At 48.3% G+C, this 72,089-nt stretch overlaps 1 protein-coding gene across 1 annotated transcript; it reads right to left on the bottom strand.

The window, feature by feature from the left end:
- Positions 1–15,212: 15,212 nt before the first annotated feature.
- LOC138428913 (BOS complex subunit NOMO1) lies at positions 15,213–71,888 on the bottom strand. The gene is made up of 31 exons (XM_069569844.1): positions 71,549–71,888; positions 66,748–66,837; positions 65,168–65,213; positions 61,849–61,949; positions 60,831–60,937; positions 58,442–58,514; positions 56,504–56,656; positions 54,805–54,942; positions 54,385–54,474; positions 51,230–51,335; positions 50,901–51,051; positions 46,212–46,386; positions 44,738–44,879; positions 43,411–43,542; positions 42,020–42,156; positions 40,444–40,531; positions 36,870–36,933; positions 36,208–36,303; positions 32,814–33,032; positions 32,629–32,711; positions 31,643–31,802; positions 31,157–31,283; positions 29,512–29,625; positions 28,518–28,645; positions 27,458–27,599; positions 22,710–22,793; positions 21,428–21,538; positions 20,368–20,469; positions 18,765–18,884; positions 16,267–16,359; positions 15,213–15,787 (listed from the first exon to the last, which is right to left on the bottom strand). Exons 1-31 carry the CDS (start codon positions 71,711–71,713, stop codon positions 15,656–15,658), a joined length of 3,669 nt encoding a protein of 1,222 aa, XP_069425945.1. The 5' UTR covers positions 71,714–71,888; the 3' UTR covers positions 15,213–15,655.
- Positions 71,889–72,089: the final 201 nt, after the last annotated feature.

The following is a 72,089-nucleotide window of genomic DNA, read 5'->3' as shown; positions in this document are numbered from 1 at the left end:
GATTTTCCAGGCAAGAGTGCTGGAGTGGGGTGGCACTGCCTTCTCCAAGGCTCTGCTCTAGGGGAGTTCAAACCTTCATGAAGGAGAGAGATGCCTCCACCCTCACGGAAAACCAAGTTAATAAACACCAACACCTAGTGGAGCTAAACAGAGATATTCAGAAGTCACAGAAATCTCCTTTAAAAATTAGGATGGGAAGCAGAGCAGTAAGTGAACAAGGAGCGGCATTTTCAGCATCACGAGCCACCTGTTATGTGTGAGCCAGTCTCGGGGCTGGATGCTCACCCAGTCCTCCCAGTAACCCCAGGGGCACTCTCTGCCAACCTTGGTTTTCAGTTGAGGGAACCAAGGCTCTGAGAAAAGAGTGACGTCCAAAGTTACACAGCCAGTAAGTCGTGGGGCTCAGGGCTGCCCAAGCCCCACATCCACACTCATGACTATTAATCTATGTATTTTAATACCCAGAGCTGTCTCAAGAAAGAGAGACTTGGAGAGGTGGTAAGCTCCCGCTCCTGGGAGCATTCCTACAAAGCCTCCAGACCCCCCGGCAGGTGTTCTGGAGAACTCTGAGCATCAGATACTAGATGGATGGGGTGATGAGAGTCTTTGCCAGAGCTGAGAGATAGTGTAGCGTGATGACTGTAACTGGGGTACCAGGACCAGATTGACTAAGGTCAAAGCTGGTCTTGTCACCCCCTAGCCACACAACTTGAACAAGTTATTTGGTATCCAAAGGCAAGAGTGACTACATTCCAAGCATCTGACTAGCAGACTGCACTCAGATCTAAACCCAAAGACTATGATGTTAAGATATTCAATACCTCTGCAAGAGACATCTTTGAAAGATAAAGGGTTCCCTGGGCAGAGCAGTTCATGTCAACGCAAGCTTCAAAGCACACCGCACACTCATCGGCTTCTCTTCACATCCACTACTGCTACCCTGGTCCAAGCCTCCACCATGTCTCCACTGGATTAATCCAGTGACCTCCCAGCTGGCCTTCCTGTTTGGGTTCTTAACCCCCTACCGCATTTATTGTAGACTTTTTGATGATAGCCATGCTGACTGGTGTGAGACATTATTTCATTGTGGTTTGATTTACATTTCTCTAATAATTAGCAGTGTTGAGCATCTTCTCATGTGCCTATTGGCCATCTATATGTCTTCTTCAGAGAAATGTCTATTTAGGTCTTCTGTCCATTTTTTTTTTTTTTTTTGGTATTGAGTTTTGTGAGCTGGTTGTATATTTTAGACGTTAACCCCTTGTCAGTTGCATCATTTGCAAATATCTCCTCTCATTCCATAGGTTGTCTTTTCGTTTTGTTGATGATTTCCTTTGCTATGCAAAAGCTTTTAAGTTTTATTAGGTCCCATTATAAGACTGTCTTTTTTTATTCCCCTAAATGCTTTAGGGCTTAGACCATTGCTGGGCATATAGCAGGCAGTCGTTAAATATTTGTTGAGTAAATAAATGATTTTGTCACCTCCAAAGACAAAAGAAGAGGCTAAAATTACAGAAGGGATGAATTAGGCCAGATACACACACCCCACACACATGCAAACTCCCCTAATATAGTGAGACCTCAAAAAAGGCCATCATAATAAACCAGTTTCCAACAACTAAATTAGAAAAAAAAAATTATAGCACCCAGTGCTTACTCATTGGTAAGACAATGAGTATCACTGTGGATGATGACAAACCCTTTGAAAAGCAATGAAATAATAAGCGTCAAGAGCCATAAAACTGCTCACTCATTATACTTGGTATTCCCACTCCTAAAACTTTAAGGAAATAATTCAACAGTAGCAAAGTTGTTTTGTTTTGTTTTGTTTTGTATAAGAGTGTTTACTGTTTTTATTATCTGAAAAGACCTGGAGTGGCTTAACTGTCCAACAGTTGGAGTACACAGCCTATAATCATGATTGTTATGAAAACTCAGTGGAGCCACATAGAAAAAGGATTATGTTAAGTGAAAGAAAGCAGATAAAAACTAGAATATATATATATATATTCTGGCTCAAGTAGGAAAACTATTTATGAGCAAGGACTAGAAGAAAGCAAGACGTAATGGAAACGCTTGTGCAATGTGGTGGAGACTGCAAGCTGCCCACCAGATCTGGTCCCTCCCTTCCTCAAGGACCAGCTAACCAGATTTCCCAGCAGCCCTTGCACCTAGGTGGGGCCACATGGCTGAGTTCAAGTCAATGAAATGGGAACAGAAGTGATGTGCCGTTTCCTGTTCTGGCCCATAAACTCCTACCACAATGCTCCCCCATGCTGTGTCTCCAAGAGTTCCTTAGAAGACACAAGTTGGAGATGTCAGAGACTTTGAGCTTGTGCCCCAAACAGTTGTGCGTACCATAAACCACCCCTTCCCCATTTTACCTGGGGCCCCCCGTCACAGTTAACATGAGTCAGAAATAAACTTCCATTGTGTGTATGCCACTGGGTTTGGGTCTATTTGTTACAACAGTTTAGCCACCTCTCGTGAATACACTGATACAATGCCTGGTGGCTGAGAACTCAGGCTTTGAAGTCAGTGACACCTTTACGGTCTGTGTGACTTTGGGAGGGTAGCTGCTCTGAGTCTCTGTTTCCTCCAACAGTCTGTTTTGGGTACCAAATGAGGAAAATACTATAAAGTCCCTTACTTCTGTGCCAAAGGTGAAGAAGGGGCTCAGCCAGTGGTTCCAAGTGTTCTGGAAGCCCAGCACATCCTGCCCTTCTTGGATTCTGGAGACGTTTGTCTAAGTTAACGCAAGCTGGTCTCCAACCCTTGCAAATAAGAGTGCTGACTAGTCCAGCGCTGCTCCAGAGGTCACTATCTGTCTCCCAGCTCATCACCCAGGCAGAGCTGGTTCAGCCTGGCTCACCCAGGGAGAGACGAGCTCTCCTCTAGGCAGGCTAGGATGGGGCCAGTGGGCAGCAACTGGCCCAATGTCCTCTGCACCTTAGTGGCAGAACCAAGTCCAGAAACGAGGTTCACCCAAACCAGCCTTTCCCAAGATGTAGCCCCACCCCTGGTGCCCACTCAGGTCAGGCTGGGCTGTTTTCAGAGACATCACAGACCAGCAAGCTGTGCCCAGTCTGAGAATACTTCCCAGACCAGATGGCACCTCTGGCAGGCCCTCAAAGCCAGAAGAGGCCAAGTTATGCCCCAGAGGCCAACAGGCCCAATATGGTGGGGATGGTTCAAAGTCCCCATGAGCAAGGCGCCCCAGTGCTCTCTTCTCTGCCGGCCAGTCACTCCCGAGGGACCAGAGCAACAGGTGGATGAGGCAGGCCCGGGCAGAGGCAAGCCAGAAGCAGGGCCCAAACCTCACACACAGAAACCGCTATATAAATGCATGTGCACACATATCACACGCCCATCACACGCACACATCACATGCACACATCACACACAGAGACATCACACACATTACACATGACGTACACATCACATGCACATATCACACACATCACACATGACACACACATCACATGCACACATCACACACAGAGACATCACACACATTACACATGACACACACATCACACGCACACATCACACACATCACACATGACACACACATCACACGCACATATCACACGCACACATCACATGCACACATCACACACAGAGACATCACACACATTACACATGCACACACACACATCACACAAGACACAGAACCCATATATAAATGCATCCACACACACATTACACATACATCACACATACACATCACACACACATCACATACACACAATCACATACACACATCACATGCACAATCACATACACACATCACACACACAATCACACAAGACACAGAACCCATATATAAATGCATCCACACACACATTACACATACATCACACACACATCACACACACACACATCACACACATATCATGCACACATCACACACAGAACCCCATATATAAATCCATGCACACGCACATCACACACACATATCACATGCACATCACACATGCACACATCACATGCACATCACATGCACATTACACACACATCACACACAGAGACATCACATACATTACACATGACACACACATCACACATGCACACATCACACACAGAGAGACACCACACACATCACACACACATCACACGCACACATCACACGCACACGTCACACACAGAGAGACACCACACACATCACACACACATCACACATCACATGCACACATCACACGCACACGTCACACACAGAGACATCACACACATTACACATGCACACAGCACACACACACGTCACATGAGACAGAGCCCATATATAAATGCATCCACACACACATCACACATACATCACACACACATCACACATGCACACATCACACACACATCATACACATATCACGCACACATCACACACAGAACCCCATATATAAATCATGCACATCACACACACATATCACATGCACATCACACATGCACACATCACACACGCACACATCACACACACATCGCATGCACATCATGCATGCACATCACACACACATCACACACACAGACATCACATACATTACACGACACACACACATCACACATGCACACATCACACATACAGCACACACAGCACACACACACATCACACAAGACACAGAACCCATATATAAATGCATCCACACACACATCACACATGCACATCACACACACATCACATACACAGAGAACCCCATATATAAATTCATGCATACACACATCACACACACACCACACACAAACATCACATACATCACACACACTCTCTTTCCAAACTCAACACCTGCTGATAGCACAGCAGACAACAGGGGCCAGTGTGTTGTAGGGGAAAGCCTGGAGTGTGACCTCACAGTTTTTGATGTGTGTCAAGGGATTAGCGATATTTGACAAAACCCTCGCATCATGTTCCCCATGGGGTCCCCTGCAGACCCCGCCCAACCAGCTCCGTGCACATGGCCACTCAGACCCTTGCTCACTGGGTCCCAAGACTGGTCACTATTCCAGGGGCTGCATAAAGATATGTGACAGCAGGACCCTGGTGCCCTTGGGCCGGGTGTCCTAGAAGCAGAGCCAAAGACAGGGACTTGGGTGGGCATGAGTTTTTAAGGGGTGGGGATCTTTCAGGAGAAGGGAGGTGGGGGCCTGAGGAAGCTAAGGGGAAACAGCTGCGCTCTCAAGACAATGTCTTCCCTCGACCTGTGCTCTGGAGCACAGACTGCAGCACCCAGAGGCGCAGCCAGCCTTCCCTGCGGCTGCGTCTACCCCCTGGGGCAAGGGCTCCCCTCCCACCTGGAGAGGGCGCTTCTCTAGAGAAGGCACGGCTGTGCCTCACTCAACGGCGGCTGGGGAAAGGTGCCCTGGCCAGACCAGCGGGGTCTGGGTCAGACTCCGACGGCCTCTGCACAGTGTAGGCCGATGGAATTGTCTGAAGCTCTGAAAGGAAGGAGAGAATTCATCTCTCCTCACCGATGCCTTTCAGAATATCGAGCATCTGTTGCGGTGTGGGTAGTGACCAACCAGAAAGAGCACGGCGACCATCTCCACTGTCACAGCCACACCAGTGGGTATCACCTAATGTCAGCCCCTCCCCTGAGAAGGGATTGCACCACAAGGCAAGCCCTGCAGCAGCAGCAGGTGCTCTCCAAGCACCACTCTCCTGATCCTCACAGGATCCCCAGTAATGCCCTCCTGCTCCCCATTTTACTGTGGAACAGCCACAGGCTCCAGGGAGGTAGGCAGCTTGTCCAAAGTCATGCAGCCCAGCAGGCAACCGGGGGACGACTCACACTCAGACCTGCCTGCCTCCAAGCCAGTGAACAGTTTTCCACTCTGCCTCACCGATTGAAAGAGATGAAAAAAGAAGGCAAACAAAAGAAGGCCTGCTTCCAAGAGACACGAGGGTCCCTCGGTGATGCTGGGATCATGATTTTATCATGTTCAGAGGGGAATGAAAGGCACGGGAAACAAGTGATGTGTGATATCCTGTCATGCTGGGAGACGCTCTTTCCCGAGAAATGAACATTTCACAGAATCAATATGCTCTGAAGCCTCAGAAGGCCGAGGAAGACCAACAGCCCCGACCCCTGCACGTGAGAGCCCTGTTACAAGAGACAGTAGAATTAAATGGAATCATCTGGAGTAAGTAGGTTGTTAACATTCAATATTAATGACCCATTTCAGCCCCAAGGAAGTGAGCCGTGAGCTTTGCCGGGCTGTGTGCTCCACTGTTAAAAACACTGACCTGTCCTGAGATGGGGATTCCTTGCCCTTCCTGCTAAAGGATGGTGACAGAACTGTGTCTGCTATCCTGGGGTCAGCAAACGTTTTCCTTAAAGGAACAAATAGATTATAAATATTTGTGGGCCATGTGGATTTCTGGTGCAACAATCCACTCTGCCATTGTCCCACAAAAGCAGCCATAGATGACATGTAAATAAGCAGGCTGGCTATGTTCCAATAAACCTTTATTGACAAAATGCACCCCACCCCCAGATCTGACCCATGGGCCACCCCCTGTCTATCCTATTCCTTGGCTTTTCCAGGTAACCAATGTGTGCCGTCTGGATGCCAGGCCATTTCCTGGCCTCAGGACATATCCCTAACTTGGGCTTTTTGTCCCTTGGGGTCACTGGCCACGCTGAAGTTCAGACAACAGAGGTTAGATGGCACAATATGAATTCATGCCCACAAACTAAACCAGGAAAAACACTACGAGGCTGAGCATGTGACATTGCCACATTCTATCTTTTTTAAAATAAATGTTTAAACTTTTTATTTTAGAACAGTTCTGGGAAAAGAGAGTACAGTTTCTGTATGCCCACATATTGATGCATTGTGATTAATTAAAGCTCAAATTTATTCAGATTTCCTCATTTTTATTTAGTATCATTTTTCTGGGCCCTTTATTTCTTCAGTCATTAATCTATGTCAGTCAGTATGGTACCATGGGTATTTATTCTATACTTTGAGTTATAATCCAGTACTACTTTATTCATTCTGTTGGTCAAAATTGCACCAGCTTTGACTGTGAGAGCTCTTTCAGCTGCTCCTGTGCCCATTTGAGATGCTCCCCTTCCCCTCCCCGTCATCAATGTGCTGATTTGTTTTGACTTGTTTAGCGCTCCTGAAACAGGCTGGGACCTGGGACCCTTTGCTGCAGTGTTCATACCTGGATAACCCTCTCTAGCAACAAAATACAGAGAAACGATGATGGACTAAAAATAACTGTGTGCACGCACGGCTGGAGCAAATTATGGCTGACAAAATACCAAGCGACCAAAAACCCAACTGCCACTTTTGAAGAGCCAGGAGGAAAAACAGGGGGTGGGGAGCAAAAGCAGGGTCCTGCGCATGCCCCCTGCACTCAACACCAAAGCGAAAGTGAGCCACTCAGTCGTGTCCGACTCTTTGCAACCCCATGGACTACATATGGCCTCCCAGGCTTCTCTGTCTATGGACTTCTCCAGGCCAGAATACTGGAGTGGGTAGCCCTTCCCTTCTCCAGGGGATCTTCCCAACCCAGGATTTGAACCCAGGTCTCCTGCATTGCAGGCGAATTCTTTACCATCTGAGCCACCAGTGAAGCCAAACCAACACCAAAGAGATGGGCAAACCACCTAAGCCACCCTTCCTGCCCAATCCCTGAACACACCTCTACCCTCAAGCCGCAGAAGGAACCAGCTTGTCCCACCTTGCAGAGCAAGCAAGGGACCCTGTTACTTGTGTTTGCTCCCTGCTGCTGTAGCAGATACCCCAATAAAGCCTTGCCTGAATGTCTTGTCTGGCCTCTTATCAATTTCTATTGATTGAGGAGGCCAAGAACCCTGGTCAGTATCACTTCCTTACTTTCTGACACTATAGGATGCTCCAAGCTCATCTTATATATCCCACCCCAGTCCTAGGACACTTCTCCACGGAGCCCTGGTGCTTTTTATTGAAGAGGGGTGTTGTTAGAGAACAGGGATCTAGGCACTGGGGGTTTGTTGCTGCTACGCTGTCATTCCTTCTTCCAGCCCCACTCAGCTGGCAGAGCAAGGAAACATATGTATGTTACTAGCCTGTGTGTGTGCACATATGTATAAATATTTCCAAATGCAACCATCTGTGTCTATATGAAACTTGAGTTCATACTGACGTCTCCAACTCTAATCCATCACCACATGGATCATTCTAGTCTTCTTCGCTTACTTGTATCGTTCCACTCCAACCATGAGAAACTGGCTCCCACATTCACTATTCATTTACTTGTTTAATTTCAGTATGCACGTATAATGGTTGGGCTTCCCAGGTGGCGCTAGTGGTAAAGAACCTGCCTGCCAATGCAGGAGACTCAGGTTTGATCCCTGGGTTGGGAAGATCCCCTGGAGGAGGGGCATGGTGTGAATTAGTCAACCATTTTGACCTATAAAAATGGCAGTTTCATATGGTTCATCCTAAACAGAAGACAAGTGTGAATTGGTGACATGGTCTCAATATGAGTCATGTGGATGGATTATGACCAACTTTATTACTAATGACCATTCATTCATTTGGGATTCCCTGGTGGCTCAGATGTCGGGTAAAGAGTTTGCCTGCAATGCAGGAGACCTGGGATCGATCCCTGGGTTGGGAAGATCTCCTGGAGAAGGAAATGGCAGCACACTCCACTATTGTTGCTGGAAAATCCCAGGGATGGAGGAGCCTGGCGTTCAAGCCTGGCTGCACTTTCCCACCACTAAACCCCCAGTCACAGAGCAGGGTCTGGCATAGCCCAGATGCTCAGATAATGCTTGTCGAATGAACCAGTGTCTCCCCGCCCAAATCAAACTTTACAAAGTGCCCACTAGACTAGAGGTCAGTAGGTCTTTTCCATAAAGGGGCAGATAGTAAATATTTCAGGGTTTGTGGGTCATACAGTCTTTGCCACAACTACTTACCTCCACTGTTGTCAGATTAAAATAGCCACAGACAATCTGCACATGAAAGGGCATAGCTGTGTTCCAATAACACTTTATTTACAAACACAGTAGTGAACTAGTCGGCCTGGTGGGGTTGTAGTTTTGGGGAGGGGGTTGTTTTGTGTTTTAGCAACTTGAAACTTTTTTAAAATTGAAGTATAATTGATTTACCCTGTTATGTTAGCAAAGTGATTCAGATATATATATGTGTGTGGGTATATATATATATGTGTGTGTGTGTATATATATATATGTATGTATATATATATATATATATATATATTTAATTTTCAGGTTCTTTTCCATTACAGGTTATTACAAGATATGGAACATAGTTCCTTGTGCTATACAATAGGTCTTAAAGAGTGTATTAATCCAAAACTCCTAATTTATCCCTCCCCTACTTTAGTAACCATAAGTGTGTTTTCTATGTCTGCAAGCAACTACTATAGAGAACATTATGGAGGTTCCTTAAAATATATATATATAAAATAGAGCTACCATATGATCCAGCAATCACACTCATGGGCAAATGTCTGGAAAAGATGAAAACTGTAATTCAAAAAAAATACATATAGTCCTATTTCATAGGAGCACTATTGATAATAGCCAAGAAATGGAAACAAACTAAATGTCCTTCAACAAATGAATGGACCAAAAAGATGCGCTACATATATGCAATGAAATACTATTCAGCCATAAAAGAATGAAATTCATATGTATGGCTGAATCCTTTTGCTGTCCACCTGGAACCATCACAGCATTGTTAATCTGCTATACTCCAATACAAAGTTAAAAGTTTTTTTTTTTAAAGAATGAAATGATGCCATTTGCAGCAACATGGATGGACATGGAGAATATCATATTAAGTGAAATCAAACAGATAAATGTCATGTGGCATCACTTATATATGGAATTCTAAAAAGTTATACACATAAACTTATTTGCAGAACAGAAGTAGACTCTGGGGGCCAGGGTTTGCAGACCCTCAGCCTCAACCACTGTCACTCTTAGGCCTTGCCTTCACATGTGATCAGTTCTTTGCCACCATTAACTAAGTATCACTCATCACTTCGGTGAAGTGTTCCCAAAACTGGCAAAGGGAAGCAGCATTTTAGGTAGGCAGCAAAATATTCTTTCTCCGTATACCCATCCACCCCAGCCCTGAAGAGGAAGCGAGAGAGGACCATCTGGAGTTTGATCACTCAGCAGCGGTCAGCCACCTCTTCCTCTCAGCTCCAAGAGCAGAAACAGGATAAAAATGCAGCAGCTGTCAGCTTCCCTCTTCTTGCCAGCCGTCTCGCCTGCAGACTAGACAGGGAGGGGCAGCCATCAGTCCCCGGAGGCAAAGATTCTGCACAGACATGGGGACCACTTGTTCCAATGCATTCATCTATTTTACAGAATCTTCAAGTTCCAAAAAGCAAATGCAAGATGGGCTGCTGTTTCATCCACACGGTGGAACAGTGAAACAGTCGCTCATCTGAAAGGGTATGGAAGTGCGCGGCATCACAGATGAGCCCAGGTGTGGGGGGACAGAAGGACTCAGTGACAGGGGCCAAGCCCCCCCTGCAATCCCACCTCTGTATCACGAAGCATGAATGCCCCCTCCCCCGAGAAGGGGGAGGAAGGGGGTCTCTGCATACCTTTCCCCTGGGCCCTGGCACACAGTAGGCCCACAGCAAGATGAGCTTCTTCCCTCCCCTGGGCATGTTGTAACAAAGCCATGGTTATTTGCTAATGAAAAGATAAAGCCAGAAATGGTGAGTGACCGCGACCTGGTCATCAAGCCATGAAGGGAGGAGAGCTGACTTCTATTGGTTTTGCCACCCAGGATCCCTTGTTTCTCTGGGAAATGCTCGTCCCCACTGCAGGAGCTTCTCATGGCATGGATGCAGCTGTGGCCTGGGGCCTGGCCGGGCCCCTGCGATCCTGCAGTTTGCCCATCAGTCCTTCACCTTCCCCAGAAGGACACAGAGTCTGTGGGATGGGAATTCTCTTTCTGTTGGGCCTGCAAATTGGGATGATTTAGGCCCAAAGCTGCAGGGTGACCACCTTCTGCAGAAGCAGGACACGCAGAAGTCAAAAGCCAGTTTTCCCAAACTTCACTCACAGTGGAAGTCTTCCCACGGCTGCCCTGCCTCAGGCACAGCATGACTGAGCGAGACGCTGTGGACCTGGTTTCAAAGTCGGCCGGTTTCCAGCAAAGGGCTCTTTCAGAGCTAAGCGCTGAGAGCTGGCACAGAGCCTTGATGGAGGGAAGAGCACGGTCAACTCACAAAGGGAAACAGAGCTGGGAGGCTAAGACACACACTGGGTGCAGCCATGAAAGGTGCTAGACGCTCCTGGGGCTCTCCACTACACTGGCAGTGAAATGCCCCATTTTGCTTAAGCTAGTTGGAGTTGGGCTCCTATTACTTGCAATGAAAATAGCCTTGACTAACACAGGTAGAAATACACTGATTTACTGGAGGTCTCTCAGTCACTGTCCATTGATGAGACACCTTTATTGAGTAATATTCCAGCTACCTAGCGTTGCATAACAAATTACCCCATAACTTAGAGGCCTAATACAATCAGACATCATATTCACAGACTCTGCGTGGAATTTGAGAAGACCTCAGCCAGTCAGGGTTTCTGAAAGGGTCTCTGAAGCAGCAGCAGTCGATGTTGGCTGGGGCTGCAGTCATCCAAAGGCTTGACCAGGGCTGACGGATCCAGGTCCTGGGGCCCTGAAATGCCTCATTGGCAAGCTGGGTTGACTGCTGTCCAGGGACCTCAGCTCTCTAGGGGGCTGCCTATGTATCCCCACACAAGGCAGCTGGTTTCCCCCAGGAACAAAATGGCAAGAGCAAAGCCCGTTATTATTATTTTTTTAATTAAAGTATGCTGTGTGTGAGCTCAGTTGCTCAGTCATGCCTGACTCTTTGTGGCCCCGTGGACTGTAGCCCACCAGGCTCCTCTGTCCATGGAATTCTCCAGGCAAGAATACTGGAGTGGGTTGCCATCTCCTGCTCCAGGGTATCTTCCCAACCCAGGGATCGAACCTGTATCTCTTGCATCTCCTGAACTGGCAGATTCTTTAGCTCTGAGCCACCTGGGAAGCCCTTACTGAAGTATAGTTGATTTACAATGTTGTGCCAACCTCTGCTGTAAAGTAACTCAGTTATACACAAACACTGTTCTATACATTCTTCCACTATGGCTTATCACAGGATATTGAGTATAGTTCCCTGTGCTATACATTAGGACCTCGTTGTTTATCCATTCTAAACGTAACAGTCTGCATCCACCAACCCCCGACTCCCAGCCCGTCCCTCTCCCTCCCACTCTGCCCCTTGCAACCATCCGTCTATGCTGTCAGTGATTCCATTTCTGTCTCATAATCTGTGTCGTATTTTGGATCCCACACATAAGTGATATCATATAGTATTTGTCTGTCTCACTTACTTCACTTAGCACGATAATCTCTGCTTGCATCCACGTTGCTGCAAATGGCATCATTTCGCTTTTCTTTACGGCTGAGCTGTATATATACACACACCACATGGTCTTTATCCATTCATCTGTTTATGCGATGCCCTTTAAAACCCCATCTGAGAAGGCACATGTCACCACTCACACCTGAGTCCAGCCCTGACTCAGTGTGCGAGGGGACCCAATATGAAAAGGCTGTGAGGATTGTTGGGGGGAGTCAGTCTGAGGCGGGCTCTGTTCCTCAGGCCCCCACTGTGTGCAGGGCCTGGAACTGTGGATGGCTGAGACACAGTCCTCATTCCCAGTGAGCATTCAGCTTAGACAGAATGGAATGGAACCACACAAACTTTGTTCCCAGAATCCTTCCCAACTCCCCTCATCAGGTTGCTCCAGCTTTCGAGGAAAGAGGAAATGCTGCCCATTGGATTTGGATTTGTGTTTGGGGAACTGGGTTTAAGCATTTAGCCATGTAATTCTGGTCCTAGAAACAACGCTGAAGGAACAGTTAAGGCCTGACCCTCTGTTGCACACACGGCTACATGTCACTGTGCTTTGACTAAATTGATCACAGCTCATGCCCACATCTCTGGCATATGACATTCTCTTTCTCAACACCTGAATTATCCCCAACCTGGCACATAGATGCCCCGTCTCATTCTGTACAGCAGGAGACGGCAGAGCACAGTGGTTAAGAGCCTGCAGCCGGGTTCAAACCCCAGCTCTGCCACTGAGTGGCTTCAACACTCTTAAGTCTGCTTCCTCCTGTGAGGTGGAGCTGAAAACATACTCATGTCGTAAGGTCCTGAAGACCCAGCATCTCATGTATGAAAGGACTCAGTGCAGTGCCCGGCACATGGTCCACTCCTTTCCGCCACTGCTCCTCATTCAGGGAGGCAATCATTCGCTTTTCCCTCATCTCATGACTCGTCTCTCCAGAGTTGAACACAGACCCTGGAGAGTTGAGCACGAGGACCACCTCCTCCCTCTACCTCTCTCTTGTAGCCCTTGCCCCCTACACACTCCCCATGCCCACCTCCAGCACCCCCCCACCCACGTCCAACCATCCTTGCTTGTTGAATGATAACATTCCGAACAAAGGAAACCCAGGGAAGACTCAGGTGAAGCCAGCACCTTAGAATGGCACCTTCCTGTCAGTCAGTCTCTGGGGGTATCCTCGCTGAGGCTGGGCTACTTATAATAAACAAAAAGGCGCAAGCAAGGGAGCTCTTCAGGGACCTGTCATTTAAGACATCTTTAATTACTCAGGGGAAAAAAAAATCTGTCTTGTATAACTTTTGCTGCATTTAAAATCCTCTATCTATTCATCCTCACACCTCACAGAGGGGGCAGGGGAGCTGTCCTGAGATTGCCAGAAAATGAAGACAATCACAGGCAACAGAACAGGCCGAACTTCCATCCGGGCTGAGAAAGGCAGCAGCCTTTTCTTTTCCAGGAACAGAGCCCTTTCAGAAGATCCACCGGCAAGAAAGGTGACCTGCAGCAGCGACGGGGAAAGACTGCCCCTTCATGGCGGCGTCCAGAACTGGATGGAACACACTGACATTTAGTTATATCTTCCACAAGCTCTTAACCTTTACACTGCGTCAATAAAAAGCCCCATTAACATTTAAAAGGCATGTTTCTGGGTGTCCACTTGGAAGAAGAGTTAGAAAACACTCCAAGAAATGGATTATGCATCTCGTCTCTCCCAGATCTCCAAGAGCGTACTTCCTTCCACAGTGAAAAAGTAATACCTGTGAAATGGCCAACAGCCCAACAGCCGCTGGACTGGAAATGCAGCAGCTCTTCGGGAGGCCCCCCTGGAGCCCGGGAATCCTCAAGCTGACTGTCCTCACTGGTCGTGGCGCCCAGCAAGACCTCCTGCCTTACTCCTCTTTCCCTTTTGGGTCCTTCCAGACTCGGCCTAAACATCGTGCCGGGGAAGCTTCCCTAAAGCTCTCAGGTGGGACCTGACCTCTGCTCTATGCCCCTTTGGCCACTTGAGCCTCCTCCACCAGGAAGCCTTTGGCTCTCCGCCCTGCCCTGTCCCGACAGGCTTGTCTTCCAGCCAACAGTGGATGGGTCGTGCGCTCTGAGAGCGGGTGCCACGTGTCCCCACCCTCGCCTACCCACGCATGCATTCATCATCTGTTCCTTCTAAAGTGCCCACTCCCCACTCCACAGGGAGCGCCAGGGACACAAGGAACAAAACGGGGTCGTCCTCATCCAGCTCCTGGAGTTTACACTCCTGTCTGCTCTGCTCGTCTCACAGCCCCGGTGCCCGTCACACGTGGGGCTCAATAAGCATTGGATGGCTGGATGTCGCTGCTTCCTACCTAACTCAATTACTTCCCGTAAGAATGAAATTAATGCTGTTCAAATGCTGAGAATTCCTGTGGATCCCTTATGCAAACTGGCAACCTTCAAGCTTCACACAGCCTACATTTTGTTTCACCAGAAGTTACAAACTGAATTTGTCGCTAACATTTAAAACTTGGAAGAGTTCACAGAAATCTTAGTTTTTCCGGCTTCTCTAGAGACGTGAACGCGTGATTCCACAGCACAGTGCGGGGCGCCTCTCGGACTCCTTCAGACAAGGCAGGGCTCTTCACACCGTCACCCCCCCCCAACCAAGGCAGGGCTCTTTACGCCATCATCCCCCACCACCTCTCCCGTTTTCCTATCATTGAGGCCAAAAGCCAGCTGCCGCGTGTCATCTCGGCTTCACTCAGGACCCACATGTCCCTCCAGGCAGCTCGATCGTGATCTCAGCATTAGGCCAGGGTCCTCCAAGGACTGCACCCAAGATGAGCAACAACACAAACAAGTGGGCCATTTTATTGACTTTTTACCACACAACACACCCTCTTAGGAGTGCACACAGGCTGTGAGGTTTCCAGCAAGGACCTCAGATGCACAGGGATGTTAAGGGGAGGGTCAGTCCAACAGGAGCTTGATTTGGGAGTCAAGACACCCATTTACTGGAATTCTTTTTGCAAATGAAGCTGGAAGACTCAGGATAACATTCGCACACCACCAGCACAGCTTAAACACTTCTTTGACAAAAATAAAAATAATAAATTATCTTCGACTCAGAAAATCAATTGTGCTCTGCAGAATGACAGGAGGGTTCCTTCACGGTGTCACATTGGGGCCAGGGAGGAGAGGCTGAAGGGTGGCTGCGCCCGCGGAGCTGATGGCAAGAGTCACGTGCGTCCTCCACACCAGGGGCCTGTCCCGAGGGAGATCCCTCACGTCCGCCTTGTCTTCTGTTTCTTGGCTTGTCTCTTCGCGTCTTCCGGGCCGCTGTTGTCAGAGGCCGTCTGGCCAAGGGCTCGGACTCCCTGCAGGCGGCTTGTCAGCTGCAGCAGCAAGGGGATGAGCTGGGAAGAAAGAAGGTATGAGAGAGGGGGGCTCCAGGAGACTTCTGTCCAGCGAGACACCAAAGTCCCCGCCCCTGGCCTGCCCCAGCCCATCCCTGCCGCTCTGTGCTCTCAGCCCAGCCGAGCGCAGAGAGGGTCACCAGAGACCCAGAAGTACTTCAAGGTTAAGGGTTAGGAGGGATACAAGAGACTTCTAGCCTTGGAAGGAGGCCTTGGCATTGGTCTTGGGAAGATCCCCTGGAGAAGGAAATAGTAGTCCACTCCAAAATTCTTGCCTGGGAAAAACTCCATGGACAGAAGAGCCTGGTGGGCTACAGTCCATAGTGTTGCAAGAGTCCGACTGGACCCAGCTATTAAACCATTATCATGAAACACGGTCACCTCTGTAACAATGCCCATTCCTCCCCGGCCACGTCCCAGCTGTGAGGGATCCGCCCCCCACTCGCACGCCTGCTGCCCTGAGGGCTCAGGCCCCCTACCTTGTCGTGGTTGTAGCCGGCCAGCAGGACGAGCAGCGTCAGGGGCAGGGCGATGTATGATCCCTGGGCGATGTCCTGCTCGGGCAGTTTCCTCTGCGAACACCCAGAGCACCGTCACCCCAGACCAGCTCTCTGCCAGCACCCCATCCACAGCCCAGTCCTGCCCGGCCTCCTCAAGACCCCTAGCACCCACGTGACCCAGACACTCAGTACCCAAAAGAAGTAACTGGAGCGACACAACTAAATCCCAAGTGAATCCTCTGCCACACAAACTCTCCTCGCTTGCTCTCTGAAGCTCAGGAATAACCAGGTTCCAAGAACAAGGTGCTCCTCACCCCTGGACCCTTCACTGTCTACACTGAGGAGACGCAAAGCTGTGGGCGGCAGGGGACCCTGTGGTTGAAATGTATGAGGGCCTCATTTTGCTGAGCCCCGGCCACATCCAGGGACTCTTTCCTCTAAGGAGGCATCGAAAGCCCACTGTTCCAGACTCAGGGACACCATGAGCATCAAGGAAGTGCCAGTGAGGCGGTGAAGCAGTGCTGGGGACCTGGGGCCGCTCACCCTTCCTTCCAGGGGAGGCCAGGCTGTCAGCTGGGCCAGCGAGAACAGAACACAGTTCCCAGCCTCCCTCGCAGCCAGGTGGGGCCCTGGGGTCAACTCTGGCCACAGAACAGGAAGAGAAGTGACAAGTGCCACACCCAGGCTGTACCCTGGGTGTGCCCTTCCTCCTTGCTGACTGGACAGCCTCCAGCCAACTGTGCCATTCCAGGAAGGGCGATGTGCTGGAGGACAGCAGAGCCATGGAGAGGAGGAGCCCGACACCCAGGAGCTTCCGCACGACCCCCGGAAGGTCAACATAAGACCTTCCCTCCTGCTGAAGCCCTGAAGTGCTGGGTCTCTGTAACAGCAAATGAACCTATATCCCAACTAACTCACTCCACCTCGACAATGGAAACAAATAAAGAACTTTTGGATGATGATAAAACAGGTTAACAAGCCATAGCGCTGTTCTCAAGGTACAGCCCGGGAGCCTCTTTCAGGAGATTTGCACAGTCCAAACTGCTCTCATTATACTGTGAAGATACGACATGCCAGTCTCCCTCTCATGTTCCTACAACAGGGCAGGGGACGTTCCCAAGGCTGCAGCATGACAACGTCCTCACTCTGACAGGTAATGAGACGTGTGGCCTGTGGATGCTTGTGTTTTCCACATGTCTCAGGTTTCACTTCTAATATGATAAATATACATATAACCCACACAAACCAAAGGTCTTTGAGATTCGCAATGAATTTTAACAGTGTAAAGAGGTCCCAAGATCAAAGCATCTGCAGACACGCAGGAAGGAGAAGGACCATAGGGCCTCTGACCCAAGACGACAGCCGGAGCGAGACGCTCCCTTAAGAAACAGAAGAATAGTGGCAGGATCCCTAACTGTCTGCTCCCACATTTTTTGACTTCTTAGCTCCCAAACCAGTTTCCATCAAAGTAAATCCTTAAGAGCAAGTTGGAGTCAGTGGGGAGAGGCAGAGCAACTGTGAGGCGAAGCTTTGAGGACCGCAGTCCAAGCTGCAGGCCGGGTCTTCCCATGTGGCCTTGGGCAGTCTTGTTAAGACTTGGTTGACTCAACTGAAAAATAGCAATAATATGAACAGCACCTACTGTGGGGAATGACGAGGTGTGTGGAGTGGTCAGCCTCGCGTGAAACACTGGGTGACGCATGAGGAACGTGGTTGTCGGAACTGACATTCAGCACGGGATGCAGTGAAGCGCCCTGACGACCCTCGTAAGCGTATGGTGCTGAGCCACCCCGCCGGCGGCTGGGACGTGAGAACATGGCTCTGCCGAGCACCCCCAGGTAAGTCACTCAGTCTTTCTGAGCCACCAGAAGGGTGCAAGAGAGGCACCTCCCCACAAAGGATTGGGATGAGGACCCACCAGGCCTTCCCTCCCCTGGCACATGGCTCCGCTCCCACAGTCTCAGAAGTGGGGCCACACTCCTGGCGGCAGGGACGAGGCCTGATCGCTTGGGCCCCACCAGGCAGCACCTCCATGCTGCCTCGGCTGCCCACGCGCTCCCCAGAGCCGGGAGGTGCCCGGCGGACGTCCAGGCTGCAGGCCTAGTGCCCTCCGCAGAGGCACTCCTCCTCCCTGGGGTTGCGTGTGCCTCCACACGGAGACAAACAGTTCCCGCCGTGCTCGTCTCTGTCACTTCCTCAGTCTCTGCTGAGGTGAACGAGACAAGTGCTTCCTCCTGGGGTCAGAGGAGGAACCCTCTACTCAGGGTAAGACCGTGGAGGCCAAGTCACCGAGCACGAGCTGGAAACCAGCAGAAGGGCCACGTCCAAGTACAGGCTCCCCTACACACGAGCCTCCCGCCTTCTATCTCAGGGACGAGGACTCCACCAGCTTGCCACACGGATGGAGGTCTGAAAAGCGCTCAGTGGCACCCTGGGACCACTGCACACTCCACGCCCGGAAGCCCCCTTCTCCTTACCGTGGGGTTGAAGACCAAGGTGATGTGTTTGTGGTAGCCCGCTGCTGTGAAGGACACCTGCGGCAGGACGAAGTCATACTGGGACCTGGGCAGCGTGGAGTCCAGAAGGACCACGTAATTCTGGGCACAAGGAGGGAGGGGCAGTTTTTACAAAGGGCAGCTGGGGCAAAGCAAATGAACACTAAGTCCTAATGCGGGACTGTGATGCAAAGGACCTCGTGCTTCCTTTAGGAACCCCCAAGTTTACACGTCCACGCCTAGGTCACTAACTCACACGTGGCGGCCTCAGCAGGCCAGTCCAGCAGGGTCAGGCGCGCAACCCTGCCATCTCTGAACAGGCGCTTGGAGCCCATGGCTCGTCTTTCTAAGTGTATCAAACCATGGCTGCTACGTGGTCTTTAGAGAACCTGACTTTACGAAACACACACAGTTCTGATGAATGAATTCTGATGAAGGAGACACATGGTTAAACTGAGGAAGACTGTTTTTCATCCAAAACAAGGTTGACTTCCAAGGGACGATTCTCGGCTCATTAGCTGGTGAGTTCTAAGAATGCGGCACCCACTGCAGAGGTCCTGGTCACTGTCACGGGCCTGTGTGCTGAGCCCCAGCCAGGGGCCCAGAGCTGTGAGCACATTAGGCGTATGCTTTCAACCACTTACAAGATCGGGACTATTGCCCCATTTCACAGATGGGGGGAGAGAGGCCCGAAGAAGGGAAGCGTGACGTGCCCAGGGTCACTCAGCTGGTAAGGCACCGAGCAGGCTGCGAGCCCCGGGGAGCCTATGACCACACTGCAGTGCTGCCGGAAGTGGCTTGATTACTACGGGCGCCTGGAGCAGTGCGGGGGAGGCCCCAGACTCTGTCACAACCTGCTTTGTTATTTCCCGGCCACTTCACACTAGGAAAGGCCAGAGGATCATCCCTGTGGCAGGTGGCAGGAAGCCAGGGGAGGAACCACACAGGCTCACCACTCATGCTCTCAGGCTAAGTCCCCAAAAGGAACCAAGCTCTCTCCAAAGTTTGCTGCCACCGGGGCAGCCACAATAGCTGGCTCTGTGCAATTAGAGCTGATGGCAAACATCCCGTCATCAGTAAGTGATGACGGCCTTGGTTACATAGATCACGGTATTTTCTCTATCATGGTCTCCTGTGCAGTCATTAAATATCATGCATGAGAAAGGACGGGTGATAAAGTCTTCACTGAAAAGCACACATTAAGAGAAAAGGTACACAACAGTCCCAGCTTCTTGTTACTAAAACGAAGACACACGTGTTATTATATTTATACACACATGCACATGAGTCAAAAAAGGTCAAAAGGAAACCTACTGACATGTTAACAGCAGTTGCTTCTGAATGACAGTATTATGTCTGATTTCCACCCCCTTCCCCGATCTCCTGCCATGATGAATGTGTATTATTTTTATAACAGAAAAGGAGCTAATTCTGGGAAAAAAAAAAAAACCCTAGAGAGCCCCACCTCCTCTGACTCAACTGTGTCAGCAAGGTGGCAGGAGGGGAAAAAGTGGGAAAACTGAGCTCCTTCAGCGGAAAAGGGGAGTCCTTCTGGCAAAGACAGCGCAGAGAGGAGCGGGCTCACCTGGCCGTCCCTGAGCAGGGGCGGGAAGTGGAAGAAGAGGGACTGGCCCAGGGACACCGTCTGGATCGGGTTGTCGAGGTTGTCGCTTTTGTAAAGCTTCACCTGGAGAGCAGAGACAAAGCAGGGTGTGCTTTTAAAACGCCAACGCGATAAACAACACCGCATTTTCGACACCTTGGGATGGCTTATCTCTTCGGGGAGAGGAACTCTGGAAACGCCGATCTTTGAAAGGGCAACCGTCCTCCCCGACGGGCCATTCCTAAGGCATCTGAGACACCAGTGATGTGACAGTTGTCAAAATGTTTTAATATTTAAGATTCTGACAACTTACATTAATGCTCAAAAGAGTAAACACCTGTTAGTGCAGTGGTAACATTAAAGAGAACAGCTTCTAACATATCTGTAACATGCCAGGGGCAGGGCAGGCACTTCACGTACATCACCACCAACCCTGACTCCCAAAGGGGCATCACTGTTGTCCCCATGGAGACCCAGAGAGCCTGGTCACCTGATGTCATCACCGCCAGCCTTGTTCACTCGGTGTGTCCCCCACCGTGTACTGTCACCTCAACCCACAGCTGCTCCTTAAACTCCAAACACGTTCCCATTTGGCACTGGGCTCCTGGCCACTTCCAGGAGCAGTTAAGTGTTCTGTTGGTAGCCTTTCTTTCCCTCCAGCCCAGGTTCGCTGCCTGTCCCCACCATCGTCTGACTCTGAGTCCACTGCCTGCCACACGCACCTTGCACAGAATTTAGAAAGTGAGCAGGTGCTTTGCCCAAAACCATCTCTCTGTTTCAGATCCCAGATCACACTGCTCATTCATGAGGCTTCTACTGTGATGCTTCTAAAGACACACAAGGCTGGCAAAACTATCATCTGAAACCAGACCACGTTTTTCTCTAGCAGTCATTCCACCAGACACATGCTGGGACTGAAGATTCTTAATCTCAACCTCAACCCTCAGCTAAAGCAAGGGCTAGATAGGCCCGGATATCCTGCTCCCTCTTGTCTCGAAGACAGAAAGAGCAGAGCACGTTAATCATTAACAGCTGGCCTTACCCACAATGTAGGAAGATACTCAGAGGAAGTGATCACGTTTCCACTTAAGTCAAATTGATTTATCTGCCGGAAAACTATGATGTTCACATCATCGATGTCATTATTCCCAACCTGGGAAGAGAGAAAGCAAGCTGGGCCAGGAAGCTGGAAGAGGGGGGCCTCTGTTCCAGCAGGGACATCCCTGGAGCTCTATTTCCTAGCGACTTCCCTTTGCATTCAGGGAACCAAGCTTGCTGTTCAAGCAGCCTGAATCTAAGGTCCCAAATTGAGAGGAGACAGGTGACATCTTGCCATGGACATGCTTTTTGACAAAGACAGTACTTTTTTCCTTATGTTTTAATGACTTATCAACATTTTCAAAAGAAATTTCATACTAAAAGAGCCAGGTTTCCCAGCGGCTCTTGAAAAAGAGAAGGATGTTCTTGCCTGGCAGGAATTGGCAGGAGTCAAGCCCCAGCTCCTCCACACCCCCTGGGGTGGGCACGTGCCCCCATGAGTCACCTTTTCATCTGTGGGGCCGTAGTCCACATGACTGCCTGGGATCCCAATCTGAATCCCCATGGCAGGAAAATATAAAGTAAGATGCAGCCATCACAGCCACTTAAAATGCCAAAGGCCATAAAGACATCAAGAAAACTCACTGTCTAGGCCAAAACTCCTGAATGGCCCACCAGCCTCTGGACCCATCGTAATCTTTACCCCTAATGCCACCTAATAAAGCCACCAAAGGCTTCTTGTCTGGCCCCAAATCCTCTGGTCTAGCAAATGAGGCTTATTCCATGGGAAAAAAACTTCACTGAAAATGATGCCAGGGACACCTCCTGTAACCTGGAGGGCTGCCTCCTTAGGGATCAGTTAGCCGAGTCATGATCTTACAGATCAAGAGACTCTCCTTGGTGAGAAGAACAAGGTCACCTGAAGATAAGACACGTCAGTGGCCCTGTCACTGATGAAGCCCATGTTCCCTTTATTACCCTCCCTTGATCTAAAATGCTACTTAGGCCTTAAGATCCTCAATTTGTAGAATAATGATCAGAGCTAGCAGGGGAAGTGGGGAAACAACAGCTCGGATTTCTGCTCTGGATGCAAGACAGCGCTGCTGTTCATTAAAAGCCCAAAGACGCTGCTTGTAAAGATGACACTATTCTGAGAGGACCCTTAATTAGGATGTAACGTCCCCCCTACAACAGATGAAAGGCAGCCACAGCCAGAGGAACGCTGAAGGATTTTTGATCAGAGATGCAATCATGCACTGATTCTGCTGAAGAATTCCACATCTTACCACGATGACCCGGTGGTGGGGGAGGGCTCGTTCAATGTGATCATTGCCTTCTGCCTTGAGCTGAACGTGGTACACACAGCCCGGCTGCAAACAAATGTAGGAGTCACTTATCTGGAAAAGGGCTTATCACCTGAGACCTGGTTGGAGCCTGCTCTGCCTGCAGGCTCCCATCCGGTGGACAAGTTTCTGTCCCACCTTGGTTCCCAGGCCTATCACCCTTCTTAAGAGTTCCTTGAAAAAGCACCCTGATGTAGAAACCTTTTTCTGAAGTTTTACAGTTCCTTCAAACTGTATTCAGCTTCTTCTACCCAAGGAAAATTAAATGTGGTTTCTGATTTCAAAACTGCAAACAAGATAAGCTTATTCTTGTTTAATAAATACAATAAAATTATTCCCTTTTGCTGTCCATCCCTCCCCTGCACCTGTATGTATGTACTGAGTGATGTCTGGAATGCCACTCCCAAGGGGTATTATTTCTGGGAAGTGGGATTTGAGATTTTTCCTTTTTTACAACAGATTTCCTCTTTATACATTTTATTCTATTCCTCAAATGTATAGGGACATATGATGTTTACCCAAACAAAACTCACTATTCTAAAAAACTTTTTTTTGTTGACACTGAACACATGAAGGATGTACGTTATTTACTCAGATCATTTTTTAGCAGACCGCAGTAAAGCACTTTGTTCTAAGCCAGCACATTATGACAGTTTCCAACAGAGGGAAGTAAACTGCCTCGAAGGGCTTCCCTGGTGGCTCACTGGTAAAGAATCCACCTGCCAATGCAGGAGACACGGGTTCAATCCCTGGGTCAGGAAGATCCCCCGGAAAAGGAAATGGCAACCTACTCTAGTATTCTTGCCTGGGAAATCCCATAGAAAAAGGAGCCTGGCCAGCTACAGTCCATGGAGTCACAAAAGAGTCAGACATAATTCAAAGCTACAACAAACTGCCTTGAAGAAATAAAGTTGTTTGTTTTGTACATTGCTATGTGGGCCAGAGGCAACTCTGATAGAGAAAGATATATGAGTTCAAAGGAAAACTTCTCAGAAGGCTGCACATCAGATAAAATTCAGCTTTACGAAAGGCTTTAATAGGCTAAATGAACCCACTATTTGTCAACTTCTGAACTTTTTTTTTCTTACACATTTATTAAAAGAAAAGATCTGCACCTATCCCCAAAGGGTGACAGATCACTTACACTAGCAGGGTTTAAAGAACTTCTAGAATGACCAACTTCTGAGCACCAACTGCACACCGAATCTGAGGACACATGAGCATCTGGAGTCGGGGGCCGAGTCCAAAGACGACTGTGTGTATCCAAGAGGGGACAACCCTGAGACTGTAGCTGCTCATTGGTACACTAGTGAGGATAACACGGCCCGGTTTCCTAAAACCACGTGTACTGTGACCTTCTCTGTGTGTGAGCAGAGCAGCACCTTAAACAACATTCCCTCTATATTAACCATGAGTCCTTCTGGGGGGGAGTGTAAGGGTGATCTACTTTTTCCCCTTTCAAAATTTTGTCCTTTTCAATATGTTGCTTTGAACTATCTTATAATGAGCATATGGAACCTTTACAAAGACAGTAAAACTATTATTTCTTTAAAAACCAAGAACAGTCAAATTTATGATCACCAGTAGACAAATTAATTCACTTTATAGCTCAGTGAGGACTGGCAGCACTGGGCTTGTTCAAAACAGCTATTAGCAACAGCTATTTGCACCTCAGAAAACGGTGGCAAGGCGTGAAAAACAGGAGACGGCACTGCTGGAGATGGGGACTGCGGGCACTGCCCCCTCGTTCCCATGCCCAGCAGGGCAGGAGCCCACCCCAACCACCCGGCTCCTCGCTCCTGGCCGCTGACTCAGCGGTTCACCTTCAGCCTCTGGCAGCAAGATTCAGGCAGCTTCTCACCCAAAATGCCTCACCAAATACACTGCCCAGAAAGATCAACTGCAGAAATGCATTCTCCTGGGGGTCAAAATCCTGAGGAAATCTTCAACCAGGGCTCTCCAGCTGGTGTCCCCTAGAAGCCTGGCAAGCCAAGTCCAGACCTTTGACAGGGACCATCTAAGGCTATTCATCCATTCCTCCAGCATCTGAGGCCTGGCACGTGGGAGGCTCTGGCTGTCACAAGGGGGCGCCTCCACACAGCATTGGAAGTGCTAATGAAGTGACACCTGTTACAAGGAGGAGGGTGTGAGGGAGCATTAATTGAAATGTGAATCTATCAAGGTGGAGAAGGAAACTCTATTTGGTTTAGTTAAACTAAACGTGTTAAGTTGGTGAGTTTAGAAACACATTTCTGGCATATATACACTACCATGTGTAAGAGGGATCACTAACGCGAAGCTGCTGTATAGCACAGGGACCGCAGTTCAGGGCTCTGAGATGACCTACAGGGGTGGAATGGGGGTGGGATGGGGGTGGGGTGGGAAAGAGGCTCGAGGGAGGAGGGGATATATGTATGCATAGAGCTGATTCCCGCTGTTGTACAGCAGAAACTAACACGAGATTGTAATGCACCTGTACTCCAATATTAAAAAAAGAAAAATATGTATGGGCCAGTAAGACTCCGGGGGAATCAACACGGTGATGCAGAATCTGAATTCTTGCAACGGTAAAAGGGACATGAGCCAGAACACTGTGTCCACCTGAGAAGGCTGCAGACTGAAGGGCACAGACGGCCCCCAGGCCTACCTTCTGCTGTGACTTGGACCGAGGAAAGCTGTACACAATCCCCCAAGCTGGCAGTTCTGGTGAGGAACACCTTGGGAAAAGGAGTGGTCTGACCTGGCTTCTAACCATTTGTGGAGTCAGTGCGCCAGGCACTGCTCCGTGTGTATTAACTCACTTCATACTGACAGCCAACCTGTAGGGCAGCCATGATCCTCATCTTCACTTTCAGTTCAGTCACCCAGTCGTGTCCGACTCTTTGCAACCCCACGAATCACAGCACACCAGGCCTCCCTGTCAATCACCATCTCCCGGAGTTCACTCAGACTCACGTCCATCGAGTTGGTGATGCCATCCAGCCATCTCATCCTCTGTCGTCCCCTTCTCCTCCTGCCCCCAATCCCTCCCAGCATCAGAGTCTTTTCCAATGAGTCAGCTCTTCGCATGAGGTGGCCAAAGTATTGGAGTTTCAGCTTTAGCATCATTCCTTCCAAAGAAATCCCAGGGCTGATCTCCTTCAGAATGGACTGGTTGGATCTCCTTGCACTCCAAGGGACTCTCAAGAGTCTTCTCCAACTTTACAGATGATGAAATGGACACAGAAGGCATGGGACACCTGCCTGAACTCACAGCTAAGAAGTGACAGAGGCAGGATTCAAACCCAGGCAGAAAGGCAGCTAAGGACGCAGTGCCAAAGCCTGCATCTGCATGAACACATGTGACAGAGACCCGGATCTGAGGACCCGTCACCTCTCCCGGGGTCCTGGCTGCAGCTGGCCTGGGGACGGGGGACACCCATGCGGCCCACCTGTTCTCTCTGGAACCACTGCCAGAGGAAGGGAAGCAGGCCGGGGGACAGCAGGGAGCGCCCTGGGGCCCTGGGAACATGTCCCAATGGCAGCGTGACAGCACGCTCCACTTCCAAGGCCATTCCTCCAGCACCCAAGGCCTTTTCCATGGCAGGGGTCGGCGGCCACAAGGGGGCAACGCCACACACACTGAAAGTGCTAATGAGTTAGCATTAGCAGCGGGCAGGGCCTCCCCGAGGACAGAGCAGGTGGAGAAGGGAGCATCGCAGTAAGGCTGGCCAGACCCCAAAGAAAGCCCACCCAGCTAGCCCATGAGAGCAGACATTCTCCAGTCCTCAGCACAGCCCCAGGAGACACGCCCCAGCCTGCCTTCCTGCTTTGGCTCGAACACTCCTCGCTCACCAAGCAACCTCCTGCCCTGACTTCCCAGTATCAGTGAGTGAGGACGCCTAGACGCGAGACATGGTCTTCTTAACTTTGGGAAAGGACAGCATGGCCCCAGTAAAGTGTTAGTTGCTCAGTTGTGTCCAACTCTTTGTGACCCTATGGTTGCACAGCTCCTGTCTGCCCATGGAATTTTCCAGGCACGATTACCAGAGTGGGTAGCCAGCCATTCCCTTCTCCAGGGGATCTTCCTGACCCAGGGATCGAACCCCAGTCTCCAGCATTGTGGACAGATTCTTTACTATCTGAGCTACCAGGGAAGCCCCTATATTTTTTTTATTTAATTAGTGGTCAATATCTAAAAATCAGGAGTTGTCACGTGGAGATATGAATTTCTGACTTCTCTTTTATAAACTCTAATCATTTGGCAACTCTGAGTTATCTTCCCACATGGCTACGAAGAGCTGGAGCTACGTGGCGGTTGCTCCTTCTGATGGGCCAGGACCTGTCTAAGATCCACAGTCCACACTGCTCCCGACAGGCACCCAGTCCACTCCAACCTTTCACAGCTGTCTTCGAGCCCCACAGGTATCTGATTTGAGAGGCTGGCCTAAGCTAGACCACCTGTTCTAGGCAAAAGATGTACCAAACACATGGTCTTCTACCTGTATTTTGCCATAAAACTGTAACCCAGTATGTCAGCTACATAAGCGTTGATATGTCAGTTAAGATAGGGATCGGGAAGTTTCAGAGCCCTATGCCCCCTCTCAACCCTCTTGCCCTCATTCCTAGCAGTCTTGGGGGCACCACTGAACCCAGACACCGCTGAACCCAGTATGAAAAAATCCACTAACGAAACACATCCAAAGGCTCACCAGCAGTCCACGTAACCTGAACTTCCCTTCCTCGTCCGTCACGGTGTCTTCTCCATAAATACTGCAGTCGCTCTGGCCCACTGCTTCCACAGCAACACCCTGTTCTGGCTCTCCGTTTAAGGAAGAAACTGTACCATAGCAACTAGACAGACGAGAGAAGAAACGGAACACGACATTCTCAGGGCTTTCTGAGGCACACAAAAGATTCCAGGGACAGTGTCCGGCATTTACCAACAATTTATAGTGCAAAACAGCTCAGTGGAGGACTGTACCCCAAATGACCCAGACAACTCCCTGCCAGCTGTATCGCCTGCAAGTTGAGCCTTCCTGCCAGAGGGCTGGGCCATGCCTATCATCAGTCTCTCCTCATACGCTCTAAGGGATGCTCCAGAAAAACTGTGATTTAAAAAGGCTACTTTCTTTCCCTCTGCTTTATTGTATTTTTTGTTAAACTTTATTTTAAATAATGAAGCATCCAATAAAATGAAAACAAATCACTTCCCCTTTTCATTCTATTTTTATATTCAATTGAAAATGGTCCGTTTTTCTAAACCTGTTCCTTCTGATTAATCAACCTTGAAGTGCTTCTATAAATGTATATAAGTACATATGTGTGTGCCTATAATTATAAATACTTATGTGAATAAACCATCTCTGGATGCACTCAGAAATGCTCGAACACCTAGGTGGCTGGGAGGCCAGGACAGAAGGGAAACTCCACACTGAATATCTTCTTTTCAACATTTCCAAATTTTGCTCAAGTGAATGCATTTCCTTCTTTCCAAAATCTAACTCATGTTTCAAACGTTTTTTAAAAATAAAAATTTTAGGAACTCAGTAGGTTCTCAGAGGCCAATTTCAAAAGAGGAGCTTTGTGACTGAATCATTCACGGGAGACATTAGGAGAAAAGGCTGGCAGTCAGGAACCTGTGGACTGCGTCTCATGGCTCTTGTCTTCCAAACAGAACCAGCCTGAAGACTGGGATGGGTTCCGAGAGAAAAGAGTGTGTGAGTGATCCCACTGCCCAGCCCGGGGGAGACGAGAAAGGGGGCAGCCCACCTGTAGGCTGTGCGGTAGCCCGTGATGGTGATCTTCAGGTTCTGCCCCTCCTGCACCTCGATCATCTGCGAGGACGGCTCAAACCGGAATTCCTTCATCATGGGCTTGAAGTAGTACTGGCCAGGGCTCTGCCAAGACACAAACATGAGCTGAGCCCCTGCTGCAAGCTGAGGGGTGGCATTAGAGGGAGCAGCTCAAGTCATGAAGGAAAGAGGCCAGAATGAGGCCCCAAGAGCCCCAAGGCTTCCCAGACACACAGAGACGGTAACTAACTCTACAGTAAATCATTGCAGTGACAGCAATTACCTTTCTAACACCAGCTGTCATTACTGCGCACCTAGAGTACCTCTGCAGGGTAGAAATCTGAACTTTATGAATGAAGCAACTGAAGCTCAGAGAGGTCAAGTAACTAGCCTGAGACGACATGGCAAGTAAGCAGCAGAGGGAAGATTCGAAGGTGGGAGTGCTTCACGTCCCAGTCTGGGATCTTTCAGCTACACTTCACTGCCTGTTTGCAACATCTCTGGAATGGTGACTTTATTCCCAGGGTTGACAAGATGACCAACTGATGACCAACTGACGTGTCCACCAGTCAGGGCTTCAGGCTACATCCTCAGTGGAAAATGGATGCTGTCCACCCACCACAGGGAGCGTGCTTTGCAGAAGAAACACACGCTCACCCCCTGAAGGAGACTTGGCATTATAAACAATGAGATCCTCTGGTGAAACAAAGGGACACTTAAGACGGGAGCCGCTGGGGCCAGGGCAATTAATTACGTTGTCTCAGTGACAAGTGGGAGACCAGAAAACAAGACGTCTGTGCGGAAGGGAATGTGCATCAGCAGCATTAAGTTCTGCTGGTCCCCGAAGAAATGTGAGGCACTCCACAATGGTTTTCTGTTCTCACATTGTCAAGCGATACACAAGTCACGGCCGCCGTGTCCTTGCGCGCTCATGGGGGAGCCGGGCAGGCAACAGTAGTGGTTCACCTTACCAAGTTTGAGAAGGTCAGGATACCGTTGTCCTGAGTCAGGAGGTTGGAACGGAACACACCACCGCTGAGGGATAAGAGGACCCCAGGGAGGGGCTGGTCGTCTTCGGCTTTTATCTGGGGGTGAGAAAGGAACCCCAGAGCAAGGTTAACTCATACAAACCTCGAAGGTGTCAAGAGGTAATTCTGCGCGGCTAGTTTTTCTTTTATTGTCATTCGCTGGGGCCCACGGGGGAGGTCAGAAGGTCTCCTCTCCTCCCCCAGGGTAACCAGTATAAACAATTTGCTTTGCAGCCTTCCAGAACTCTCTGTGCCCACACAAAGAGACAACACTATGGCTACTGTTGACGGATTTCATAAGCGACTGGGTCGGAGTGGGGTGGAGGAGGGCCCCCAACCCTCTGGCCAAGTCGCCTTCTCTGGCCTCAGCTGTTTCCCCCACTGCCTTCGTCCACCAGTCCCCACCAATCAGCCTCACTGTTCATAAAAGCTGCATCTCATTCTAAAGCAAGGGTTGGCAAATCATGGTACAACAGGCCAGTCTCTGAGTTTTGCGATGGAAAAGAAGGGACAAAGTGAAAGTCCCCAAGTGTGTGTATCTTTGCACAATTAAGTTTTTCTTTTTCCAAACAGTCAATTCCTAGGAGTAGAAATGACTTCGTGGATGTGTGCACTTGAAATCCAGAAAGAAACCCCTGAACTGAACTCCAGGGTGGCTGTAGCCATTTCCAGCTCCTAAATTACCTATGCATGGGAAAACACACACTTGCCAAAAAAAATGGATAGTGTCTTCATTACTACAACTCTAACCCCAAACCCAGGGTTTCGATGGTAACTTCCTTTGCGTTTGCCCAGTCACTATCGAAGTCAAGTGTTTCCCGAGTGATTACGAGTGACCTGGATGACTTCTGCGAATGGCCTTTCATGTCCTTGATTCGCCTTTTCTCTGTTGGCTTGTCTTTTTCTTATTGGTTTTAGGAGACTCTTGTAAACTGGGGTTGTTATTTATGGAACAGATATTTCTCTCCAGTTGGACTATCTTTCCAGTTGTTTTAAAAGGCATTCTGCAATGCAGAATTTTAATTTATTAGGTGATGGGATGTTTTTCCTCTTTTGGTCTCGATGTCGACAACATTCAGCCTCAAGGGTCTCCGGACTCACTCTGGCCATCACACAGCATGCTTCTTCCCAAGAAGGAGGGAGGGAAGAGAGAAAGACATCAACTCTACTCTAAGAACATTCTGTGTCCTTTGACAGAGAACAGAGTCAAGGATGAAAGCTTAAAATGCTTCCCAGAAGGTATGCACACAAGCTGAAGTCAACAGATCTCCAAAATTACAAGTGAAAGAAGGCAGAGTAAAAAGAGTACGGCCTGAATAATTCCATTATATAAAATTCTAAGAAATGCAAACTGATCCACAGTGACAGAAGGCAGATCAGAGGGGTGGGGAGGGCCAGGAGAGAGGGGTTTGTTTCCAAGGGTGGGAGGAAATCCTGAGGGGTGACGATGTGTCCACTATTTTGACCATGGTGGTATGCTCATGGGTGTTGTCACGTGTCGAAACTGTCAGATTACACACTTTACGTGCAGTTTATTGTATGATTGTTATACTCCATAAAACCGCTTTTTAAAAGCACACGGTGTTACCTCAAAGCTCACGCCTGCCAAGGCATAAGCCTTAAAGTCGCCTATGGTTCCTTCCACTGCAGTCAGAACGTAGCCCTCCTTCTGCGAGGACACAGTATACTCCAGGTCACTGTGCAAGGGCCCAACACTGAATAAAAGAAAGAAACGCTGGTGATGCCTTGCTTCAAATCCTAGAGGAAGCACCACCTGGCTCCCCAGCTTCCTTCCTGGGCTTCCTGACTGAAAATGTGGAGGTGTTAGTTGCTCAGTCATGTTCCAACTCTTTGCAACCCCATCAACTGTAGCCCGCCAGGTTCCTCTGTTCATGGGATTCTCTAGGCAAGAACACTCCAGGGAAGAGTGGGTTGCCATGCCCTCCTCCAGGGGATCTTCCCAATCCAGGGATCGAACCCAGGTCTCCTGTATTGCAGGTGGATTCTTCACTGTCTGACTCAGCATGGGCTCCCTGACTGGTCCCAACCAACTGGTTCTTAGTCACGGGCTTACCTATAGGCACCTTTGTCATCGGTAAAGACCGTGATCAGGGGTGAACTTGCCCCCTTTTCACTGATGACAATCTCAACTCCTTCCAACTCTGGGTGGATCTGGCCTTCTAGAAACAAGCCTGCTTTCCCTTGGATCTCGATCAGCTTCCCTGGGCAGCTTTCTACAAAGGAAAGAGACAAACAGAGGAAGAGAGTGGGGCTTCCCATTAAAGAAGGGCCTAAAACTGAGATATCCAAAGTTAACTCCAGTGAGGCTTTTGACTATCTCAGAATCCTCAGGAACTACAAGTGGCCCAAGCCTGTCACCATTTATGAACGGCCCTGTTAAACTTTCAGGAATGTTAGCAGGAATAGCCAACAAAGCTGGCTTTCCCTGGCTCCTCTTCCTCAGCCCTCAGTGACCACAAGTGAGGAGAGAAGCCAGTACCCCAGGTCAGGGCCTCTGCAGCCAGACCTGAGGACCCAGCATGGAAGGCGGCCCCAGACAGGCTGCCTGCTGGACAGCCATGCCTTTCAACACTCTCCTTCCAAACACACAAATGCTCAGGGTTTACTGAACCCGCGATGCTGGCAGAAGCTGCCTAAACATTCCACCAGCTCCTGGTTATCTCATCCCCAAAAGACCCTTCCATCACCCCAACCCAAAATAAACATCACGAACAGTTCAGATACATGAAGACATTTCAGACGTTTCAACCACAGATGCTGTTGCTTTTCATCTGCCTTCTGGTGTCAGCCTGATAACATCAAGGAAAAGTAAGTCCTTTTTCAAAAAGATCCCCAATTCTAACAGTGAGAGTTACGTTTACTGATTTAGACCTCTCACTCATTCACTCACTCATCAAATAGTAACGTCTATGCGCCAACGGGGACTGAAGATGCCTTACGAAGATGGCTTCACTATAAAACAGCACAGAACAGAATCCTAAAGGCAGGGAAAAGGACAGTTGTGAAGGTGTGTCATCGGCTAGCTGAGCTGACACTTACCTCCACTGACGGTGGCTTCCATGGAAGGAGGATAAAAGAGCAGTTCTTTAGATGAAGGTGTGACAGTGATTTTCTCTCCAGACCTAAAATAATTAAGACACTTCAATGTGGCTGGCTTGTCCCCCTAGAAGGAAGGACATCCGAACAGAGGGACCCTGCAGGGAAAGCCCACCACGGGCGCTTACCGTGCCCAGTAGGAAAAGTCGTAGGAGAAGGGGCCCTGCAACTCGTCCACCATCTCCTGCACAGGGGGCTTGGTCCTCCCCTCGCTGCTGGCCTCTTCGCCGCTCCTTTCCCTCTCCTGCCTGCGGCTCTCGATCTCGGCCAGCTGCTGCTCCCTCCGCAGCTCCTGCACAGACTTCAGGGGGCCAAGGACCAGGGCGGGCTCACTGTCAATGGAAGACCTGGAAGAAAGGAGCAGCCCAGAACACGGAGTCAGGGACTCTTGAGGTCGGTGGAAATCGGACACTTCTGCAAGCAGAGATCCATCAGTTAAAAAGAAACCAAGCACCTCATAAGACCACCAACTGTGGCACAGTGTTCTCGTGTTTGGGATAAACAGTTTTAAAAAAAAAAACAGGAAACTGAACTTCTTTGCCATGTGGAAGCATCTGGGAGATCTGGGCTAGGATGAAATATCACTGACTTTATGATCTGAAGGAAACTGTCAACTTCCCAAAGGATGTGGAGCTCCTTCCACACTACCATTTTTCGTCTGTCTTTCAACCTTATTGAGAATGTGCTCTGCAAGAGAATCAGGGGCTGGGGAGACTGTACAGGACAGCAGCCCCTAACCTGTGGAATCCACATTCTAGTGAGAAGAGGCAGATGACCAACAGAAAAATGATGTCAGATGATAAGTACAATAAAGAAAACTAAAGCAGCATGGAAAGAGGAGAGAGCTGGGCGGGCAGGGATGGAGGAGGGCGACTATATTCTATTAGGGGCTCAGGAAGGAATGGCACCCCACTCCAGTACTCTTGCCTGGAAAATCCCATGGACGGAGGAGCCTGGTAGGTTACAGTCCATGGGATCGCACAGAGTCGGACATGACTGAGCGACTTCACTTCACTTCACTTCTACTAAGATCACTCTGATTTCACATGAACAACACTGCTATGAAGCAACAGCCAAAACACAGAGGTCAGACAGGAAGCTACAGCAGCAGAACTGGCGGGAGACAACAGTGGGTGAAACCAAAGCACAGAGCCAAGTGCTAAGAAAGCCACGGATGGCGGACGCACAGTCAGTCCTCCGCTTCCACAGGCTCCACGCCTGAGGAGTCAACCAGCCACGGACGCAAAATGTTTGGGGGGAAAATATTCCAGAAAGTTCCAAAAAGCAGAACTTGAATTTGCCCCATGCTGGTAGCTACGTACGTAGCATTTACATTGTATTTACAACTATTTACATAGCATTTACATTGCACTGGATATTGTAAGTAGCCCAGAGATGATTTGAGGTATATTTAAAGCATAGGGGAAGATATACAGCAGGTTATATGCAAAGGGGCTCTGCTTTATAAGGGACTTGATCATCTGCAGATTCTTGTAACCACGGGGGGTCCTGGAACCAACTCCCATGCATTGTAGAGCCCAGGATTTGCAGGTGGATCAGCTAGATATGCGATGCAAGAGAAAAAAAGATTTTGTCAAGGACCAACGAGAAAGACGGAGCTGCCATATATGAAACAGGGAAGGCTACAGAGGAGGTCTGTGGAGGGCGACCACCAGGAGCCCAGTGTTGGATCCGGGAAGTACAAGATCCCCATAAGGGACCCCACCCCTGGCCATGTCCAGCTGCATTTCATGTAACTCTCAGCACAAGCCAACAAAACAAAAACTCTTCTGAGGTTACAAAAATAAACTTAATGAAGACCAAACACAATATAACATGGACTCACTCCTGGTAAAAATGTGAATTCCTAGTCATACCAGTAATTCACACTTTTCAGGTGAGAAATTACTAAGAGATGTTGCTCTAGCACCACCTGGTCACCCTGGTGAATATGAACCCCAGTAATGAAGTCAGAGACCAACAGCTGCCCCCGCTGTTCTTCCCTCCCTGAGCCCACATGGTCAGCCTGCTGCCACGTCTCACCACTCAGTCCGCCCGATGGCTCTCCAATCTGTCCACTGCCCTCCACCCACTGCCACCGTCTGGATGAAGCCCCCATCCTCTCTCGGCCCGTCTCCAAGGACTCTCCTGGAGTGGTCAACGTCCACTCCTGGGCCTCTTGTATCTGTTCTCTACTCAGCACCCAGGGGGACTTTCTTGAAACAAAAAGCATGACCCATCTACTTGAAATATGTCAGAGTATCCAGGGCCAAAGCTAAAACCCTTAACATGGCCTGGGCCCAGCAGCCTACCTCTCCTGCATGGACCCCAACCCCCCAGCAAGGTCAAATTCAAAGCACTTAAGTGAAAGTTGCTCAGTCGTGTCTGACTCTTTGAGACCCACCGCCCCCCCACCCCCCGCCCCCATGGAGTGTATAGTCCATGGGATTCTCCAGGTTAGTATTCTGGAGTGGGTGGCCTTTCCCTTCTCCAGGGCATCTTCCCAACCCAGGAATCAAACCCAGGTCTCCCGCATTGCAGGCAGATTCTTTATCAGCTGAGCCACAAGGGAAGCCCAAGAATACTGGAGTGGGTAGCCTCTCTTTTCTCCAGCAGATCTTCCCAACCCAGGAATCAAACCAGGGTCTGCTGCACCGCAGGTGGATTCTTTACCAACTGAGCTATCAGGGAAGCCTGTTCTACGCAAAGCACTTGACAAAGCTGCGGTTTTACAGCTCTGGACTACTATCTGCCTCCCTCGTGAGACTGTAAGTTCCACGAGGGCAGGGGCTGTTGCCTATGCCCAGTGCTTTAACACAACACTGAGATGCTCCGTAAATATTTTCTTCACAGACGGATGGGTGAACAGGAGGGGTACAGAAAAACGCACACGTGGCTGGAAAAGCAACTTCAAATAAGGTAAGTTGGAAAAAAGTTACTCAGATATCCATTCTCTTTGACAAAGGCAGTCATACTGTTAAAACCCCTTCATTTCTTGAGAAAATTAGGGTGTCAGATGCAGCCACCACAGGGCAAAAGTTCCTCTCAAAGGTGGTGCACAAGCAAACGTGGCCCTCAGCGAGACAGTGCCTTTCACCCGCTTTCTCTCACGACCCTTCTCACACAAGGTGCCATCTCTATTTCCCAAGACTTCGAGAAACGGTCTAAAGAAAAATACGCAAATTTTTTTGAATTGGCTGAAACACCTGAAATACAACGAACAAACCAGAGATTTTTTTTTTTCCCCCTTAGCAGAGACAGGAAGTACAAAGAGCTCAGGCAGAAATTTGAGGCACTGAAACGAGCTGTCGGGAGGCTCTTCCTCATCCACAGTTAATTCCTGAATCATAAAAGGAAAGGAGGGCTGTTGTGAATTTACGGCCATGTCATGTAAGAGCGAAGGCCATTTGTATGTATATCTAGAAATAACAAATCAAAACTAGTTTTCGGAGCAGCTCTGAGAGAAGACGGCCTGGCCCCCCGCCCTCCCACGCTCGGCCCACCATGGAACGCCGGCCTTACTTGATAGTCACGGTCACATCCATCATTTTGTCAGTGGTGATCGTTCCAAGGACGTGGTGGCGAATGGCCGTCAATGTCAAGATACTGGGTGAAGACCTGTAAATCAGAGAGGGGAAAGAAAACACCATTACACCACCTCGACGTCCTCAAAGGATCACAAACAACGCCCTTTATGGGCGACCTTCCTGACCCTGAAATATACTACGTGAAATTGCTCTTAGCTTGGCATGAGAAAGCTTCTCAAATACACACAAGTGTCTTTAAGGGTAAACTGATTCTCCATTCCCAAACTTTACATCTCTAATTTCCAGTGAAACCCACAAGCATCTGTAAAAACAGGAAAATGGAGGCCTGCAGCTTGAGAAATTCCTATCAGTGAGGCTGGAAGATTCAACAGACGTTACGTGCAAGACAGTTCAAAACCACAGCCTTCCGTCCTGGGTTTACAGAATTCTTGGGGAAGAGCTCTATCTTCGCTTCCTCGGTTATTTACCCAACTGTCTTAAAATCCTTATCTACAAATTCTTTTCACTCCCTAACCTTACTACTTCCAGAAAACATACAAAAAAAAAAAAACTCCCTTGTTCTCAGAAATAACTGTCGCAGAGATCCACGCTCACTCCCCTCTACAGACAGCACAGAGCGGTCAGCACCCAGCTTACGTGTCATAGGTGTAGAACGCTTGCTCGAACCGGTGGCAGGAGCGAGGGGTCACCTTGTACACGCCTGCAGCCAGGAAATCAAAAGTCATTTTCAGAGGACAGCATCTATTCCACTGAGCAATTCCAACATCTGGAATCCCAAGGCAGTGCCTCTCTTTCCTAACAGATCACACACAGGATCTGAAATGTCTTTTCCACTGCCTACGGACAGCTTCTTACCAATGACCCATCCACTCAAAGGTCTGCTCACCAGGTCAGGATTTTCATTTTACATTATTTAACAGCTCACAGTAGTTTATTCTGCACAGACCAAGCTAACAGACACATGCACGAGGAAGAACAGGAAGTACATTTCTACTGGGATTCAGACTGAGAATTTCCTACTTAACAGATTCTGTTAAAGATCCAAAAGACAGCCACAGTCTGGACTCCGTCCTATCAATATTCCTAAAAGGTGCATGGGGCAGGGAAGTCTCAGAAAACCAAGAAATAACTACAGAAAACACTTCCACGCCATGAGCTCATCAGGCTAACACTCAGATTAAGGGCATATGATGTCGTTTGCCAGAAGAATACAGTTCCAGGAAGGAGCCAAGTGTAATAGCGGATTCTCCCAAATGCTCTTTCACCAGCATTCTGGCCATCCGCCCAGCCCAAACATGAAATTCGTTCAAGTCACTTCTGCGGTTCTCATCACACTGATCAAGCCTCAGTGCAGTTACCTAAAAAACAAATTGTTAGGTTTCTTCCTTTACTTTCTTTGTTCTTTCACTTGACAAATGTTGGCAGGGCAACACTCGGGCCAGGTGCTGTGTCGAGTGTTGACAGGGTGGGGAACATGCACAGTCCCTGCCTTCATGGGGCTTGCCGTCTACAGAGAGAGAGAGAAGGGTTCCACAGCCACCAGGTGTGATGGGTGCGGTCCGGGGAGGAACTAGGCCTCGTGGGCACGAGCAGCCGAGCTCCCAGCGACACTGGGGCACTAGCCTCCCTGGGGAGGAACATCAGAACCAAGGCGGGCAGGCAGAGCTAGGTGAAGGCGGGTGGGGTGGAGGGCGCTGCGGCAGAGCACAGCATCTGAACCACGGGCTTGCTGGCTGCCTCCCTAACAGCTGCCTTCCTGCCTTCAAACCAGCTGCCGCTTACGCTCAAGTGAAGGCATGCCAGCCTCCAGCAGCAAATCCAGCTGCCCCAGGCTCCCTTGCAGCTAGAAGTGGCCAAGAGACACGGTTCTGGATGATAAGACATAAAGGAAGTTTCCTGGAGGATGTGGCATGGAAAATGTTTGCCCACCGCTCCTCTCATCTTCTTGCCTTAGACCTAAGTTTTCTGGAGCAACAGTAGGCTCCTTGAAAACACGAGGCAGAAAATGAAAAAAAAAACCAAGTGGGGGTTTCCCTAGTGGCTCAGGGGTAAAGAACCCATCTGCCAATGCAGGAGACAAGGATCTGAACTCTGGTCCAGGAGGATTCCACACGCCACGGAGCAACTGAGCCCATTCTGCTGCTGCGTAGTCACTGTACCACAACTATTGAGCCGGCACTTCAGGGCCCAGGAGCTGCAATTACTGAAGCCCAGGTGCCCGAGAGCCCACGCTCAGCAACAAGAGAAACCGCCACAATGAGAAGCCTGCACACTGCATCTAAAGAGTAGCCCCTGCTCACTGCAACTAAAGAAATGCCCACAAACTAATGGAGACCAAGCACAAAACACACTTCTTAAAAATTTTTTTAAAAAAAGCAGTGCATAGTTCATTAGAAAAAAAAAAAGAAAAAGGGAAAAGACTAAAAGAATCACAAAGACACCTACCCTAACACCTACCATCTGAACCCACGCCTGAGCTGTCTTTGTTTTTTGTTTTTTGTTTTTTGTTTTTTTTTCATTTTTTGGCCATACTGCATGGCATGTGGGATCTTAGTTCCCCAAACAGGGATCAAACCTGCATTGGAAGGGCAGAATCTTAACCACTGCACCACCAGAGAAGTCCCGCTGCTAGTCTTCGTTAATGAATCAAATTAACTCCACTTGTCGGGGGTTGTCATACAGATTTTGTTACCTGCAGCCAAAGGCATCCTAATTAAAACACAGAAACAGTGGCTGGAACAGAGGGTGACAGGTCGAGCTAGATTACACAGGAGTTCAAGGTCTGATTAAGGGTTTTATACATGACTGTGCCCTATCCGTGGTGTATACGTGGTAAGACCCCCAGTGGATGCCTGAAATCGCAGACAGTACCAAACCCTCTACGTACTAAGTTTTTACCTACACTAACAGGTGGGTAACATATATGTAGATGTGCCAAAGGGCCAGACAGGAGCAAGACAAAGAGAGTCAGAGACTTCACCATGCTACTCGGAAGGCATGCAATTTAAAAGGTATAAGCTGTTTACTTCTGAAATTTCCCATTTAACATTTTCGGGCTGCAGCTGACCAGAGGTAACCGAAACGGTGGGAAGTGGAACCATGGGTGAATGGAGGTTACTTTACTTTATCCTGAGAACCAACAGAAGTCCCTAAATTATTCCTTAGGAAAACACAAAATAAAACTACAATGAGGTCCTACTTTAGAACCACTAGGATGCTACAAATCAAAAAGATAGCAACAAATAATGGTAAAGAGGTAGAAAACCTAAAACCCTCAGACATAGCTTGTGGGAATATCAAATGGCAAATACAGCTTTTTCAGAAAATATTTTGGCAGTTTCTTAAAAGAATAAACATAAATTTATCATTTGATTCCATTCCTAGATATCTCCCCAACAGATATCCACACAAAACCTGTACACAAATGTTCATAGCAACATTATTTATAATAGCCCCAAACTGGAAACAATTTACCCACCAACTGGTGAATGGATACACAAACTGTGATATATCCATGCTATGGAATACTGTTCACCAATAACAAGGAACAAATTATTAGTATCTGCTATGACCTGAATGAACTTCAAAAACATTATGCTAAGTGAAAGGAGCCTAAAAAATAACAGTATTGTATGACTTCACTATATGAAGTGTCCAAACAAGGCAAATTCCTAGAGACAGAAAATAGATTAGTGACTGCCAAAAGCTGGGAATAGAGATGAGCCGTAAACATGTAGGAAGGCATCACTGGAACAATGAAAATGTTCTGAACTGGATTATATGGTTATATGGCTAGGAATATTTACTAAAAACCACTGCGCTGTACATTTTAAGTGGGTGAATTTTATGGTATGCAAATTGCATCTCAATAAAGTGATTAACAAAGAGAGAAAGAAGCCACTAAAGGATTTTAAGCAAGGTGGGAGTGATCACCCAGCAGGAGAGATGATGGGCTGATGGTGTTCGATTTTTCAAAGTCAAAGGGCCCTGTGGTCTGGACTCAACTCAAACTCGAGAGCCTGGGAACATGTGCCAACCCCCAGCTCTAATTCTCTGGGTAAAAGTGCTGCTCCCTCCAAAGGTGTTACCCACAACCAAAATTGATAGCTTGATGCAAACTGAACCGAGATGGAGAAAAACACCTCTGGAAACACTCTCGAGAGCCTCTCCATTTCCCTCGCTCAGAGGACATCGATCCTTCCAGACTCACCGGGCTTGGACAGGCAGAACCGGTTGACTCCTTTGGAGAGGTTATAAATCCCCACGTTCTCAGGTCCATTCCCATCCTGGTAAAATTCCTACGGGAACAAAGCCAAGCCGATGCCTTACCAGGGAAGATGGAGACACCCGGACGAGGAGTGAGCTTTCTGCTTCTGAACCAGTCACCTGTTTTGCACATTAATCATTTGAACAGCTGGAAGCCAGGGGAAAATTAAAAGCCCTCCAAAACTTCCAACAGAAACGTCACCTTTTTCATTCAGTCAACTAACATTTACTGAGCACCTGCCATGCGGCCGGCCCAAGGCTGGGCCCTGGCTGCTGCCACGGCTCTTGTTTTCAGCGTGGATTACATTCTGATACGGGAAGACAGAAAATCCATGCAGTCAACAGAGAAGTCAGTAGACATCAGCTAGGAAGTCACAGAGCTTAGCAGGAAATAAACAGGGAGCAGGACAGAGTACCCTCCGCAGAGGCTTGTTCAGCTTGGCCTCAAGACAGGCCCCCCCACCCCCTGACGCAGGTAACACTGGGGGGCTTCAGCCTGAATGATGAGAAAAAGCAATCACACTCAAGTTGCAGAGAAGACGCAGCATTTCAGGCAGAAAAGAGTATGTGCAAAGGCCCGGAGAAGGGACCGAGCTTGGTGTGGAACTGGAGGCAGCTAGTGCACGAGGGGGAGATGGGTAGGGAGTAAGACAGGAGTCAGCAAAGGGCTGGCCTTCATTAGGAGTACGTTCTTAGTCTAAGAGAAACGGAAATCAAGGACTGGTTTCCCGAATCCCTCTCGCTTGTTCTCAACTGGATAGTAATCAACCCGTTTCCTGTAACAAAGCTGTCTGTGGACCATTTGTAGTTAAGTGGTTCGAGTGTTCAACTGGCATTAGAGAGACCAGTCTCACTGCTCTGGTGTCTAACATAAGCAGCCACTTAATTGTCATTTGCCCCCGTTTTGCCACTGAGATCTGACAATGACACCTGCCATTGCTAGAAGTCAGAAGATTATACGAAGTTCAGAAACAGACCTACGCAGGGCTACACAGATGCTCCCATCCTAAAACCCACTGGGTAACTGCCAACCCAGCCACAGAGACTGCAAGAGGACAACCAACTCTGCTCAGCTGCACCTGTTCCTAAGAAAGAGCAGGGTACACAGGAAAACTTCAAATACCTGAGAGATTTACTCATACCTCACTACAACCGTGGGGAGTGAGTATTATGATCTCAAGTTCAGAAAGAAAAATGGAGGCTCACAAACATTACTTGAACTTGGCAGGGCCTACAAAGCCCACATGCTCTGCACTATATCAACAGCTTTCCAAAATCACTAGTCAAAGTTAGAGTTTAACGTCGAGCCAGGACAAGGAACTCTCCCCAACAAAGGCATCTTTCCACTAAGGGACTTAAAATGCTTCCTGACGGTGTTTCCATAATAGGTGGGTGAGCTGAGGGGCAGAAAAGGAAATCTGGCTTGACTATGCTGATGGTCCTCTTGGCACACCAGTCCTTCTCTCTCTCCAAAAGGCGAGTGTCCTTCCAAATAAGAGCATCCTTAGCAGCCCGCTTACCAGAGTGATGGCGTGGGAAAGGGAGCACCGCAGCATGTAGCCCGTCTGCCTGAACTCAACGGCGGACACATCGTCCTCCAGAACCTCCACCTCCAGACTCTTGTTCTTCCAGCACCAGTCTTCATGCAGGATGCTGACTGCAAAGGACACGACACGGACACCATGTGGGCAGAGCGTACCACCTCCCTGAATACCCCCAGAGAAACAGTGCTAATGAAGTGCGTGAATGAGTTTATATACACGCTGTTCTTATTGTTCAGTCGCTCAGTCATGTCCGACTCTTTTGAGACTCCACGGAGAGTAGCCCGCCAGGCTCCTCTATCGAATTCTCCAGGCAAGAATGCTGGAGTGGGTTGCCATGCTCTTCTCCAGGGGATCTTCCCGACCCAGAGATCAAATCTCTGTCTCCTGCTTTGGCAGGCAAATTCTTTACCACTGAACCACCTTGGAAGCCCCTATACGCACATACATACAAACACGTATGTGTGTGTGTGTAGGTATATGTACAGAACTGGCCATGCTGGGAACAAATAATTGCTTAAAAAAAAAAAAACAACAACAACTGAAACCAATGGCCGTTAAAATCACTAACAAAGAAATACAACTAAGCCTAAGACCAGGCTATAGGTAAGACATTCAGACACTGGCAAACTTGCTCTCTAAGGGGCCAGAGAGTAAATATTTTCACCTCTGCAGGCCACACGGTCTCAACTATTCAACTCTGCCTCTGCAGGACACAAGCAGCCACAGATGACAGACAAACGGGTGTGGCTGTGTTCCAATAAAACTTTATTCATAAAAACAGGCAGCTGCCCTCAGATCATAGTTTGCCAACACCCTACATTAACAGAAAACATAATCTCCCTGAAAAATCAGTCTACTACTTTCGAGGCTGTTTACAGCCAGCAGCTTCAAGCTGAATTCTGACAGAACAAAAGTATAGGCAATGGGCAGCTTCTTGAGGAAGACAAGGAAAAGTGCCTTCTCCTTCCCAGGCACTGTGCCGGGGCTTTACAAACCGGATTCCATCACTCTGCGGAAAGGTTCTGCGACTCCTGCTTCAGAAGGGGAAACCGGGCCCCAGGGAGATCAAGTAAGCTGCCAGGCTCACACAGCTGCTAAGTGGTAGAGCACGTCAGTGTAATCATGTGTCACTGTTTTCAGGAATTTACAAATAAAATGGCATGAGGAGAAGTGCGTGGATCATCCTGATAAGGTGGCAGTTGGTTCAGAAAGCCTCAACTCCTGCATCACTGCCCAAGCTAAATGATGCAAATCCAAGGTCAAAGGACAAAGACAAACAAGAGTTAAACAAGTATCGTTGGGATGCAACTAGAGGGCGAGTTTTCAGAAAGTTTAGAGAGACAGGAAGTGCTGCCTTCAGCTCTTACTCTTGTATTTTCCTGGCAGCACGTTGTCAAACATGAAAGTCATCGAGTTGACCTTGCTGGAGAGCTGGAGGCTCCGCTTCTCGCCCTGGCGGCTCAGGGACTGCAGGGTCACCAGCAGGTCACCACAAGTGTCTGTAGAGAAAAGATGCAGGGGCCTCACTTGGCAGCTCTGGGAACCACAACACCTGTTCCAACCCTTGACTGCTGTGAATTGCTTGCTACCACTTAGCTCCTGAAGGGCAGCCCCAGGAGGGGTCCTTCAAAGCTAACAGGCGTCTACTTGATTCTAAGAAGTTTCCTCAACACCCCCACCTCTCCCACCACGTAAGGCACTGGCACCAAGCAATAAGGCTGCCCAGCATTTACCACACTGGCAGCAACAGTATCTAGGGAGTACCAACGGGAGCCAGAGAAAAAGTCAGACAAGCAGTGAAACTTTCTTGAATGCCCACTTCATACCAGGTACAGAACTGGGCCCTTTATCATCATCATCATATTACTAACAACGGCAAAGATTTATATGGCTCTTGCTGTGTTCCAGGTACTTCTAATGGCTATGAAAAAACTGTTAGCTGCTCAGTCATGTCTGACTCTTTGAGAACTCGTGGACTGTAGCCTGCCAGGCTCTTCTGTCCATGGGCTTCTCCAGGCAAGAATACTGGAGTGGGTTGCCATGCCCTTCTCCAGAGGATCTTCCTGACCCAGGATCAATCCTGGGTCTCCCGCATTGCAGGCAGATTCTTTACCATACACACACTGACTCCTTTGATCGTCACAATGACCTTGTGAGGCAGGTACTGATAACATCCCCACGTTACAGATGAGGGACTCACAGCACAGGTTAAGTCACTTACCCTACATCACACAGCGATGGTTCAAACCCATGTGGTCCGGCTCTGGAGTCTATGGTCTTAACCACTATGCTATACGGTCTCTTGATATGACCACATTTAAGCCTCACTGAAACCCTCTGAGAGCAGCAGTATTCCCATTTTACTGAAGGAAAACTGAGGCTGGGCAAGTAAATGCTTATAGTCTCATACTGGTAAATGACAGAGCTAGGACTGAAACCTGGGCCCAACTCCTTTCAGAAAAAGAATCCCACACGTTCTTTTGGGAGCCAAAGCAGGAGTATTCCAAGAGAAATGTTCCTGATGATTGCGGCAATTATTCAGAAAGAACTGCACACAACACGGCCTCACACACACCACTCCCCCAATCAGCTTCTGCTGTGATCTTTGCCACCGCCCAGTGAGGAAGAGCCCACCCAAATCCCACCTCTCTCAGCCTGGTTCTTTGAACTCATCCGTTCTTGCTTTCAACTTACCCAGACAAGAGACCTTCCCAGAAACCGATGCCAAAAACTGCACAAAGGCCACGTCCATCACAGGCCTGTCGGTCACAGCCAGCAGCAGCGCCTGGGGTTTCAAAGTCAGCCCCGCCCTGGTCTCTGCCTCAGGAACCATCACCTGTGGGACACACAGGACAAGGTCAGTGGCTACATCAGGGTCACTGCTCCCTGGCCAACAGGACACCAGATCATCTGGGCCTGAGGCTAGACGGATTCTGAAGGAGAAGGTTCATTCCTAGGCACAGTTTTATAATCACAACAAATCTGCATATTGCTGGTGTGAAGAAAATGTATTTCTAATCAGACACAGAACACCAGCCTTCCGTGGTGTCAGGGTGCACACAAAAGCGTATCAGGGCACGCAAAGCTGTTACTGATCACTAAATCCTAGAACCAGGATTCTAGAATCCTAGAATTCTGGTGTGAGGTCACTTGTGACATGAACTGTGAGCTTGTGGACCCACGTGGATGACCAATAGTAGACCTGGGCCATTTCTTTTTCCCTCATTTCTGCATGCCTTTCTCTCACAAGAGGGGCTGGGAGAAGAGGCGGTGCTGGCCTTCCTCATCCTTAGAGAGATCACATTCCAGAGCTGCCCTTCCTTGGAAAAGTCCCTGACTGTGCCTCTGATGGAGTCTCCAAAGGCTTGTCTATGTGGCCAACATCACAAGAAGCTGGCTGGCTGGTAAAGGAGCTGACCACCCACACAGCATGCTGTTCCTGGACGCAGGGGGAAGGCTATGCCTCTACCCCACCTCCTCAGAGTGGGGAGATTCCACTGGCCTGGAGGAGAGCAAAGTCTTAGAAGGACCCTCCCTGACTCCCTCCCCTCGTCCAACCGCTGCAGCAGCAGCAGTTGACACGGTCTCGGTGCAGGGCTGGTGGGCTGAACCTCTGCTTCTGTCTCACCTCTGGCCTCCTGCCCCCACCTGCGCTCAGGCCTTCACCCCAGTGGTGAGACCACAGGCCAGGGTCTCCCCGGCTTCTTCACCAGGGAGATGGATAGAGGAATCAGGGGGGTGCCTGCTCAGCATCTCCAATTTACAGCAGGGCAGGAAATGGGAAGCTCCATTTTGGCCTCAGGGTCCAGAAGCCATGCTCTGTGGATGTAACTGAGCTGCCACTAGTAGAGAGTTCACTCTGATCTCATCTGGCGACCCGTGGATATTCTACAGCAGCCAGAAGCCTGAGGAGGTAGACGTGTGACTGGCAGCCTGATACTAACCCCTAACAAACATCAGGACGGGAAAAGAGAAACACCTGTCGCATCCTTTCAAGCCGGCTGCCTATCTGCTCTACTGACATGCAGGAATGTAAAGTTATCAAAATAAGAAGCTGGGAATGAAAATGCTCCTTCTCTGATCCCATCTTAAAATAACCCTTTCAAATCCTTGTTGTTGTTGTTTGTTTGTTTTTCAAATATCTTAAAAGAAACAAAACTCGTCATACCTGAACTTTGTAGGTCCCTGGTTTCGCTTTAAAACAGAATGATCCCTGAGCGTCCGTCTCCACGGTGACTAAAGACTTGTCCTTGTCTTGAGAGGCCAGGACAACTTTGTATTTACTCATCTGCTTGACAGTGTCAGGGAAGCGAATGATTGATATCTGGCCACACACACTGAACCTGCAACAAGAGGACCATTCAGCCCAACAGGAGAACTCAATTATCACAGGAATGATGCTGGCAACCCAGACTTGGAATCCCGCGTCCAGCCCTCATCCTTGAGACTAGTGTGATCTTAATGAAGAGACGGGAATACAGACCAAACGACTTCAATTTTATAAGCAATCATTAGAAAGAAGATTGGACCTCTTTCTGCACATGGAAAGGCAGAGAGAGGGCCTGGGGCAGGGCTGTTTGTGTGTTCTGGGTGACAGCTGGCCATTCCCCACTGCAGAAGCGGTTTTCAGACAATTTGTGGATGATAAAAATGTTTCAGGTAATTGGATCGTTGACGGTGGAGCAGCCACAACCAAGAATGCGGATGAGTCCTTAAAGGCAAGAGCTGTAAGCTGCCTAAGGAAGTGTGGTATTACCCAGGCGATAAAACAAGGCAAGGTTATCAAAGACGGCTTCCTCGCCTGTGATTATATATAATGCACACAGAAAAGCAATCTGAGAGATCTGAATAGGAAAGGTAATTAAGTTTAAAGAAATGCAGAGCTAAAATTGAACTCCTTAGGAGCTAGGAGCTACAGAAGCAACTTATAATTGAAAAGCCCTATTAAGGTAATGACTCAGACTGGAGACTGTAAATGAGCAGAGTGTAAAGTACGGCATGGCACATTTCCAGAAGCACAGGAAAGGCACACCCACCCGCTAATAAAAACCAGCAAAGCCCAGTGTCCCCTGGGTGGCCATCTTCATGCTTAGTCAGTTGTAATCACGTCCCACCGCTGGAGGTCACAAGCAATTCTTCAACGGCCTAAAATTTACATTGTGTAATCTTCAAGAGGATCGCTTTAGATAAAAACCAGTTGCTACTTTTGACAGGAAGAGAATAAAAAATGCTGGGTTCAGTGCTGGACAGTAATGGGGTGCACTAGGTGCTGGCAGGCCCACTCGGCTGCAAAGAAAAAACAGAAGGAACCACGAGGCGGTGCAGGCCACAGTCGTCTCTCTAGAGCAGAGGCCCCCGCCTCCTGGATCTAATTAATGCCTGGGGATCTGAGGTGGAGCTGATGTCATAAAGGAATAAAGTGCACAATAAATAAATAAAGTACACCTGAATCATCACAGAATCCCCCTCCTTCCCCTAGACCATGGAAAAACTGTCTTCCAAAACACAGATCTCAAAAGAGAAAAAAAAAAAAAAAACATGTCCCTGGTGCCCAAAAGGCTGGGGACCACTGCTCTAGACGGACGTGACCAGGCTGGCCACCAGGGTTCCGGCTGGACAGCAGGGGGTAAGACACCACCGCCCACGGGTCAAGTCACACCAGCCACCTGTTTTGGTTGGGATCGTGAGCTAAGAATGGTTTTCCCACTTTTAAAGGGTTAAAAAGGAAAAAAAAAAAATCAAAAGCCTATCTCATGACATATAAAAAGTATATCATTAGAGTGTACGCACATAAAGTTTTCCTGGAACATGGCCACGCCCATTCATTTATGAATTTTCTATGGTGGGCTTCGTCACAAAGACTGTATGGGCCCATGAAGTCTAAAATATTTATTCTCTGGTCCTTGATGGAAAAAGTGTGCCAAGCCCTGATCTGGATGCAAAGGTTTGCCTTTTTTTTTCGGTTCCCTACTGTGTGCTTTCAGAGAAAATCGACAGGAAGGGAATACTGAAAGAACTGTTCCCAAGGCCCTCCCATACGCTCTTCATTTGTGTCTTTTTCGGGGTGGGGGGGGCGGGGGGAAGTCCCTTTATTCATTACAAGTTGAACCCCCTTGCCTAAGTTTTAATACTTTAACCATATGATGTGTTTTAGCTCATATTCTCCATTAAAGAGAAGTGACCCATTACACTAAACCCCAAATACACATTCATTTAGAAAAAGAACTAAAAAGCTGGTAGGAGAGTGTTTGTTATACTGAAGCCCTTAAAAATCAATTTGTGCCAATAAATTCTTTCATCAGACAATATTGGTAATGGGCTATATCCCAATACAAAATAAAAAGTTTAAACTCTGAAAAAAAAATTCTTTCATCAGAATTTAATACATTTATGGAGAGAAATTAGTAATTTTGGTGCCTAGTGAGACAGCTACATTCTGTCATTTAACTCAGTTTTTCTCTTTTTCAAATAATGTTTTAAAAGAGAATAAAAGAAAAACAAAGAAATATCAATGAATTAAAAGACAAACGTGCTATATGGCCCAAAAGAAAAATGATCAACTTCTCCAAAGATATTCAAAGAACGCGGTTTCTCTTTGATTCAAAATTCCATTTCAAAGAGTAAATGTAAAATTAAACTACGTTTCCCTACCTCCATGAACGGGGAATGGTACCTCCTCCATCTACCCAAATGGCTGAAATAGGAAACCTGAGCTCTGAGGCACAGGCCTATCACACATCAAACTTACCCACTCCTCCCATCCCCCCCAGAACCCGGTCTCAGGTCCCACGGGTCACCATCTCCTCCAGGAAACTCCTCCAGCACCTCCTATTTACTCCCTCAAGTTTACTCTGGCTCCCCACTCCCCCATTTATTCCCCACACAGCAGTCAGGAGAAGAAAAGAAAACCTTTCCAAAGCACCCTGATTCACAGCTCCCTTGCTGAAAACCCATCCAGGGGCTCCACTCACCTGGGGAAAAGCTCACCCACACAAGATGGCCACAAGGCCGCACCGTCACCCCCACCCACGCTGCCTGTCCCCCCAGCCCTCTACCCAGAGAACCTTCCAGGAGGAGCCCCCCTCCTGCAACACACTGACCCCTCCACCTGCCAAGTCGCCCACTCGGCTACCTTTCAGTCCTCCCTAAGGTCTCGGCTTCCACAGCCCCCAACCTGAAGGGAGTCCCCTGGGGGTCCCCAAGCGCTTCCGGCACACCCCCCGTAACTCACAGTCTGGCTCACTGTGCACACCCAGCATTCACCTCGGTGCCTCACCCAGAGTGGCCGCTCAGAACTGCTCAGGAAGGGAGAACTGAAGCCCAGGATCACTTCCTGAGGCTCCTTGGGGGTCTGCTTCCTCGCTGGAGCCCTGACCCAGAGCCCCCACCTGCCTAGAGAAAACCTCCTCAGTGACCAGGCCAGTAACGCATGCTTCAGGGCTCAGCTCCCGGACCCCCGTGACCGGCGGGAGGTCACAGCTAAAGCCCCCGCCCCAGGCTCTCCTGAGGCCGCCCCTCGAGGACTGACATTCTACTTCCGGTCCACAGATTCCATGCCAGGAATTCAACCACGGCATGTCCCCTCACAACTCACGCTAAGCACAACAAAACAGGAAGAATTGTGACCCATGACCTGCTCCTACCCTTTCCAAGGTTCTGCCACCAAGTCTTCCGGAGTCACAATCCATCTGAGCACCTGGTGAAGAGCGCCACCTAGCGGGCCTGCGGACCCCGTGGTCACAACCGAAGCCTCAGCCCCACCTGGCTCCTCTCCAGGGCCTCGGCCTCTCGGACTGGGAACCCCGAGACATTTCTCCATCAGACAACTCTGCTTTCAGCCTCCCGCACCCTCATCTCGACCCTTCGAGGCCTGCCCCACCATGGCACCAACATGTCTCACTGAAGACAAACGTCTAACCATGTTACCTCCATGTTTATAGCTGTTCACTGGCCTTTGACTTTTCTCCCTGATGGAAAAAGCCCTCCACTTCCAATGGGGCATGAAGAGGCCCTGCGACACCTGCTCCCTCCATCTGCGCAGCACCTTCCACTCCAGCAATGCCAGGCGCTGTTCCCCCATCCCTCATCCACACCACGCTGCTCTGAGAGGCCGCTCTCCATGCAGACCCTGCCCCACCCCGTAGCCCGCCAGGCTCCTCTGTCCATGGGATTTTCCAGGCAAGAATACTGGAGTGGGTGGTCATTGCCTTCTCCAAGGGATCTTCCCGACCCAGGGATCGAACCCGGGTCTCTCGTGCAGTGCAGGCAGATTCTTTACCAACTGAGCCACCAAGTAACTTGTTAGTGAGCACCTATTGCCGAGGAAAAGATGGCAGCCTCCCCCCACCTCCACTCTCTAGGGAACATGCAGAGAAGAAAGACCCAGATTCTACTCCAAGGCCGGGGTTCTCTGCACTAAACGTTGTCACTGTGTGATGAAACTACAGGAATTCAACCACGGCATGTCCCCTCACAACTCACACTAAGCACAACAAAACAGGAAGAATTGTGACCCATGACCCGAAGCATCTTACAACCAACGTTCTCAACCAACTACACTACCTTCCAATTAAGCCAAGGAAGGCCCCACAGATGTGAAATCAGGCACGACAGATCCTCTTCTATCGTAAACCCACTTTAATTCTGAAGCAAGATGATTTTCGGGAAGCAGCCAACAGCTAAGTACCTTCAGTTTATAACGTTTAGCTCTCATCTTTTTAAAGTAGCCAACTGCGTCTCCACAGGTGTCAGAGATTGGATGAGACTCCGTGGTAGAAACACGTGGTCAGATCGAAGGTGTTCTGGTCTCTGCTGACTGCCAGCATAAGCCCTGTGGCCCCCCCCATGACCCCCTTACCCTGTGGCGATGATGTCAGCCAGCTGAGGTGTGTTGGGTGCGATTTTGATCGTGACGGTTTCAAAGTACAGGTGCTCCTTCTGGGCATGGATGGTGTACGTCCCGGTGGTTATGTTCTCCAGGCGGAACGAGCCATCAGCTTTTGTTCTGACTGTGGAACAAAAACATGCTGACAAAGGATGAGCCAAAAACAGCTACATGCCCCTCATCTACACGGGGATACCGAAAGCTGGCCTGTTTTCAGAGTCAAGATTTTGTTTCCTTTCCATTTCCCCCTGTAGCAAAACCCAGCCCCAGAAATCAGGCCTGGGCCCAGCGTGTCTGCCCACCTTTGATCTGGCTGTTCAGGGTGACCACTGCATCCGGGACACCTTCGCCTTCCGGTCCATTCAAGACCCTCCCAGTGACAGAGAATCCCATGACGTGGAACACCGGCTGAAGAAGAAGAACAGGGAGAAGCTGTCGTGTACTTGAGCTGAGAAAGCCCCCTTTAGGCCCCTCAGGCCATCGCTCAGCACCTCGGCCCACACTGGCTCTTCCTGGTCCCCTGTGACAGCCCAGCTCCCTCTCGACTCACCCACCAGCTACCCCTTCCCACGACTGTCTTCCTTCCTTCTCAGATTCCCAAAACCTGCTGCTACTGCTGCTGCTAGGTCACTTCAGTCGTGTCCGACTCTGTGCGACCCCACAGACGGCAGCCCACCAAGCTCCCCTGTCCCTGGGATTCTCCAGGCAAGAATACTGGAGGGGACTGCCATTTCCTTCTCCAAAAACCTGGGTATTTGTCAAATAACTAAATGAAAAAGATCAAGAGACTGACTTCCCCAGAGACCACTGAGTCAGACCTGTGAGAGCACCCCTCCATGCCCGCTCCCCTCCAGATGCTGTTTCCGGGGGCCAGACCACCCCGCAGTCTCCCAGCCTAGACCCAGGATCACCCCACTGGGCACCCCGCTGCCCAGCCCCCAGCATCACAGGTGCGTGGATTCCTCCTCTGCAAGGTCCCTCGGGCCCTTCTCCTGCCTTCCCGCCACACCGGAATTCAAGTCCTAGGTCCGCCTACACCCCCAGCTCAGCCCTGCTGCTGCGCATCCCCTCACCCCACATTCTCAGCTCGGTTTATGTATCTGCACCCTCCCTGCCTGTGAGGGCCAGGGCCCAGCCCTCCACAGCTGCTGGGCTCCAGCCACTCTGATCTGGGGTTCCCATGTGCCTTCACCACAGCTTTCATACCAGCTGCTCCCTCAGCCTGGATCTCCTCCCACACCTGAGAAGATGGGAGACGGGCCGTCCCATCTCATCCTCCAGGTTCTGCTCAAACCGTCACCACCTCCGAGACGCCATCCCTGACTACCCTCTCCTGGGAGCCCCTGCCTCCTGCCCCAGCCACGCACTGACAATCACACTAATCCACTTTAGCGGCTTCAGCAAAAACCTTCCCAATAGCCAGTAACTTTCCAATGTCCTTGTTTGATTTCTTCCTATTTTGTCTGCCTCCCACTAGAATGGGAGCTCCATGAAAACAGGGCCCTCTTCTGTCTTAGTCACCTGGTACACAGTTGCTGCTGCTGCTGCTAAGTCACATCAGTCGTGTGTGACTCTGTGTGACCCCACAGACAGCAGCCCACCAGGCTCCCCCGTCCCTGGGATTCTCCAGGCAAGAACACTGGAGTGGGTTGCCATTTCCTTCTCCAGTGCAGGAAAGTGAAAAGTGAAAGTGAAGTTGCTCAGTCATGTCCGACTCTTCGCGACCCCAAGGACTGTAGCCCACCAGGCTCCTCTGTCCATGGGATTTCCCAGGCAAGAGTACTGGAGTGGGGTGCCATTGCCTACACAGTAGGCACTCAATAAATGGCTCCTGAATGAACGGATGGAAAGCATGCATGTGACGGTATTCGAGAGCTTTAAGAAAATGGCTTCCTCTTCAGTCAGATAGCTCTTTGTCTAAAAAGACATGGTTAACCCACTTATTAAATCATCTATTTGCTCAACAATCATCTTTATTAGGCACCTGCCATGTACCTGGCACTAAATCACGTGCTAGAAATACCATAAAAGAACAAGACTCAATGGTCCTACATTATTTAGCTTATAGACTGCTTCCTGAAATTCCACTCATGTCTGTTTAAAACTTTGGTTTGCAATCGGGAAATGTGTTTCCCCACTCACCTGCCCCCATCCTTCTGGGCAAGTCCCTTGAAGCACCAAGGGCTTGACCTTTACCCTCCCATACAGTCAAATGCTTTAGGGGATCTTAAAAGGCAGAGTCAGAATCCTGCTGAGCATGTACCCTGAAAGCTAGCTTCCACCCAGTTAAGCTACTTCAATGCAGTCCTTTTTAATGTAAAAGAAAACTATTAAAATCTACTGTTTTCAATAACTGTAACACTGTAGGTGGTCCACTTATAAAAGGCTGCTGTTTTCTTTGGGGATTTGACCTAGCGCATTTTCTATAGTAACCATCTTCTACCTCTGTAATTAAAGATAGAAAGGTGATGAAAAGCACGTTCACCACCTGGTTTAGGTCTAAAGCATTTGTCAGGCCACCTCTCACCGTACCCGTCACCTCACCTGTCAACCCACAAGGCCCAGACTCTGTCAGGTCACCTGGTCTCCTGCCACAGCCTCCAGGCTGGTCCCTTGCCTTCACCTTGCCCCCTGCAGACTCTGCTCACCGTGGCAGGCAGGGGGGCGCACATGCTCCTGCTCAGAACCTTTCAGTGGTGCCAAGTGTCGCCCAGAAAGCCCGCCAGGACCTGCACGACCTGCCCCATCACCGCTCTGGCCCCCCTCCTCCTCCCTCCTTCCTCACTCCCTCCGTTCCAGCCGCCCTGACTTCTGGGGGTTCCCCACACTTCCTAGCCACGCTCGTGCTTCAGGACTTTCGCACTTGCCACGCCCGGGTCTTACACACACTTCCCACAGACATAAGTACACTTCACTGCCTCTTCCCCTTGGGGCTGTTACTCAAAAGTCACCTCCCCGTGAGGCCTACCCAAGTACAACCCAGGAGACCTCAACCCCCACTTGACCTTGAAACGGTATAATCTCCCTTCTTGCTTCGTTTCTAAAGAACACATGCCCTTCTCATACACTTTCTGATTTACTTATTTATAAATGTATCGTCTCCTTCTGCCATCAGGACATGAATTACACAAGAAGAGGAATTTTTGCCTCTTTCAATTACTCCAACAAGCCCATCACTAGAACAGTACCTGAAATATATGTTACTGACACTCAGTGAACATATCTCACTGAACGACGTAGATAAAACTAGGGCTCCAATTCACTAAGATACAGATGTTATGTGAGCGACATGAAGGATTCCGTGGATCCCAGAATAAAGTGGAAGAAAGTGGAAGATTCTGTTTTTTCCAACAGCACTTTTAGATAAATATTAATTGTTTTTTAACACGCTTGCAACACCTGTGCCCAGGAATGGGCACCCCAACACCTGTCCCTCCAGAAGGCAGGGAGGCCTCACCTCAATTTTCAGGCTGTCATGTTCCACGGTAAAGTCAAGTCTGGAAGGAGCAACATCAAAGGTAATCCTCTCTCCTCTATAGAACGGAATCTGGAAGGGAAAGTCTGTTACTTACCAAGAGCCAGGAACATGATTCAACCATCAATACTAACACTCAAAGCCAGCAGCCAACAAATAACTAGAGGTTCAAAGTGGGCAAACAGACACTATTAAGCATAACGGTTTCACATTTAAAAGAGGAAAGACTTAGGCTTTCTGCAGCTGTTACTGAGAAGACAGAGTCACAGCTTAAGTTACTGCTAAATAAAATGTTTGTGGAACTGCAGGCCAACCATTCAGTCCTTTGATATTGCAAGGTCAATGATACCTCCTGTCCTAAGACTCCCAAACATAAACAGAACAGAAGTCAGCTTTGCTCACCACAGTGTAGCCCCCGCTCGGCAGGGAATAGAAGGAGAAGGAGCCGTCTTCCTTGGAGACCGCATGGCACAGGTACTCCAGACTCTCGTCCTGGGGCTGGAACCCGGGCACCGGGGAGAGGTTGCAGCCCAGGACATCCTATGTCAGGAGAAAAAGGTCAAAATGACTTCCTTTTCCACTTCGACGTTCTGATTTTTATCAAATAGCCACCTTTCAAAAAACTTGCCTAAGTTTTATTTCACAAAATATTTCTGAAACCTACGATGCAGTAGAGAACAGAGCACAATGTAAAAATCTTTACATACAAGTTTGCAAAGTTAAGGTTTTCCCAGGGGGCTCAGATGGGAAAGAATCTGAGTGTAATACAGGAGATCCAGGTTCAATCCCTGGGTCGGGAAGATCCCCTGGAGAAGGAACTGGCAATCTACTCCAGTATTCTTACCTGGAGAATCCCATGGAAAGAGAAGCCTGGTGGGCTACAGTCCATGCAGTTGCAAAGACTTGGACATGACTGAGTGAGTAACACTTCAATTTTCATTCGCAAAGTTAAAAATGGTACAGCCTTCTTAGAAAAAAAAAATGATGACTGTCCTCCCCTACCATGGATCACCATAGTCCGGATGAGAAACCATACTGGCCCAAGTTCACACAGCTGCCCAGAGGCAGAGCTGGGATCTGTCTGAAGCTGGGTCTGTTCCATTTCAAAGCCTGGGCACTTTCCACTGTTACCCTGCCTCCCAGAGCAGACATTCAATTTGTTTTGAGTCAAAAGAGAGATACAAGGTTCTTAGATGGTGAGACTATCCATCAACTTTGATCTGCATCTTTTTATTTAATTGAAGTATAGTTGGTTTTCAATGTTGAATTGCATCCTGCTATACAGCAAAGTGATTCAGTTATACATATATGCATTCTTTTCCAGATTCTTCTCCATTACAGCTTCTTGTTGTTCAGTCACTGACATGTCTGACTCTCTGTGACCCCACAAACTGCAGCACACCGGGCTTCCCTGTCCTCCACTATCGCCCGGAGTTTGTGCAAACTCATGTCCATTGAGTCAGTGATGCCATCCAACCATCTCATCCTCTGTGGTCCCCCCTTCTCCTCCTGCCCTCAACCTTTCCCAGCATCAGGGTCTTTTCCAGTAAATTGGCTCTTCGCATCAGGGGGCCAAAGTACTGGAGCTTCAACTTCAGCATCAGTCCTTCCAGTGAATATTCAAGGTTTATTTCCTTTAGGACAGACTGGTTTGATCTCCTTGCAGTCCACAGGACTTTCGAGAGTCTTTTCCAGCACCACAATTATACAGTTTATTACAAGATACTGAATATAGTTCCCCATGCTATCCCCTGGAGGAGGAAATGGCAACCCACTCCAGTATTCTTGCCTGAAAAATCCCATAGCCAGGGGAGTCTGGTGGGCTACAGTCCATGGACTCACAAAGAGTCAGACATGACTGAGTACGTATGCACCTCTGTGCTATACAGTAGGATCTTACTGTTTATCTATGTTATATTCAGTAGTGTGTATATGTTAATGTCAAGCTCCTAATTTATCCTCCCCCACCCAGCTATCCCCTCGGGTAACCCTAAGTTTGTTTTCCATGTCTGTGACTGACCTGAATTTCTTACTCTCTGACCTCCCATCTCCTCCACTCCCTGCCCACAATCTCTCTTGCTCTTCACCCCTCTTTGCTTACCTCTTTGGTCACTAAAGAAGAAAAGAGAAGAAACTTCACCCCTTTCATGGGTTCCCCATCGCTGCGGACAGAGCCAGACACATTGTAGCCGGCCACTATGAGGGGACCCGCGGCGTTGGCGTTGGAGCTGGTCACTCGCACAGTGGTGCTCGCCTACAAAAGAAGATTGCAACTTCCAAAAGGACAGATGCTCACGAAGCGTTTAACAACAGGAGGACATGCTTCCACTAAAATATTAAGTCGGAGAAAAGCAACAAATGAAATGGTATAAAATTGCATATGAATGTGGAGCATGATCACAACTGTTTTTAACGGGCAAGATGAAGTGCAGGGAAAAGCAGAAAAACGGAAACGATGATGGTGGCATTTTATTTCTTTTACACTTTTCCACCTTCCAAAATCTCCACTTCCACTCCTTTATGTTCTTGTGTACATTCCACTTTTTTTTAATGAACACTTTTTTCTATGTTGAATGGTATGCATCCATGTATTTTTAATCTCTTGGTTAAAGTACAATTCACATAGGAACAGTAATTCTCCCCAACACACCATGCATCCAGCACCCAGACACGGAACAGACACTGGGTCCTCAGAAGCCCCCTCTTGTTCCTTTCCTGATACTGCTCCCCCAAAGGGCAACCATTTTCCTGACTTTTAATAGCCTGCTTTACTCTAAAACACAATTTTACATGAATAAACTCAAATTCCTTTTGCATACAACTAACAAACAACGCAAATCTTAAAACGTATTCTATTTATAACCTGTAAGCTACCGAGTTTTAAGTGAAACATTTTAAAATGTTGACCAAAAGAGAGATCCTAAGAACCAGACCATAGACAGGATACAGACACATCGAGGTGTGAAATTATACCATCACTTTTAAATGCATAAAACTCACAGAGTAAAAACTGAAATTCTGATGCTTCTTTAGCAAGAATGAAACACAGCCTCAAAACCAATATAAAAACTAACCTTTTGAAATGTCCTTTAGGTCTTATTTCAAACTGATTTTTCAGTTATTTACAGAACCACATTTAGTAGGTCTTCTTTTTTTCGACCTTTTATTATAAACTATTTCAGTCAAACAAAAAGATACAGGGATCTATACCAAAGAAAACCTATATAAGCTCCAACCAGCTAAAGAATAAAAGAGAAGGAATACAATTCCAGACTCTGCAGCCCTGCACACTACCACCCCCCCCACCCCGCACCGGCAGACATCAGCACCATAATGAATACACTTGCCATTCGCATTTGCAGCATCTTTATGGGTTTCCACATATGAATGCATCCAGAAGTGGTTCTGATCACAAGTGTTTCTAATCACTATATAAATGGTATCATATTTCCTTGTCCTTCAGCAACTTGCCTTTTCCCTTCAATGTTATATTTTTAAGTACAGTCATATTGATACGTGTGGCTCTGGTTCATTTGTTATTGCTGATATACAGAACTCTATCATGTGGTGAAACCACAATCCACTCTCCCCTTCGTGGACATATAGGTTGTTTACACTATTCTGCTATTACAAACAAAGCTGCAATAAACACTCTTACATATTCTCCTTGGGCACAAGAACAAGAATTCAGAATAAGTACTGCTGTTACAGACAGAAAAAAGAACAATAAAATAATCTCATCAGGTCCCTCTGGTGTTGATTTAGTTTAAAATAGGTATAAGTTAATAACAAACCAACTTCACAGCAGGAAGACAATGTTGTTACCTAAAACAAAAATCAACATAAGCAGCATCTGCTACAGTGTGGGAGTTTTCCTGTATAATCACCACCAAACTAATCAGCAGCATTACTATTTTTTCCATCAACTTCTAGAAAAAACATAAAATAATTTCATATCCGGAATTGAAAACCACTCCATTTGTCCCCAGATCAGCACATTGTTGGCATGGCCATCAACATACTGGAAATAAATGCTCACCTCTTTCAATGGCCAGGTTGGATGAGTTGCAACGATTTCATAATCTCCAGGAAGAACTTTAAAAAATGCAAACCTAAGAAATAAAAAATACCACTTCACTTTCTCCCAGCAACCTGAATATTTGTACTTTAGGACTACTCTTCCAAGCACAAGAAAATGATGCATGAGTTACCACAAACTTGCCCTGACCCAGTAAAAGGAGCATAAATGAAATTCAATCCTTCACTGTTCAAATCCCCATCAGACAGCACTTACTGGGCACTGGCTGTGTGCAAGGAGAGGGGCTCGTGTGCTGACGAGAAGGAAGGCTGATGTTTTCCTGGAGCCCCAGGGATTCTAGTCTAAACACCAGCCCCCGTGGTTCAGCAGGGGTCAGTCACAGATCATTCAAGTGTGTGCCGACAGAGAGGCATGAAGAGGTGAGGAGAGGGGAAGTGTCTAAACGAAGAGAAGTGGGAAGGGAGGAAAGATCTGTGAAGAATGGGGGACAGGGACTTTTCTGGCAGTCCAGAGGTTAAGACACCACACTTCCACTGCAGGTAGCAAGGGCTCAACCCCTGGTTAGGGAAGGAAGATCCCACATGGCACATGGTGAGGACAAAAAATAATACTAAAAAAAAAAAAAGGCCACAACTAAGTAACTAACCGAACTCATTAAAAAATTAAAGGAGAAAACTGAAAAAAAGCAATCGGCGGACAGGCCCGCTGAGCTGAGACGGACGCTGACGCAAGATGACACTAAGCGTCAGGGGACAGGTGATAACGAGCTTGACTCCAACCCCAGACAGTTTATTCAGATCTGTTATCAGGAACAAACAGAAGCCACTCTGGGCTCTTGCGCAAAGCAACTGTGATGAAACCAGAAGCCGACGAAGACTGTTCCAGCAGTTGTGAACAAACCAAGACCAGAGTGAGATGAGTTGAGGCTGGAAACACTGCCTCCAGGATTCTGACACAGTCAGCCCTTCAGATGTGCAAAAGCACCAGACCACAGGCGGGTTAATGCCAGTGACAGGAATGCCAAAATTTCAACTCAGTTCCTTCTTCTGCGGTGGTATTTTATCACATCCGATGTCTCCTGTAGTAACAGCACAGGGCCGCGCCGGCTGCAGGGCCGTTGATACTGCCACTGGATTTCGCTCCGGGTCAGATTCAGCCTCTAGCTTGTGCTTACAGCACCCCAGTTCTGCATGTGACTCTCCGTGTAGTGTGCGCACAGGAAGGAGGTTCAGAAAGCTCAGGTCCCTTTCCCCATCAGGGCCAGCAGCAAATTACTGAGACCAGAGAAAATGAAAGCCCTACATTCCCTTCTACAGATCAGAGGAGGGAGTTGGAGAGGCAACAAGAAGTATTTTTCAAAACTGAAATATAATTTCAACAAGCATCAGTTAAAAATTGGATGATATACTGACAGGCTCATTATAAATTTCTATTTTGCAGTTTAGTCAGATTTGTGTACTGAAGCAGTCAATGGTGATTTGTATGCTTTCAAAATGATCAGTTGGAACTATTCGGATATTAATCTTGGCACATCTATTAACATTTACAATGCAACAATATAAATCTATTACATAAATGCTTTAAATTTGACTCAACAAGGTTAATTAAATAGTCATCAGTTCCAACTACAAAATGATTGCGATGTAATAGTGATAAAATGATTTTTGAAAATCGTAATTGAGCTAATCTGTATTGAGCTAAAAGTTATTAAGTGCATATTCTATGCCAGACAGTTTGAAACAATAATATCATAATTTAATCTTCTCAATAACCTTAGGTGGTAGGTTCCATGATTATCCTCATTCATAAATGAAGAAACCAAAGCATAGAGGTCTTAAGTAACTTGCCGTGGGGCAGACAGCTAGCAAATGGGAGAAACAGGATTCAAACCAGCTGCTGGGCCCCAGAGCCAGTGCCACGCCACGCCTAGTCATGTTCAGTTCTTTCGTGATCTCATGGACTGTAGCCCACCAGGCTCCTCTGCCCATGGAATTTTCCAGGCAAAAATACTGAAGTGGGCTGCCATTTCCTATTCCAGGGGATCTTCCCAAACCAGGGATCAAACCCACGTCTCCTGCATTAGCAGGTAGGTTATTTACCACTGAGCCACCTGGGAACCAGAGCCAGTCCCAGCCAGTAAATGAAGGCCTAGTCCTGCAGTGGGTGCTTTATTTATCTCATTTTTAATCATCTCATCACCACTAGATATGGGTCAAAAGACTTCCACTTCACAGGTGAGGAACTTGAGGCCCTGTGAGGTATGAACCTGTCTGAAGGTAAGAGGCTGAATCAGGGTCTGAACCCAGGCCTCCCTCAATCCAGAGCTCCACCCCCCAGCATCAGGGTCCAGCCCTAGCTGCAGGGCAGGGCAGCACAGGCATTAACTCACTTTCCGCCAGGCTGTGTGACTGTGTACTGGATCTTCGCATTGGTGCCCGTGTTTCGCAATGACACCTGAACTCCTGCAGGGCCCAGGGGCTGCCCTTTGCTGAGAACCTGCCGCGGAGAAGGAGGAGGAGGTGAGGAGCCGCCCAGCAGTCACATGCTCCCCTCAGCAGCACTGTCCAGCCTGCGCCCGCTGCCATGACCTTCCTTGGGTCAGGATTCCTTGGAAAAGACGGTAGAGACCGTGGCTGCCCTTCCTGGGGAAGCAGGGGCACAGGGAGAAGGAAGGGCAGCGGGAAAACGGCCCTTCAGCCACTGACTCCACTGTGTGCTTGGCTGCTCCGTCATGTCCAGTCCTTTGTGATCCCCTGGACTGTAGAATGCCAGGCTCCTCTCTGTCCATGGAATTTTCCAGGCAAGAATATCGGACTGGGTTGCCATTTCTTTCTCCAGGGGATCCTCCTGACCCAGGGATTGAACCCATGTCTCCTGCGTTAGCAGGGGGATTCTTTTACCTCTGAGGATGACTTTTACCACCTGAGAAAGACTCTAAAGCATCATCAATTAAAGATGCATGACTAAACCACAGAGGAAGAATAAATACCCAGGGTCCCCATCTCCAACAAGAAACCCAGACATAAAGCCAGGACCAAAGGCCCTCCCTCTCAGGGTAAAGGGAAAGGAGAATAAACCCACCGTGAAGAAAAGGCAGGCAATAAACAGGCGCATCCCAGCCGCGGCACTGCAGGCCGCGAGGGGGAGACTGGCCCCTGAGACCCCATCTCTCTAACAAGGCCCTCCTGCCGGCTGTACTTGGACAAAGGAGTGACCCGCAACCTAGACCCAGCCCCCAAGAACCCCCGCCACATTCTACACACAGTTTCATCGAGCTCCCAGGCCCTCCTGAGGCTTGTCTGTGCATCCCTTAGAGCCTCAAAGCCTCCCGTTCCAAAATTCTCGCTTTTTTAAAGGTAAGAGGAGACTGAGTCTGTACCACAGAGCAAACGTGACAAACGCCAGACCTTTCCATTCACGGAGAAGCCTGTGAACACGAAGTTGATGTCCCCGCCCTTCGTGCAGATGTCGCTGACACCATCCACGTACAGCTCCACAGTAGTCGGCTCTGCGCAATGACAGGGGGGTGGGGGGTGGGGGACAGAACGGGACACAAAGCGAGCAGAGTTCTCAGACAGGAGATAAACTGTCACATAAAACCTACTGCACTACTTAACTTTCACTGTATTCATTTCTGAGCCACTTTCGTGGCTGGAAATCCAAAGGGAGGAGGAGGAGGGAAAAGTCTCCCTCCCCCACCCCAGAGGGAACCAGGGTTAAGAGTATAAGATAACAGTTTGTAACAGTCTCGCGGCTGACTTGTATCTCAGAGTCCCAAGGAAAATCTAGTGAGTGCCAGAAACTTTTATTTACTGAACACCCACCAGAGACCAGGCACTGAGCTGGGTGCACTTAAGCCTGACAATTATCTCAGAGGTAGGCAGTAACACTGCAGCTGACTGGGGGGGGTAAACTGAGGCACAGGAAGGTTAAGGATTCTCCTAAAATCACAGAGCTCCTGGGGACAGAGCCCACTCTCAACCCCCAAAGTCTGGCTCCAGATCTGTCTCCTGATCAAGTACGTGAGTTCAGCCACATTATACCAAGACCATAAACGCCAGTGTCCATAGTAAACAGGTGGACTGGAAGTCAGCAGAGGCCAAGTGTGGACTGAGGCAAAAGGAAAAAAGGGGACACCTTCCACTCACTATTGCCACGTGACCCGGTGCTGCCCGAGCTTCTAAGTTCTCGTGAAAAACTGAAAATCTGGGTCTTATCTGCTGTGTCCTGATTTTTCAGTATCAGCAACCAATTCAAGGAAATTAAAAATAACTGAAGAGTTCATCATAATATGGTTAAAGTTGAGTTTTTAAAAATTTAGGAAGAATGTGAAGTGATAGGTACAGAAAAAAAAAATGGACAAATCAAGAGAATTTCAGGGGAATTCCCTGGCAGTCCAGTGGCTAGGACTCTGCACTCCCACTGGCAAGGTCCCAGGCTGGATCCCTGGTCAGGGAACTAAGATTCCACGTGTTGTGTGGTGTGGCCAAAAAAAAAAAAGATAATTTTTTTAAAAAGACAACGTCGGGTAAAATAAAGAATTACACACACACTCAGGGGAAGATGTCAGTGAAAAATGGTTAAAATCCTTATCAGGCACCTCACAAAAGAGAATATCCAAATGGCCAATACACACATGAAAAGGTGTTCAATCTCATGGACCATCAGGAAATGCAAGTTGAGACCACGGTGAGTGGCTGAAACCGCTCCACCCTCAAGACGGCTAAGATAAGAGAGACTGACAGCTGACACTGGTGAGGATGTGGAGGACTGAACTCTTACACGCGGCTGCTAGAGCAAAGCTCTGCAACACCTACTCTGCCGGTCTAAAAATCCCTACTAGGGCTGCATTACATGTAAAAAGTCTATTGCCCAGCAATTCCACCCTGGCATATACTAATACTCAACAGGAACGCAGACACGTGTGCACCACAAGATTCACAGGAGTAACAAGGATGTTCACAGGAACACTATTCCCAGTGGCCAAAATCGGGACACAATCCAACTGCCCACCAACAGCAGAATGAATAAATCACTTTCTGTCACACAGGAATCGAATGAACTAACATAGTAACACACAGTGAGGGTGAATCCTGTGAACAACATCAAGAAAGAAACCAGGCACAAAACTGTACCTTGGATGACTCCATTTAGTCAAAACAGGTAAAATAATCTATCATTTTGGGTCGGGCAGGGCAGTTCGTAAGCGCCTGGGGTGGAGCACTTCTGGGAGCTGGTCAGGTTCTGCCTCCTCATCTAGGTGGTGTTTCTGTGTATTCATTTTGTTGAACTTCACTGCCTGATACCACTGTGACGAGAATTTCTGAAACCAAGAGCATCGGGTTCTATCCCTGGGTAGCAAAGATCCCCTGGAGGAGGGCATGGCAATCCACTCCAGTATTCTCAGGTGGAGAATCCCATGGACAGAGGAGCCTGGTGGGCTACAGCCCATGTGGCTGAAGCGATTTAGCACACGTGCACTCACGCATGCTATGATTCAATTAACAAGCTTATCAAAAGAAAAAGAACTGACAAGAAGGGAGGGGATTCACACAAAACACTCCCGCAGGCCTCCAATCTGTGACCTCTCGGGCCAGGGCTTGGCGCTGACTCCCCTCCAGCTTCTGGACCCCAGCAGCCAGGCAGCCCCAGCTGTGACCTGAGAAAGATCTTGGTCTCCCAGGTGCACGTCACTGCCTCTGTGACAGCAGGGACTCAATTCCTCGTCCCCTAACTCACAGGCAGGCCTGGTAGGAACAACTGGGCCCCCTTTGTCCCCTCAAGCTACAGAACTGGGATCACACACCCACCTCTACCGAATTATCCAGGCTCTGCTCTCCAAAAATATCAGCCACACCACAGTAGAACCCTTTCTTCTGATCAACCCCACTTTCGCTCCTCCCACCGTGCTAAAAGACACTCACCTCAGGGAAGTCTGCAGCTTCTCTGTGTGCAGAAAGACTGCTTTCAAGAGTCGGACACAACTGAACACATTTTAAGAGTCGTGTCCGACTCTTTGCAACCCCATGGACTGTAGCCCACCAGGCTCCTCAATCCATGGGATTCCCCAGGCAAGAATACCAGAGTGGATTGCCATTTCCTCCTCCAAGGGATCTTCCTGACCCAGGGATTGAACCTGTGTCTCTTGTGTCTCCTGCACTGGCAGGTGGAGGCTTTACCAATGAGCCATCTGGGAGCCTGATGGATGCTGACCCAGCGGAAATAATTCATCCAAAGTTGTCACAGAGCTGGTAAGGCCTCAAGGTTGCCAGATCTTCTGATTTCTTAAGCAGATCTGAATTTTTATGTCAAACTTCACAATGTTTAATATTACCATTAATTCACTAAAAAAAAGTTTATTAAAAAAACACTGAGGGGGCTAAGAAAGAAGCCATCCCAGGCCAGAAATCAAGTCCCCACTCCTGACCCCTATAGTCATCAAGTTCTTCTGGCACTTAATGAATGAAGCTGCAAAAACAGAATTTCCTATCATGTACAAGAAAAGATGCCTATTTCAAGAAACAAGAAAGAAAACCTTAGGATAGGTCTAAAGTAAATTCAATCTACTCTAAAGTAACAGGGATGGAGCAGTTAAAAAAAAACAAAATGTTCTTGCACACTAGAAATGAATCCCTCATATTTTAACAATTTCTGCACTCCATCAATTCAACATTCAGCATACAGCCTAATCCTTTACAAAGTATACCTGGTTATTTGTTAACTTACCAAAACTCCACCCTAGAGGAGGCTCAATCTTCAGAATGAAATCTCCCTATGAGGGGAAAAAAAAAAATCAATGCAGAAGACTAAGAACTGATGATGCTTCAACTTTTACAATCATGAAAAGTAGAATTTTCACACCCGGAATGGAATTCCAAGTGTAAACTTTGCGCTCAGAAATGGGAGTGGACTTTGGACTCCCTACCAGTGTGGCAAGTTCAACCCCAGAAACTCCTACTTAATCCAGCACAGACTTGGAGACACTGTATTCAGCCACTCACGGTCTTTCGATACCAAACATTCTACTGTCTCATGTTAACCCTTCATATGTTAACCCTTAACCTTAAGCCTGCCAGGGTCAGCCAGATCTTTAGAAACTAAAGCCAATTCTTAAAACGAGATTTTATTCATACACCCTTGAGTAAAGGGTTCCTTGAGAATGCTTTTAAAAAAAAAAAAAAAACAGATTTCAATATCAACTAATCCACCTCTAGAAAACAATCTTAGGTATTATGTATAGATATAAGTTCAAGAATATTCATCTCTGTGTTGTTAGTAGTAACTTTTGTAACTTCTTGTGTTTATCTATATTTCCACATAAAAAGCTGAAATGTGGGGAGGATGGGGAGTAGGAATACAAGCATGCGGATACCCATCTCTGAGCACATGCGTTTGCATGTCTGCGTATGTGTACATGCATATATATTCTTGGATATCTGTACAACTCGAAATACTGAGAAAGCCATCTGCTAGGATATGCACCAAAACTCCTATCAGAAGTCATCACTACAGAGGGAGGGGGACTTGGGGGGTGAAAGATAAAATTTACTTCATATACTTCTAAAAACTTTGATTTTTTTCCCCCCACGATACTCATGAATTCACACACTACTCGTATAATACTTTTCAAAAATTATTTGCTTGTCTGTTTACTGGCTGTGCTGGGTCTTCACTGCTGTGCGTGGGTTTTCTCTAGTTGCAGCAAGCAAGGGCTACTCTCCAAGGTGCCCAGTGTTTTCACTCCGGTGACCTCTCCCGTTGCAGACCATTGGCTCAGTAGCCATGGCGCACGAGCTTAGCTGCCTTGCGGCACGTGGGATCTTTCGGGAAGAGGGATCAAACCTGTATCCCCTCCACTGGCAGGGAAGCCCTCTGTAATACTTTTTAACAACGTTTTAACCCGCTTCCAAGTATTAATAGGAAGTTCTATTAAGTCAGGGTTTCTCAGAACTTGGAACCACTGACATTTTCCCTGACCTGCACAGCATAGCAGCCTGTTTAGCTCCATTCTTGGCCTCCAAGCAGGAGATAATGGACCACTCTCCCTCCCTCACGGTTGTAAAAGCCAAAATGTCTCTAGACATTGCCAAGTATCCCTGGAGACACTGAGAATCACTGCTAATCAGTCAAGCCAGTATATAAGCAGTCACCCTCATAGTTTGGCCAGAATTGCCATATTCCGCTTATAACTTACAGAACAGAGGTGTATTTGCTCACTTGGGAAAGCCACTCTCCCAGTCAGCGCAGCCCTGTGGGCCACACTGACAACTTCCCATCAAAAACCACTAAGTGCTCTCTCTTCTTACCTTATCATACAAGGGGATCATAAAGTAACCATTGTTAGGGGCACAGTCTGTCTGGTATTTCAAAGTCCCATGTTTGGTATACAACTTTATCTAGAAAGGAAAGAGAAGTCATGATATCACCACTGAGAATTAGCTACATACAATGGACCTGAATGCATTCAGTCAAAATGCACTTGCTGAGGACCTACCTTAGGACGCTGTTAACAACGGGCATTGCAGACAGAGGGAAATAAGACAAAGCATCCCAAATAATGTGATTTTCTATTCTTCAGATTAGAAACTAGTCTAAAAAGTTGTACTTTTCAATGCTTTTCAGTTTATTTTAGTCTGTCTCTATGTTGTTTTGGGGTCTAAAACCAATTTTGCTATTAGAAAGGGGCTTGTTAAAATGCAATTCCCGGGGAGGGTTGGATGGGAAATTTGGGACTACCAGAAGCAAGCTGCTGTATATACAAGATGGATCGACAACCAGGCACAGTTGAACAGCACAAGGAACTATATTCAATATCCTGCAATAAACCTCAATGAAAAAGAATGCATATACACATATAACGGAATCACTTTGCCGTACACCAGGGACTAAACACAACACTGTAAGTCAACTGTACTTCTTTTTTTTTTTAAGTACCTTAAAAAAAAGCAATTCCTAAACTCCACTTCTGTTTCTAAAACAGAAGGTCTAAGGTGAGGGCCAGAGATCTGTATAAAGAACCCCAAAATATTAATACTTGGAGTAACATCCATCTAAAAACTTTCAGTGTTAATAATCTGTGACTTTAACATGAAAATGATAGAACTCAGTCATACCAGCTAAGACGATGAAGAAAGCAGCAAATTCACAATGTGTGTGCTTGGGAAAGAAACACTGCAAACTGTGCAAAGAAAGACTGCAGGCTCCCATGGGCAGTGACCACGGCTGACACTTCATGGTGCCTGGGCCAGTGTCTTATGTAGTGTAAACACTCCATAAATACCCGACCTTATTCACAGGCCAGAAAGAAAGTCAGATGCATGCACTTAAAGCAGGGACTGAAGACCCACCTGTCCAGAGGGGGCCAGGGAAGTCCCATCAATGGGCATTCATCTAAAAGGGGACAGGACTGCTTCCTAACCCAAGCCAAGTTTTGCAGCCCAAAGATCAGCTGGCTTTCCAGGGAAATCAGGAATGCAGTTTTTAATGTGAAACCTCCTAAGTGTTAAAGAATTAGCAACGAATATAGTTTTTCTTTTTTAGGTACTTTGCTCTGCTCACTGAACTGTTGCACCCACCAGGGACAAGGCTTCAGAACACGCTGGGGCTCACTCAACAGTTACTGAATGAATATGATGGGAAAATACCCAGAAGGGAAGAAGTATGGAGAGGACTGAAGGTAGTTTTACTGGGACACAGAAAACACAACCCAGAAATGACTGTAAAATATCTTATTTACATTTATTCTGTAAAGCACAGGTTAGGACACAGAATGACAAGATACATTATGTGTATGAAACACTAGATTTCATAATCAGAAATGAAGAAAGAATGAATTTCTCAGGCCACCTGGACAGGCAGCCCTAGGGCTCAGGGAACATATTTCACACTAGGTCACAGAACCTGCCCTCCACTCTCCCAGTCACTATTAAGTGTTCGGGGTGGGAGTGTCCCTGGCGCTCTACACGTTTCTCCTGAAGCCCCAGGAAGCTACAAGTTGCAACGCTGTTCAAGACAGCTTCTGGAATGCCCTGTGCCCACAGCCCAGAAGGTGGCATGGGCACCCAGAGATCCTAGAAGCCTTGCCACTGCCAGTGGGTAGACTCATTAAACACCTGACTTCTTTTTAGATTTTTTTTTTCTTTTTATGTGGACCATTTTTAAAGTCTTTATTGAATTTGCTACAATATTGCTTCTGTTATTCATGTTCTGATTATTTATGTCCCACTGGGTTTGTGGGATCTTAGTTCCCTGACCAGGGATTGAACCCACAACCCCCTGCATTGAAAGCTGAACTCTTAACCACTGGACCTTCAAGGAAGTCCCATGCCTGACTTCTTAAGACCAAAAATGATGGAAAAGCTACAGATATAGGAATCTTGAAGGTGATGAGTAACTTCTTTAGGAAATACACGATGCTGAGCTCTGCAGCCTCCCTCCCACTCCTGTGTAATTCCAATAACTACCAGCGATCAGGGCGCTGACAACTCTTCATTATCGGAGGAAAGGGGTCCCAATGGGGGAACCAGGGAGATTAAAAATAGTTTCCCAGCCCCAGAGATGCCAAGAGACAGTAACTGGGTCATGATCTCTGGGATGAGAATTCATGCTCTTTTAAAGCTTCCCAGAGGGTAGGAGGAATGGTCGATTAGAATTTGGGGTAACTCAGTGCTGTGGATCACAATAAACTGTGGAAAATTCTGAAAGAGATGGGAATACCAGACTACCTGACCTGCCTCTTGAGAAATCTGTATGCAGGTCAGGAAGCAACAGTTAGAACTGGACATGGAACAACAGACTCGTTCCAAACAGGAAAAGGAGTGCATCAAAGCTGTATATTGTCACTCTGCTTATTTAACTTATATGCAGAGTACATCATGAGAAACGCTGGGCTGGAAGAAGCACAAGCTGGAATCAAGATTGCCGGGAGAAATATCAATAACCTCAGATATGCAGATGACACCACCCTTATGGCAGAAAGTGAAGAGGAACTCAAAAGCCTCTTGATGAAAGTGAAAGAGGAGAGTGAAAAAGTTGGCTTAAGGCTCAACATTCAGAAAACTAAGATCATGGCATCCACTCCCATCACTTCACGGCAAATAGATGGGGAAACAGTGGAAACAGTGTCAGACTTTATATTTTGGGGCTCCAAAATCACTGCAGATGGTGACTGCAGCCATGAAATTAAAAGACGCTTACTCCTTGGAAGAAAAGTTATGACCAACCTAGATAGCATATTCAAAAGCAGAGACATTACTTTGCCGACTAAGGTCCATCTAGTCAAGGCTATGGTTTTTCCAGTAGTCATGTATGGATGTGAGAGTTGGACTGTGAAGAAAGCTGAGTGCCGAAGAATTGATGCTTTTGAACTGTGGTGGTGCAGAAGACTCTTGAGAGTCCCTTGGACTGCAAGGAGATCCAACCAGTCCATTCTGAAGGAGATCAGCCCTGGGATTTCTTTGGAAGGAATGATGCTAAAGCTGAAACTCCAGTACTTTGGCCACCTCATGTGAACAGTTGACTCAGTGGAAAAGACTCTGATGCTAGGAGGGATTGAGGGCAGGAGGAGAAGGGGACAACAGAGGATGAGATGGCTGGATGGCATCACTGACTCAATGGACGTGAATCTGAGTGAACTCTGGGAGATGGTGATGGACAGGGAGGCCTGGCGTGCTGCAATTCATGGGGTTGCAAAGAGTCGGACATGACAGAGCGACTGAACTGAACTGAACAGTGCTGTAGGGGTTAAGACTTGCAGTCTCTACGTTCTGGAATATCGGTTTCAGGAAATCTGAGTTTCAGAAAGTCTGGGTTACTAGGGGTTTGAGGATCTGGGGTCTACGTTCTGCTGAGAGTAGGTTTTAAGAGATCTCGGGCCTGCATTGTGGGGATCTGGAGTTTTCCTTCTTAAGTATCTGTACCATGCTACAGGAACAAAAATTGGGACTTGGAGCAAGGCTAAGTCAAACAACTGTAGAATCTACTTCTGATCCCTCCCCCAAATTCTCAGGAACCTGCTTTGTAGGAACACACTGGTTCAGCTCTTCACCATAGCCCTCTAGCTACTCAGGCAGAATGCCTTTGGGGTCTTGGTCCCCAGTCCCTTCGCTTCGGCATCTCCCAGGATCTTTCTTTTCCAATTCCCTTCTTTTGACTCATCATCAGTAACTACCCTCCTAAAATAGAGGCCAGCCCTCCCTGGGGTCCCTTCCTATCTGTCCTGCAAGTGATTTTCTATGCCCACCTCCATCTATCTCCCTTCCTCTTCACAAAAGCTTTCTGGGTCACAATTCCACTGAGCTAATAACCATCTGACTGTAGAGAGCTTTGCAACTTAATAAAAAGACTTCGGCAGAAATCTCTTGTGTAATTCCAATAACTACCCAGCGATCAGGGCACTCACAACTCTTCATTATCAGGAAGATTAAAAATAGCTTCCCAGCCCCAGAGATGCCAAGAGACAGTAACTGGGTCATGATCTCTGGGATGAGAATTCATGCTCTTTTAAAGCTTCCCAGAGGGTAGGAGGAATGGTCGATTAGAATTTGGGGGTAACTCAGTGCTGTGGAGGTTAAGACTTGCAGTCTCTAGGTTCTGGAATATAGGTTTCAGGAAATCTGAGTTTCAGAAGGTCTGGGTTCCTGGGGGTTTGAGGATCTGGGGTCTGCGTTCTGCTGAGAGTGGGTTTTAAGAGATCTCGGGCCTGCATTGTGGGGATCTGGAGTTTACCTTCTTAAGTACCTGGGGTCTCGATCTGGGAGATCCTTAGTTTTGTGTGACCTAACAAAAGTTATAAACCATTATCATCGTCACCAAAAACGTCCTTCACACCCATATGTACACACCTTCAGAGCTCCGCACCCCACCCCCACCCCACCGCGTAGCTGACCCCAACATAAGAACCCCCACTCCAGCGCTACCGGGGAGGAGACCAGCGGAGAGCCCGCAGAAAGCAGCGCCTCTCAAGAAGAAAGGGCTCCCAGAATGCGGGGAGTTGCGGGGAGGGGGTGGTGGCAATCGCCTGGGAGGCGAGATCATCGCGGCTCAACGAGGCTGTGCGCCTGGCCCCGGGTCACACACCGAGCTCCAGGCCGCGGGGCGGGCACTCACCTCAATGAGCGAGTAGTTGATCTCCACGTCCGACTTGACGAAGCCCCCGCAACCCACCACGATGTCCTCGGAGCCGCACGCCGGCTCTACCTGGCTCAGCAGCAGCAGAACGGTGGCGGCCACCACCGCCGGCTCGGGTGGCCCCATACCCCGGCGCCCCCGCATGGCCCGGCCTCTGCAGGCCTCCGGGCCCCGCCCCTCACTCCGCACGCTGCCGCCGGCTTCCTCCTCCGATGGCAACTGACAGCCCTGTCCCCGCCCCCGCCGCGACCGCGCATGAGCGTCCCGCCCCCACGGCTATTCCCCCAGACCAAATAACTACGGTACAAGCTCAGCAATGAAAGGAGATCATTGGTGCCCTCTGGAGGCCTGGAGGACTCCGCGCACCTTCTGGCAGGTACAGTTGCAAGGTGCGGATGTACAGGCATAAACTGCAAAGTTGCATTTCGTAGTTTACTAGTTTGGAATTAGGAATTTGGAATTCCAAATCTCCTACTTTGTAATTCAATAGCAGTGAAACTGGAAATGACGAGAGACTATG

This window comes from Ovis canadensis, chromosome 24, assembly GCF_042477335.2.
Source record: "Ovis canadensis isolate MfBH-ARS-UI-01 breed Bighorn chromosome 24, ARS-UI_OviCan_v2, whole genome shotgun sequence".
In the NCBI taxonomy this organism is placed as follows: Eukaryota; Metazoa; Chordata; class Mammalia; order Artiodactyla; family Bovidae; genus Ovis; species Ovis canadensis.
The sequence above is the reverse complement of the archived record's forward strand: the minus strand, read 5'-3'. Positions and strand labels throughout refer to the sequence as shown.

Excerpts from the sequence above, each read along its gene's own strand:
- LOC138428913 (XM_069569844.1), bottom strand. The coding sequence starts at position 71,713 with ATGCGGGGGCGCCGGGGTATGGGGCCACCCGAGCCGGCGGTGGTGGCC. Across the intron at positions 60,938-61,848 it reads GCTTCTCCGTGAATGGAAAG|GTTCTCAGCAAAGGGCAGCC; the intron begins GTCTGGCGTTTG and ends TCTCCGCGGCAG. Across the intron at positions 54,475-54,804 it reads CGAGCGGGGGCTACACTGTG|ATTCCGTTCTATAGAGGAGA; the intron begins GTGAGCAAAGCT and ends TTTCCCTTCCAG.